Raw genomic sequence first — 60948 nt, 5'->3', positions numbered from 1 at the left:
GAAGACATTCGACAGTTTCAACAGAATGCATATGATTTGGATAGATAGAGTTTGAGGTAGAAAGCATAGAGAGGTTAGGGTCCGATCACATTCACTTAGTTCAAAAGATTCAAACGAGAAGACATAGCTATAAGTGAATGCTGTAGAGGACAGAACACTAATATATGTATATATCAGAATAAAACCAAATCAACATTGTGAAGATAATCATGAAGACATGTTGAAATTGAAGACAAACCAAATGCGAAGACATAGCAATTGTAACGCCATGAGCAAAACACTTCAAATAGAAGAATTTGGTGGTGGCGTTACCCACTGATGTCTACTACGCAACCTTCTACTTGTAGACGTTGTTGGGCCTCCAAGTGCAGAGGTTTGTAGGACAGTAGCAAATTTCCCTCAAGTGGGTGACCTAAGGTTTATCAATCCGTGGGAGGCGTAGGTTGAAGATGGTCCCTCTCAAACAACCCTGCAACCAAATAACAAAGAGTCTCTTGTGTCCCCAACACACCCAATACAATGGTAAATTTTATAGGTGCACTAGTTCGGCGAAGAGATGGTGATACAAGTGCAATATGGATGGTAGATATAGGTTTTTGTAATCTGAAAATATAAAAACAGCAAGGTAGCAAGTGATAAAAGTGAGCGCAAACGGTATTGCAATGCTAGGAAACAAGGCCTAGGGTTCATACTTTCACTAGTGCAAGTTCTCTCAACAATAATAACATAATTGGATCATATAACTATCCCTCAACATGCAACAAAGAGTCACTCCAAAGTCACTAATAGCGGAGAACAAACGAAGAGATTATGGTAGGGTACGAAACCACCTCAAAGTTATTCTTTCCAATCAATCCATTGGGCTATTCCTATAAGTGTCACAAACAGCCCTAGAGTTCATACTAGAATAACACCTTAAGACACAAATCAACCAAAACCATAATGTCACCTAGATACTCCAATGTCACCTCAAGTATCCGTGGGTATGATTATACGATATGCATCACACAATCTCAGATTCATCTATTCAACCAACACATAGAACCTCAAAGAGTGCCCCAAAGTTTCTACCGGAGAATCAAGACGAAAACGTGTGCCAACCCCTATGCATAGGTTCATGGGCGGAACCCGCAAGTTGATCACCAAAACATACATCAAGTGAATCACGTGATATCCCATTGTCACCACAGATACGCACGGCAAGACATACATCAAGTGTTCTCAAATCATTAAAGACTCAATCCGATAAGATTACTTCAAAGGGAAAACTCAATCCATTACAAGAGAGTAGAGGGGGAGAAGAAACATAAGATCCAACTATAATAGCAAAGCTCGCGATACATCAAGATCGTGCCAAATCAAGAACACGAGAGAGAGAGAGAGAGAGATCAAACACATAGCTACTGCTACATACCCTCAGCCCCGAGGGTGAACTACTCCCTCCTCATCATGGAGAGCGCCGGGATGATGAAGATGGCCACCGGTGAGGGTTCCCCCCTCCGGCAGGGTGCCGGAACAGGGTCCCGATTGACTTTTGGTGGCTACAGAGGCTTTCGGTGGTGGAACTCCCGATCTATCCTGTTCCCCGAAGGTTTAGGGTATATGGGTATATATAGGCGGAAGAAATACGTCAGGGGAGCCACGAGGGGCCCACGAGGGTGGAGGGCACGCCTAGGGGGGGTGGGCGCGCCCCCCTGCCTTGTGCCTCCCTCGTTGCTTTCCTGACGTGCACTCTAAGTCTCCTGGGTTGCTTTCCTTCCAAAAATAACTTGTCCAGAAGGTTTTATTCCGTTTCGACTCTGTTTGATATTCCTTTTCTTCGAAACACTGAAACAAGGGAAAAAAACAGGAACTGGCACTGGGCTCTGGGTTAATAGGTTAGTCTCAAAAATAATATAAAAGTGCATAGTAAAGCCCATAAAACATCCAAGATGGATAATATAATAGCATGAATACTTCATAAATTATAGATACGTTGGAGACGTATCAGCATCCCCAAGCTTAATTCCTGCTTGTCCTCGAGTAGGTAAATGATAAAAGAAAGAATTTATGAAGTGTGAATGCTAGCAGGTGCATAAGTTTGATCAATGATAATTTCAATCACCTTTTCTAGCATCATTATATGTCATAACAGTAGCTCACATCATAAAGCTTTGCATGATCAACTAACAAACTATTCACATGTTAAAGTATAGATCATAAACTCTCTTGAAAACTAACAAATCATGTTATTAGTCATCAAACAATTAAAATTCATCTTATTTTCAGGAAGAGTCTATGTCAGAGCTTTGATTCAGCAAACTTCACATACTCAACTATCATATAGTCTTCCATGATTGCTACCTCTCAAAGCATATTTTTAGAACAAATAGCATCCATCGAACACAGAGAAAGATAGGGGCTTAATGTTTCGCCTCCCAACTTATTTATCATATAGATAATTGTCAAAAATAATAATTCATGATCAAATATATTTGAATGGTCATATATGCCTAGACCTTTCCATCACATGATGCTTGCCAACTAAAGAGTAGATTGGAATAAGAAGGAATACTGCTGACTCTTGCATAAAAGTAAAAGATAGGCCCTTCGCAGAGGGAAGCAGGGATTTGCAGAGGTGCCAGAGCTCGAAGCAAAAACAAAGATGAAAATAATTTTGAGAGGTATGCTTTCATTGTCAACATAACGACCAAGAGTTCCCAATATCTTCCATACTACATACATTATAGGCGGTTCCCAAACATAAAGGTAAAGATTTTTACTCCCCCTCCACCAACAATCATCAATCCATGGATTGCCCAAAACAACGGGTGCCTCCAACTAACATCAAACCTGGGGGAGTTTTGTTTGCAATTATTTTTTATTTGATTTCGATCTTTTTATCATGGGACTGGGCATCCAAGTTACCAGCCATTTTCTCGTGAATGATGAGCGGAGTCCACTCATCGTGAGAATAACCCACCTAGCATGGAAGATACTGCTAGCCCCTAGTCACTACATGAGCGATCCGGCATACAAAACAGATTATTATTTGAAGGTTTAGAGTTTGGCACATGCAAATTTACTTGGAACGGCAGGTAAATACCGCATATAGGTAGATATGGTGGACACTCATGGAAGAAACTTGGTTCAAGGAATTTGGATGCACAAGCAGTATTCCCGCTTAGTACAGATATTTTGGCTAGCAAAGGATTCTAAATAGCGAGCACCACATGTTAGAGGATCCAAAACAATATAACTTATACAAATATACCCAAGCATAACTCATTATGTTGTCTTCCTTGTCCAACTTCAACTAATTTGCTCAGGTTTGAAAATAATTAATGGGGATCACAATCATAGAAGATGTCCAAGATAGTATATTTATATGTGAAATCTCTCTTCCTTCAATATTCTTTCATGAATTGTTCAAGTGACCAATACAATGTCTGCTAACCTTCAATAAATTTACCACCTCTACTTCTTATATGTAAAGTCATTACTCCCCATGGTATAAGCATATGAAACATATATAATTTCAGATTTATGACATTCAAATCATTCAACCATTTACTCATAGGATATAAGTGAAGCACACGAGTAAATGACAAACTACTCCAAAAAGATATAAGTGAAGATCAATGAGTAGTTAAATAATTATGTAGCTATGTGAAGACTCTTTCTCATTTAAGAATTTCAGATCTTGGTATTTTATTCAAACAGCAAGCAAAACAAAATAATATAAAATGACGCTCCAAGCAAAACACATATCATGTGGTGAATAAAAATATAGCTCCAAGTAAAGTGACCGATGAACAAAGACGAAAGAGGGGATGCCATCCGGGGCATCCCCAAGCTTAGGCTTTTGGTTGTACTTGAATATTACCTTCGGGTGCCTTGGGCATCCCCAAGCTTAGGCTCTTGCCACTCCTTATTCCATAGTCCATCGAATCTTCACCCAAAACTTGAAAACTTCACAACACAAAACTCAACAGAAAACTCGTAAGCTCCGTTAGCGAAAGAAAACAAAACACCACTTCAAGGTACTGTAATGAACTCATTCTTTATTTATATTGGTGTTAAACCTACTGTATTACAACTTCTCTATGGTTTATAAACTATTTTACTAGCCATAGATTCATCAAAATAAGCAAACAACACATAGAAAACAGAATCTGTCAAAAACAGAACAGTCTGTAGTAATCTGTAACTAACGCAAACTTCTGGAACTCAAAAAATTCTAAACTAAATTGGTGGACCTGAGGAATGTTTCTAGTAATCATCTTCAAAAAGAATCAACTAAATAGCACTCTCCAGTAAAAAGTTGAAGCTAATCTCGTGAGCGCTAAGGTTTCTGTTTTTTACAGCATGATCATAAAGACTTCACCCAAGTCTTCCCAAAGGTTCTACTTGGCACAAACACTAATTAAAATACAAAACCACATCTAAAAAGAATCTATATGGATTATTTATTCCTAAACAGAACCAAAAAGCAAGAAACTAAAATAAAATTGGGTTGCCTCCCAACAAGCGCTAACATTTAATGCCCCTAGCTAGGCATGATGATTTCAATGATGCTCACATAAAAGATAAGAATTGAAACATAAAGAGAGCATCATGAAGAATATGACTAGCACATTTAAGTCTAACCCACTTCCTATGCATAGGGATTTTGTGAGCAAACAACTTATGGGAACAATAATCAACTAGCATAGGAAGGCAAAACAAGCATAACTACAAAACTTTAAGCACATAGAGAGGAAACTTGATATTATTGCAATTCCTACAAGCATATGTTCCTCCCTCATAATAATTTTCAGTGGCATCATGAATGAATTCAACAATATAACCAGCTCCTAAAGCATTCTTTTCATGATCCACAAGCATAGAAATTTTACTACTCTCCACATAAGCAAATTTATTCTCATCAATAGTAGTGGGAGCAAACTCAACAAAATAACTATCATGTGATTGAAAATTAAGATCAAGATGAAAAGTTTCATGGTTATCATTATTCTTTAAAGCATACATGTCATCACAATAATCATCATAGATAGGAGGCATGCTTTCATCATAATAAATTTGCACATCAAAACTTGGGGGACTAAGAATATCATATTCATCAAACATAGCATCCCCAAGCTTGTGGCTTTGCATATCATTAGCATCATGGGTATTCAAAGAATTCATACTAACTACATTGCAATCATGCTCATCATACAAAGATTTAGTGCCAAACATTCTAATGCATTCTTCTTCTAGCACTTGAGCACAATTTTCCTTCCCATCATACTCACGAAAGATATTAAAAAGATGAAGCGTATGAGGCAAACTTAATTCCATTTTTTTGTAGTTTTCTTTTATAGACTAAACTAGTAATAAAACAAGAAACAGAAAGATTCGATTGCAAGATCTAAAGATATACCTTCAAGCACTCACCTCCCCGGCAACGGCGCCAGAAAAGAGCTTGATGTCTACTACGCAACCTTCTTCTTGTAGACGTTGTTGGGCCTCCAAGTGCAGAGGTTTGTAGGATAGTAGCAAATTCCCCTCAAGTGGATGACCTAAGGTTTATCAATTCGTGGGAGGCGTAGGTTGAAGATGGTCTCTCTCAAACAACCCTGCAACCAAATAACAAAGAGTCTCTTGTGTCCCCAACACACCCAATACAATGGTAAATTATATAGGTGCACTAGTTTGGCGAAGGATGGTGATACAAGTGCAATATGGATGGTAGATATAGGTTTTTGTAATCTGAAAATATAAAAACAGCAAGGTAGCAAGTGATAAAAGTGAGCGCAAACGGTATTGCAATGCTAGGAAACAAGGCCTAGGGTTCATACTTTCACTAGTGCAAGTTCTCTCAACAATAATAACATAATTGGATCATATAACTATCCCTCCACATGCAACAAAGAGTCACTCCAAAGTCACTAAGAGCGGAGAAAAAGCGATGAGATTATGGTAGGGTACGAAACCACCTCAAAGTTATTCTTTCCAATCAATCCGTTGGGCTATTCCTATAAGTGTCACAAACAGCCCTAGAGTTCGTACTAGAATAACACCTTAAGACACAAATCAACCAAAACCCTAATGTCACCTAGATACTCCAATCTCACCTCAAGTATCCGTGGGTATGATTATACGATATGCATCACACAATCTCAGATTCATCTATTCAACCAACACATAGAACCTCAAAGAGTGCCCCAAAGTTTCTACCGGAGAATCAAGACGAAAACGTGTGCCAACCCCTATCCATAGGCTCATGGGCGGAACCCGCAAGTTGATCACCAAAACATACATCAAGTGAATCACGTGATATCCCATTGTCACCACAGATACGCACGGCAAGACATACATCAAGTGTTCTCAAATCATTAAAGACTCAATCCAATAAGATTACTTCAAAGGAAAAACTCAATCCATTACAAGAGAGTAGAGGGGGAGAAGAAACATAAGATCCAACTATAATAGCAAAGCTCGCGATACATCAAGATCGTGCCAAATCAAGAACACGAGAGAGAGAGAGAGATCAAACACATAGCTACTGGTACATACCCTCAGCCCCGAGGGTGAACTACTCCCTCCTCGTCATGGAGAGCGCCGGGATGATGAAGATGGCCACCGGTGAGGGTTCCCCCCTCCGGCAGGGTGCCGGAACAGGGCCCCGATTGACTTTTGGTGGCTACAGAGGCTTGCGGCGGCGGAACTCCCGATCTATCCTGTTCCCCGAAGGTTTTAGGGTATATGGATATATATAGGCGGAAGAAATACGTCAGGGGAGCCACGAGGGGCCCACGAGGGTGGAGGGCGCGCCCAGGGGGGGTGGGCGCGCCCCCTGCCTCGTGCCTCCCTCGTTGCTTTCCTGACGTGAACTCCAAGTCTCCTGGGTTGCTTTCCTTCCAAAAATAACTTCTCCAGAAGGTTTTATTCCGTTTCGACTCTGTTTGATATTCCTTTTCTTCGAAATAGTGAAAAAAGGGAAAAAAACAGGAACTGGCACTGGGCTTTGGGTTAATAGGTTAGTCCCAAAAATAATATAAAAGTGCATAGTAAAGCCCATAAAACATCCAAGATGGATAATATAATAGCATGAATAGTTCATAAATTATAGATACGTTGGAGACGTATCACCCACCGTATAGGAAGTATTAGACCCAGACACGGCGCACAATTATCGTGGCGCTCCGAAGTCAAATTCCGCGTTAATGTATTCACACTTAGAGTGTAAGTCTTCATTGATTGAAGATATACTTTACTTCGTGTGTTGCACATCTAAGTCATCAACATGCATAAGTGTTAGGATGTGTGCCTGATCACAGGACATTTGAGGATTCCAAGATATTTAGCTCACACCACAACTTGCAAAACCTTTTCTCATCCAAGGGCTTTGTGAAGATATCTGCCAGTTGCTCTTCAGTGTTGACGTGTATGATATCAATATCTTCCTTCATGACATGATCTCTGAGAAAGTGATGACGAATTTCAATGTGCTTTGTCTTCGAGTGTTGAACTGGGTTGTTGGCAATCTTGATGGCGCTTTCGTTGTCGCGGTAGAGTGGTACTTGTTTCAGATGGATGCCATAGTCCTTGAGTGTTTGCTTCATCCATAGAAGCTGAGCGCAGCATGATCCAGCAGCAATGTATTCAGATTCAGCAGTGGAGAGTGATACACGGTTCTGCTTCTTTGAAGACCAACAGACAAGTGATCGTCCCAGAAAGTGACATGTGCCTGATGTAGACTTGCGATCCACCTTGTCACCAGCATAATCAGCATCCGAGAATCCAACTAGATCAAACTCTGGGCCCTTTGGATACCATAATCCTAATGTTGGGGTGTAAGCCAAATATCGAAGAATTCGCTTCACAGCTAAGTGATGCGATTCCTTTGGTGCCGCTTGAAATCGAGCACACATGCAAACACTAAGCATAATATCTGGCCTAGATGCACATAAATAAAGTAAAGAACCAATCATGGAGCGGTATACCTTTTGATCGAACTCTTTACCATTGGCGTCAGGACTCAGATGACTCTTGGTTGGCATTGGCGTCGTGTAACCTTTGCAGTCTTGCATTCCAAACTTCTTTAGGCAATCTTTGAGATATTTATCATGAGTTATGAAGATGCCATTGCTTTGTTGACGGATTTGAAGACCAAGGAAGAACTTCAACTCACCCATCATGGACATCTGATATTGCTCTTGCATCATGTGTCCAAACTCATCACTGTATTTCTGGTTGGTGCAGCCGAAGATAATGTCATCCACATATATTTGGCACACAAACAGTTCACCATCATATGTCTTCGTGAAGAGTGTGGGATCCAGGGAACCAGGTTTCAAGCCTTTGCTCTTCAGGAAGTCTTTGAGTGTATCATACCAAGCGCGAGGGGCTTGTTTGAGGCCATACAGTGCCTTGTTTAGCTTGTACACCATATCAGGATGTTTTGGATCTTCAAAGCCAGGAGGTTGTGCAACATACACTTCTTCTTCAATCTTGCCATTGAGAAATGCACTCTTCACATCCATTTGATACAGCAGGATGTTGTGATGGTTTGCATAGGCTAGCAATATGCGAATAGCTTCAAGCCTAGCCACAGGAGCAAATGTTTCATCGAAGTCAATCCCTTCAACTTGAGTGTATCCTTGAGCAATGAGACGAGCCTTGTTTCTGACAACTTGACCATGCTCATCTTGCTTGTTGAGATATATCCATTTTGTGCCTATTATGTTGTGCTTGCGGGGGTCAGGACGCTTGACAAGTTCCCAGACATTGTTCAGCTTGAACTATTGAAGCTCTTCTTGCATAGCTTGAATCCATTCAGGTTCCATGAAGGCTTCAGCAACTTTCTTGGGTTCAGATATTGAGACAAATGCAAAGTGCCCACAGAAATTTGCTAGCTGTGTTGCTCTTGAACGAGTGAGTGGACCAGGCGCATTAATGTTGTCAATTATCTTCTCAATCTGTACGTCATTTGCAACACGAGGATGAACCGACGAAGATTTTGCTCTTGCTGATCATTGTCGTTGTTAGGAGGATTGTCTTCGGGCTGAGCATTGTCTTCTGGTTGATTAGGTGCAGAAATGATAAGTTCCTCTTCAGGCTGTGCTTCAGACGGTATGATTTCTCCAGTTCCCATTAGCTTGATGGATTCACTGGGTGGAACTTCATCTAGCACATTTGGCAGGTGCTCTCTTTGCGAGCCGTTAGTCTCATCGAACCGCACATCCATAGTTTCAACCACTTTATAGTGAAAGAGGTTGAAGACTCTGTAGGAGTGCGAATCCTTTCCATAACCAAGCATAAAACCTTCATGTGCTTTCGGTGCAAATTTTGAAGTGTGATGTGGATCCTTAATCCAGCACCTAGCAACAAATACTCTGAAGTAACTGGCATTTGGCTTCTTACCAGTGAGGAGTTCATAGGATGTTTTCTTCAGAAGCTTGTGAAGATAAACACGGTTGATGACATGACATGCAGTATCAATAGCTTCAGGCCAGAACTTTCTTGGAGCCTTGTATTCATCAAGCATTGTCTGTGCCTTCTCAATGAGCATTCTGTTCTTGCGCTCCACGATGCCATTCTGCTGAGGTGTGTACGGAGCAGAGAACTCATGAGTGATGCCTAATGTATCCAAGTAAAGGTCAAGGCCGGTGTTCTTGAACTTAGTGTCATTGTCACTCCTGATATGCTTGATCTTGACGCCATAGTTGTTCATGGCACGGTTGGCGAAGCGTCTGAAGACGTCCTGCACTTCAGTCTTGTAGAGAATTATGTGCACCCACGTGTATCTTGAATAGTCATCAACAATGACGAAGCCATAGAGACAAGCAGTAGTAGTGAGAGTAGAGTAGTGGGTAGGGCCAAATAAGTCCATGTGTAGCAGCTCGAAGGGTTGAGATGTCGTCATGATTGTCTTCGAGGGATGCTTGGCCCTAGTCATCTTTCCAGCTTCGCAGGCACCGCACAAGTGATCCTTCTTGAACTTGACGCCCTCAATGCCTATGACATGCTTCTTCTTTGCGAGAGTGTGTAAGTTCCTCATGCCAGCATGCCCTAGCCTCCGATGCCAGAGCCAGCACTCTGAAGCTTTTGCTAGAAGACATACGGCAAGCTGTGGTCCTGCTGAGAAATCTACCATGTACAGATCATCTTTCCGGTACCCTTCAAAGACTAGAGACATGTCAGATTCCATTAGTACAAGGCAACGATATTTTCCAAATATCACAATCATGTTCAAGTCACAGAGCATTGAGACAGACATTAAGTTGAAACCAAGGGATTCAACAAGCATCACTTTATCCATGTGCTGATCCTTTGAGATTGCAACTCTACCTAGACCCAATACCTTGCTTTTACCAGTGTTAGCAAATGTGATGTGACTCTTGTCAGATGGACGTAAGGTTGAGTCCATGAGAAGACTTCGATCACCAGTCATATGATTAGTGCATCCGCTGTCCATAATCCATTCTGAAGCATGAGGTGTCATACCCTACAGTACAGTTAGGGGGATAGGCTTCACCAAGAGTATTGTGAAGCATAAACATTTGACGGGCAAGAGGATTATCAAAGCTCAGATCAAGATTAGGACTGATAGGATGATTGGCAAACGATTCAGGAACAAAATACATAGTGAGACCATTTGGGCATTTGATCTTGTGCCCTACAAGATGTTTTAGGTCCCCAGCAATAGCATCAGACGCCTTTGATTTCCGGCTGGACACCTTTCCCTGCAAAAGAAAGTTAATTCTTCTTAACCACCCACATCTTCAGGGGTGGCTTAGAAGCAATGAGTCTAAGTGCAGCATCTGAGAACTTCGGCTTTGGAGCCCTAGCAAATAGCCTTGCAGGAGATGAATGATACTCATATGAATAAGCAGAAAAGTTCTTAGTTTTATGAACATAGCGGTTTGAAGAAACACGCTCATATTCATAAGTCTGAGTATGATTTCCCTGCAAAACATTGGCTTTAGGGTGACTCATGTGAGTCCTCTGTCTATATGAAGCCTTTGGACCATATGAAGCCTTTGGTCTGGGTTTTGTCTTCTTTCCAGGCGGTGTCATGATGACATTCACAGGAAGATTCTCAAGACAATTTTTGGGAACCCAGATCTTCTTCATGGGTGGCCCATTCCTGCAGTTACTACCAATATATCTGGCAAACATTTCACCATTCTGATTCTTAAAACAGTTTATAGTTTGCATCAAAGGATTCATCAATGATAATAGGGTTACCACAAGTGAAGCCAGATAAGGTGGATGGATCCACTGAAGGTTCCTTTGCAGCAACCCATGTGGTTTTGGGGCACTGCTCAGGCTTCCAGTAGGAGCCATCAACATTCATTTTCCTCTCGAACCCAACACCCTCTTTCCTAGGGTTTCGATTCAGAATCTGCTTTTTGAGGACATCGCATAGTGTCTGATGCCCTTTGAGACTTTTGTACATCCCTGTTTTGAGCAATGTCTTCAACCTAGCATTTTCATCAGCAATAGTAGTGGTATCCTCAGCAGAGGGGTTAGTTACCACATCAGCAGTTGAAGATATTGCAACAGTAGCAGCAGTAGAACATTCAGCAACAGAAGTAGCGTTATCACGCTCAAGGCATTTTAGACATGGTGGTTCAAATCCTTCCTGAGTGGAACTGATCTGTTGAGCGCGAAGTGACTCATTCTCTTTTTGAAGATCTTCATGAGCCGCTCTCAATTTCTCAAGCTCTTGCTTCCTTTGAAGATAATCATAGGAGAGATTTTCATGAGTGGTTGAGAGTGTTTCATGACGACTTTCAAGTTCCCGGTACTTAACATGAAGATTTTTTATGTCTTCAATTAAGGACTGAGAACGGGTCATTTCAGCGTCCAACAGGTCATCGCTTTTGTCTAACAGTTTTTGAGTATGTTCCATAGCTTTCTGTTGTTCAGTTGCAATTTTAGCAAGTGTTCTGTAGCTGGGTTTGGATTCACAATCAGAGTCATCTTCACTTGATGTTTGGAAGTAAGCATCGTGTGATTTTACCTTGGCACCATGTGCCATGAAGCAGTAGGTGGGAGCAGAGTCGTCCTTGTCATTAGCTTCAGCGCTGTTGACGGGGCCATTGTCTTCAGTGTTGAAGATGGACTTGGCAACGTAGGCTGTAGCTAGAGCCAGACTTGCAACGCCAGGGTCGGACTCCTCCTCAGACTGCACCTCCGCCTCCTCAGAAGCAGACTCCTCCTCTGAATCCATCTCCTTGCCAACAAAAGCACGAGCCTTGCCAGATGAGCTCTTCTTATGAGATGAAGACTTGGATGAGGACTTGGAAGAAGACTTTGAGGATTTCTTCTTCTTCTTGTCATCAGAATCATATTCCTTGCTCTTCTTCTTCTTGTTGTTCTCATTGTCCCACTGTGGACACTCAGAGATGTAGTGTCCAGGTTTCTTGCACTTGTGACATGTTCTCTTCTTGTAGTCATGAGTGGAAGCTTCATCATTTCTTGAGCTGGATCGTGAAGACTTTCTGAAGCCCTTCTTAGTGAACTTCTGGAACTTCTTCACAAGCATAGCAAGTTCCTTTCCAATGTCTTCAGGATCATCAGAACTGCAGTCAGATTCTTCTTCAGATGAGGAAACAGCTTTTGCCTTCAAAGCACGAGTTCGGCCGTAGTTGGGACCATAGATATCTCTTTTCTCAGATAGCTGGAACTCATGTGTGTTGAGCCTCTCAAGTATATCAGACGGGTCGAGTGTCTTGAAGTCAGGGCGTTCTTGTATCATCAGGGCAAGGGTGTCGAATGAGCTGTCAAGTGATCTCAGTAGTGTCTTGACGATTTCATGCTTGGTGATCTCAGTGGCGCCGAGAGCACGAAGCTCATTTGTGATGTCAGTGAGGTGATCAAACGTGAGCTGGACATTCTCATTATCGTTTCTCTTGAAGCGGTTGAAGAGGTTGCGAAGAACACTGATCCTTTGATCTCTCTGGGTTGAGACGCCTTCGTTGACCTTGGAGGGCAAGTCCCAGACTAGCTTTGACGTTTCCAAAGCACTCACATGGCCATACTGTCCTTGGTCAGATGACCACAGATGATGTTCTTGGCAGTAGAATCCAGTTGAATGAACTTCTTGACATCAGCAGGGGTGACACCTTCACCAGTCTTGGGAACGCCATTCTTGACGACATACCAGAGGTCGACATCAATGGCTTCAAGATGCATGCGCATCTTATTCTTCCAGTAGGGATATTCAGCTCCATCCAAGACGGGGCAAGCAGCGGAGACTTTGATTATCCCTGGAGTCGACATAGCTAAAACTCCAGGTGGTTAAACCGAATCACACAGAACAAGGGAGTACCTTGCTCTGATACCAATTGAAAGTGCTAGTTATCGACTAGAGGGGGGTGAATAGGCGATTTTTATGAACGTCTTCAAAACATGAGAGTTAAGACAAACAATAGAAATGAACCTATTGATATGCAGCGGAAGGTAGACTACACTGAGCAAGCCATAGTCAAGTATGCAATGAAGTGAAAGCACGAAGACTAATAGCAGCTAGGTAGTAAAGATCAGGATGGAAGATAGTATGAAGCCAAACAATGATAGTAGTCACACAGTGAAGTCAAACAGGTAGTGTAAGCAGGCAATGACTTCACGAAGACAAACTGTAAGTAAAGAGAGGGAGAGGATAGAACCAGTCACTTGTTCAGGACACAGGATTTGTTGGACCAGTTCTAGTTGATGTGACAACTGTACGTCTGGTTAGGGAGGCTGAGATTCAACTCAGAAGACCACGTCTTCACCTTATTCCCCTTGAGCTAAGGACACCCAGTCCTCGCCCAATCACTCTGGTAAGTCTTCAAGGTACACTTCCAAACCTTCACAGACTTCGTTCACCGGCGATCCACAATGACTCTTGGATGCTCAGAACGCGACGCCTAACCGGCTGGAGGATTCACAGTCCTCAAGTGTAACAAGTCTTCAGGTCACGCGGACAGAAAGACTTCAGTGATGCCTAACACTCTTTGGCTCTGGGTCTTTGGGCTTTGTCCTCGCAAGGATTTCTCTCTCTCAAAAGCTTCGGAGGTGGGTTGCTCTCAAACGACAAAAGCCGTGCACTAACTCTGAGCAGCCACCAATTTATGGTGTAGGGGTGGGCTATTTATAGCCACTAGGCAACCCGACCTGATTTGCCCGAAATGACCCTGGGTCACTAAGGAACTGACACGTATTCCAATGGTCAGATTTCAAACACACGCGTCAGCTTGACTTGGGCTACAAGTAAAGCTGACTCATCCAGCTCTGGATAAGATTTTCTCTCATTGTCTTCGCTCGAAGACATAGGATTTGGTTGAGCATCACTTCAGTCACTCTGACTTTGTTCACTGGGACCCCACTTAACAGTACGGTGGTTCCTACGACTCAACAAAGAAGAAAAGGAAACAATGAAACAACTAAGTCTCCGCGCTCCATAGTCTTCACGCAATGCCTTCTCTTGTCATGGTCTTCAATGTGAATATCTTCACATACCACCATTGTCTTCATACATTTTTAGGGGTCATCTCCGGTAGGTAAACCGAATCAATGAGGGACTACTACCTGTGTTATCCTGCAATTCTCACAAACACATTAGTTCCTCAACCAGGTTTGTCGTCAATACTCCAAAACCAACTAGGGGTGGCACTAGATGCACTTACAGTTGCACTATCATTATTAACGTTGCATCTTTTGGCTTTAATATTATGAATGTGTGTGTCACTATGATCGAGATCCAACAAACTATTTTCATTGGGTGTATGACCATCAAAGGTTTTATTCATGTAAATAGAACAACAATTATTCTCTGACTTTAATGAATAACCATATTGCAATAAACATGATCAAATCACATTCATGCTCAATGTAAACACCAAATAACACTTATTTAGCTTCAACACTAATCTCGAAAGTATAGGGAGTGTGCGATGATGATCACATCAATCTTGGAACCACTTCCAACATACATCGTCACTTCACCCTTAACTAGTCTCTGTTTATTTTGCAACTCCCGTTTCGAGTTACTACTCTTAGGACCTGAACCAGTATCAAATGCCGAGGGGTTGCTATAAACACTAGTAAAGTACACATCAATAACATGTATATCAAATATACTTTGTTCACTTTGCCATCCTTCTTATCCCCTAAATACTTGGGGCAGTTCCGCTTCCAGTGACCAGTCCCTTTGCAGTAAAAGCACTTAGTCTCAGGCTTAGGTCCAGACTTGGGCTTCTTCACTTGAGCAGCAACTTGCTTGCTATTCTTCTTGAAGTTCCTCTTCTTCCCTTTGCCCTTTTCTTGAAACTAGTGGTCTTGTCAACCATCAACACTTGATGCTTTTCTTGATGTCTACCTTCGTCGATTTCAGCATCACGAAGAGCTTGGGAACCATTTCTGTTATCCCTTGCATATTAGAGTTCATCACGAAGTTCTAGTAACTTGGTGATAGTGACTAGAGAATTATGTCAATCACTATCTTATCTGGAAGATTAACTCCCACTTGATTCAAGCGATTGAAGTACTCAGACATTCTGAACACATGCTTACTAGTTGAGCTATTCTCCTCCATCTTGTAGGCAAAGTACTTGTTAGAGGTCTCATACCTCTCGACATGGGCATGAGTCTGAAATATTAACTTCAACTCTTGGAACATCTCATATGCTCCATGACGTTCAAAACGTCTTTGAAATCCCGGTTCTAAGCCGTAAAGCATGGTGCACTTAACTATCAAGTAGTCATCATACCGAGCTTTGTCAAACGTTCATAATGTCTGCATCTGCTCCTGCAATAGGTCTGTTACCTAGCGGTGCATCAAGGACATAATTCTTCTGTGCAGCAATGAGGATAATCCTCAGATCATGAACCAAGTCTGCATCATTGCTACTATCATCTTTCAACTTATTTTTCTCTAGGAACATTTCAAAAATAAAACAGGGGAGCTAAACGCGAGCTATTGATCTACAACATAGTTATGCTAATACTACCAGGACTAAGTTCATGATAAATTAAAGTTCAATTAATCATATTACTTAAGAACGCCCACTTAGATAGACATCCCTCTAATCATCTAAGTGATCACGTGATCCATATCAACTAAACCATGTTCGATCATCGCGTGAGATGGAGTAGTTTTCAATGGTGAACATCACTATGTTGATCATATCTACTATATGATTCACGCTCGACCTTTCGGTCTAAGTGTTCCGAGGCCATATCTGCATATGCTAGGCTCGTCAAGTTTAACCTAAGTATTCCGCGTGTGCAAAACTGTCTTGCACCCGTTGTATTTGAACGTAGAGCTTATCACACCCGATCATCACGTGGTGTCTCAGCACGAAGAACTTTCGCAACGGTGCATACTCAGGGAGAACACTTATACCTTGAAATTTAGTGAGAGATCATCTTATAATGCTACCGCCGATCTAAGCAAAATAAGATGCATAAAAGATAAACATCACATGCAATCAATATAAGTGATATGATATGGCCATCATCATCTTGTGCTTGTGATCTCCATCTCCGAAGCACCATTATGATCACCATCGTCACCGGCGCGACACCTTGATCTCCATCGTAGCATCATTGTTGTCTCGCCAACTATTGCTTCTACGACTATCGCTACCGCTTAGTGATAAAGTAAAGCAATTACAGGGCGATTGCATTGCATACAATAAAGCGACAACCATATGGCTCCTGCTAGTTGCCGATAACTCAGTTACAAAACATGATCATCTCATACAATAAAATATAGCATCATGTCTTGACCATATCACATCACAACATGCCCTGCAAAAACAAGTTAGACGTCCTCTACTTTGTTGTTGCAAGTTTTACGTGGCTGCTACGGGCTGAGAAAGAACCGTTCTTACCTACTCATCAAAACCACAACGATAGTTCGTCAAGTTAGTGCTGTTTTAACCTTCACAAGGACCGGGCGTAGCCATACTCGGTTTAACTAAAGTTGGAGAAACTGACACCCGCTAGTCACCTATGTGCAAAGCACGGCGGTAAAACCAGTCTCGTGTAAGCGTACGCGTAATGTCGGTCCGGGCCGCTTCATCCAACAATACCGCCGAACCAAAGTATGACATGCTGGTAAGCAGTATGACTTGTATCGCCCACAACTCACTTGTGTTCTACTCGTGCATATAACATCTACGCATAAAACCTGGCTCGGATGCCACTGTTGGGGAACGTAGTAATTTCAAAAAAATTCCTACGCACACATAGGATCATGGTGATGCATAGCAACGAGAGGGGAGAGTATGTCCATGTACCCTCGTAGACCGAAAGCAGAAGCGTTAGCACAACGCGGTTGATGTAGTCGTACGTCTTCACGATCCGACTGATCCAAGTACCGAACGCACGGCACCTCTGAGTTCAGCACATGTTCAACTCGATGACATACCGCAAACTCCGATCCAGCAGAGCTTCACGGAAGAGTTCTGTCAGCACGACGACGTGATGATGGTGATGATGTTGCTACCGACGCAGCGCTTCGCCTAAGCACCGCTACGATATGATCGAGGTGGACTATGGTGGAGGGTGGCACCACACACGGCTGGGAGAGATCAACTGATCAACTTGTGTGTCTAGAGGTGCCCCCCTACCCCCGTATATAAAGGAGCAAGGGGGAGGCCGGCCGGCCCTTGGGGCGCGCCAAGGAGGGGGAGTCCTCCTCCTAGTAGGAGTAGGACTCCCCTTTCCTAGTCCAACTAGGAAGAGGGAAGGGGGAAGGAAATAGAGGGAGAGGGAGAGGGAAAGAGGGTCCGCGCCCCCTTCCCCTAGTCCAATTCGGACTCCTCACGGGAGGGGGCGCGCCACCTCTTGGGCTGCTGCCCTCTCTCTCCCCTCAGGCCCACTAAGGCCCAATACTTCCCCGGGGGGTTCCGGTAACCCCTCCGGCACTCCGGTTTTCTTCGAAATCACCCGGAACACTTCCGGTGTCTGAATATAGTCGTCCAATATATCGATCTTTATGTCTCGACCATTTCGAGACTCCTCGTCATGTCCGTGATCATATCCGGGACTCCGAACTACCTTCAGTACATCAAAACACAAAAACTCATAATACCGATCGTCACCGAACTTTAAGCGTGCGGACCCTACGGGTTCGAGAACTATGTAGACATGACTGAGACACGTCTCCGGTCAATAACCAATAGCGGAACCTGGATGTTCATATTGGCTCCCACATATTCTACGAAGATCCTTATCGGTCAAACCGCATAAAAACATACGTTGTTCCCTTTGTCATCGGTATGTTACTTGCCCGAGATTCGATCGTCGGTATCTCAATACCTAGTTCAATCTCGTTACCGGCAAGTCTCTTTACTCGTTCCGTAATACATCATCCCGCAACTAGCTCATTAGTTCAATGCTTGCAAGGCTTATAGTGATGTGTATTACCGAGTGGGCCCAGAGATACCTCTTCGACAATCGGAGTGACAAATCCTAATCTCGATCTATGCCAACCCAACAAACATCATCGGAGACACCTGTAGAGCACCTTTATAATCACCCAGTTACGTTGTGACATTTGGTAGCACACAAAGTGTTCCTCTGGTATTCGGGAGTTGCATAATCTCATAGTCATAGGAACATGTATAAGTCATGAAGAAATCAATAGCAACATACTAAACGATCAAGTGCTAAGCTAACAGAATGGGTCAAGTCAATCACATCATTATCTAATGATGTGATCCCGTTAATCAAATGACAACTCATGTCTATGGCTAGGAAACTTAACCATCTTTGATTCAACGAGCTAGTCAAGTAGAGGCATACTAGTGACACTCTGTTTGTCTATGTATTCACACATGTATCAAGTTTCCGGTTAATACAATTCTAGCATGAATAATAAACATTTATCATGAAATAAGGAAATAAATAATAACTTTATTATTTCCTCTAGGGCATATTTCCTTCAGTAGGTAGATGGCTTCTTCTCTCTCTTTGATCTTCAATACAATGTTCTGCTCGATGTTCTTGGAGACCTATCCGATGTATTATTCTTTTGCGGTGTGTTTGTCGAGATCTGATGAATTGTGGATTTATGATCAGATAATCTATGAATATTATTTGAGTCTTTTCCGAATTCTTATATGCATGATTTGATATCTTTGTATTTCTCTTTGAATTATTGGTTTAGTTTGGCTAACTAGATTGGTTCTTCTTGCAATGGGGGAGGTGCTTAGTTTTGGGTTTAATCTTGCGGTGTCCTCACCCAGTGACAAAGTAGGGGTAGCGAGGCACGTATTGTATTGTTGCCATCAAGGGTAAAAATATGGGGTTTCCATCATATTGCTTGAGTTTATCCCTCTACATCATGTCATCTTACTTAAGGCGTTACTCCGTTCTTATGAACTTAATACTCTAGATGCATGCTGGATAGCGGTCGATGTGTGGAGTAATAGTAGTAGATGCAGGCAGGAGTCAGTCTACTTGACATAGACGTGATGCCTATATTCATAATCATTGCCTTGGATATCGTTATAACTTTGCGCTTTTCTATCAATTGCTCGACAGTAATTTGTTCACCCACCGTATGTTTTCTGTCAAGAGAGAAGCCTCTAGTGAAACCTATGGCCCCGGGGTCTATTTTCCATCATATATTTTCAGATCTATAAAACCAAAAACCAAAACACCTTGCTTCAATTTATTTACTTTTATTTTGTTTTACGTTTTAGTAATCTTTTATATCTATCTCTATCAGATCTCATCCTTGCAAGTGACCGTGAAGGGATTGACAACCCCTTTATCGCGTTGGGTGCAAGTGTTTGATTGTTTGTGCAGGTGCATAGATTGGAGACTTGCGTGTACCTCCTACTAGATTGATACCTTGGTTCTCAAACTGAGGAAAATACTTATCTCTACTTTTCTGCATCACCCTTTCCTCTTCAAGGGAAAAACCAACGCAAGCTCGGGAAGTAGTGAATGGTGATGTCAGTTCCACGGTTCTTTGCACTAGCAGCATGATTTATTTTCCCGTGGTGCTATAGTTGCTTGTCCTTTCTCAACATTAGCACCTATTGACTACATTTGAGGGGGAGGACATTGAAACTGCACTGGATGTGCGCTGGATCTCTAAAACTAAGGTAGATCAGCAACTCTCCGCAACTACTGCTTTCTCATGCAATTTTCATACCAGTAAATAGAGATTCTACCAATAGGTATTTGTGCACTCACTTCATGCTTGATTATATTTTTTAGACCTTCAATGAAACAACTCATATGAATGACTTATAAATAGGAACGACCCCTCTTGACCAGCTCCACACAGTCCTCAAAATGATCAATATACCAAGCTCATTTTTTGTAGGATTTATGTGGACTCATGCACATCAATTCAGTGAACCTGTTAGAAAACATATATAAAAAAACTGCTACCAACTTATGCTTGCCAAGGAATGCCAAGTTTTTTAAACCAGGTAGAGGCTCTTCCAGTGAAGTGTCCAATAGCTAATTTCATCCACTAGTTGATGGGAGTGCCAAACATGTCAAAGAAATTTTCACAATTGATTTACCAACTCACAAGTTCATCACCTAGAAGATATGGATTTCCAACCGAGAACCTTTCAAAACAGCCTCTGCATAAATTAAGAAGTGCCTCTGCTTCCACCACTAATTGATTGTCGGTGTTGTACGAAGTGTGAACACCTATGTGTGCTTGCTAATGAACAAGAGGCTGCAGTGGAGGTGTTTGATAGTATCAGCATGTGATGGGGCTGTAACGTAATGTAATGGGGAGTGGAGGGTAATACTTGTAGGAATGCCGGCCATAGCATCCCAGATCAAAGAAATGTTGTATAAAGTGAGCTTGGGGTGGTGGAGGTGTAGTGTGAGGTGCATAAGGCTAGCCCTAACATTGGTATATTGTTAAATCTTACATGAGGAGGGAAAAACTCTGGGTTGGGTGGGTTAGGGTGCAATGTTACGAGTTACCATGCAAGCTAGTACTGTCATTGTAAATTGCAACATGGGAATTAGAAGTTATGGTCATAGGCACAATAACTCAAGGTGCAATAACCGAAGGAACATCAAAGACATAGTGCATAGTTTGTGGTTTTATATCGACTGTTGCTAGTGTGGATGAAAATCTCGGCAGCTCGGTGGTGGAAGGGTACTGCTCCGGGTTGCACAAAATCGAGTTACAGTCAGAAGAAAGATCTTGCTTCGCCAGGAGTTGCACCATCATATGTTCTAAATTATTCAGCGAAGTCTACAGCTTGTCCACCACGACTGGTAGGGGAAGCAACGGTCCCATAAGCTCGTGCGGTCCTTCAATCTCAGTGCTAGCATCAAAATTGTTGTTCTCCTCTGCCACCATTTTGCCTAGTCTTCACCATATGTTCGATCATGTAAATTGAACAGGAACATGAACAACTCAATGGAATACCAGGTAATTAACCTCTCACCTAAAATCCTGAGCCTTTAGCCAGCACCCAAGGATTTGTTCGACATTCTCAGGGATTTTACACTGAAACACAAACTTGGGCTACCCAACAAACCGATGCGCAACCGGTGAACACAATTGAATAGAGTGGTTGGGGATTTTACACTGGGAATCTAGAGACGGCCACCAACCTTTGCCACAATCGATTTGAACACCCTTCGCTGCTAATGACCCGTGGTTGATCATAGGGAAGTCATGTAGCCACCGCAAATCGCGTGGTGGTGGGTGGGGTGGGGTGAGGTGGGGGGTGGGGGGGTTTACGAGAGATCTGAACCTTCCGACCTCGCCGATTCGACCTCACCGTCAAGGATCGAACCGATGTTCTTGATGCCTAGTCAAGATCTGATCGAGAGTGTCGCTTTGGGGGAAACGGAGGAGGATCAGGGATGGTTTGAAGTCAGATTTGTTGTTTGCGGACGGAGCAGGTAAAGAGCAGGACGCCGCTACAAGTAACAGTAGAGATGCGATTAAGTAAACATAACACTTGGAGGATGGCTTCTTGGAGCCAAGACTCATAAGCTGATATGCACCCCGCATGAACAACAAATTCAAAACCAAACAAAGAAAACTGATTTTTCTTTTTTGGGTACCAAAGATGATTGAGTGTGCTAGAAGCCCGCAAGTTTTTGTGGTGAAGTGACATTTGAGGAGCTCCAGACAAAAGATAATCAAGTATGCAAGGAGCATGCAAAATTTCATGAACAAATGACATTTGAAGAGTTTGTGAAAGAAAATTCAGCTATGAAGAGACTTCTAAAAAAAGACATTTTGGAGACTTTTTTTGTCTACATCTTACCACGAAAGTTTGCATGCTCGGAAAAAACAGATTTATTTGATTTTAATTTTTTTTTTAAAGCTTGTTACTGTTCACGAGGTAGTAGATCATCCCGGGCTCATCTTGTCATATTCAGAACTTTGAAGTAGCGTGCTGCTTTGAGCACGATCCACTATTGCCAGGTTGATTCTCAACCGTTGGATGGGAGCTGTCTAGACCGTCGGATAACTGAACTGGTTCCAGTGTTCGTTCAGAAATCAGAAGAGGAGATTCAGCTCCTGACATCTGACAATTCGCCGCCCTCTGCATCTGCTACGCCGCGGGGTTGTCTGCTGCCAGATTCGCCGCCGGAACGCCCACCCCGCCAATGCCGGTCACCTCGTTGGCCTCCGGCCCTTCCTCGTCGATTCTTCATGCCAGAAGGTGCCCGACCACGCGCGGACGGCGGCTACGTTATCGGAGCGACCTCCCGGGCGGCACAGCGTGGATGTAGATGGTTTCTTCCCCAACTCCGGCCGGTGACCACGGCATTTCCATCTTCTCATCCGGTAGGCTGCCGCCGACAGGTCGTACGCGAATGACCCCCTGTCCCTCCGCCTGCAGCAGTATTGACCTGCTGGTCCTCACCGCCCCAACCCTGCCCAGGTCTGAGTTCCGAGTGGCGCCGCATTATTTTCTGTGTTGGTAATAGTTAGGTTAAATTAGCATCGTCATTTAGTTCTTTGTACAATTGGCACTATCGATGTGGTGGATCGTATTTCTTGTAGCAGGTTTAGTGGTCGTATTTTGTTTATTTTAATAGCAATCCTTTTAATTCTCAGATCCATGTCGTTTATGCACTGCCACATTGGTTCATCTTTATTTTCTAGATTATCCTGAGGTTTATGTAAGATCAGCATTTCTAACTTTCTAAGCACTTTTTATCAGTATAATATTGCAGCATTTATGTTTGCTAATTCTATCCTTGTTCATTGCAGCATTACTATTCCATTAAGCTCACACCTGGTGTCTCCACCATCTTATAATTGCAGGTGTGTTCACCTCATCTGGTATAACATTAGCATCCCAGTTAGAGTTAGTTGACCATGCACTTTTCGGTTCTATTTGCTGATGCAACATACTGTCAGTTTTCTAATCAAGGTACCTATCATTTCCTACATTGCAGATGTATAATCTTTTTCCTTTGTGGAGATTGCTGATATTAAGTTTGTCACTCCGCAAAACATTTCTGATCCTAATAAATAATCAGATTATTGTGTTCATAGTTTTGCTTCTCTTAACTAGGATCTGGATGTGGTGCAGGCCAAACACTGCCCGGAAGAGGACGTCAGGGTTGTTATTGACTGGGAGGAGCAGGATGCGGCAGGAGAGGCAGTAAGCACCTCGACGATCGCAGCTGTGACCCAGCTTATTTGATTATCCTTCGTATGTCGCCTAGGTTGATTTGTGGGAATTGACATGCATTGTTCCATTTTACTGATTCATTTGATAAATATATGCAACCATTTGAGTAACCTATTGTTTGTTTTGGTACTACCAGATACTGATTTCCTATTTAATGGGGAATTGCCTATCTATGATCCATGCTAGAATAATTGTTTTCTACTAATGATTGAAATTCGACTGTATGATTTATTCAGGGTCTGAATTTATTTAGATTTGCGAACCCCATACTGCTTTTCGAACAAGGTGTTGATGTCTTCACAAAACTGCTCAGAAAAAAATCAACTATGTGTTCTCTATTAGTGCTTTTGTTGCGGTACAGATCTTTTATGTCTTTGGTTTGCTCCCTCGAATTGTTGAAAAGATGGCGAACCTATTTGTTCCTTCGGATGATACATAAGAACTGATAATGCTAAGTTGTAGCCTTGCAAGATGCATTTTGATGTTCATATGTGGTGCCTGTTTGATGAGAAAAAAATATACAGCAATACATGTGGTGTCTGTTGCTTGTTATAGTTTGGCAAAGAGGGTTTAGGAAGGGGAAATAGCTGCCTGTTATGGCATGGCTTTCATAGTTGGTTATCTGTTGGAAAAGGTTAAACCTGTTTGTTCCTTGCCAGTCTTGAAGATCTTTCGTTGCTTGTGGTCCTTTTCCATAGTTATTTGTCAGATAATATTACAATCTGTTCGTTTTACATGCGTCGATTGATCGTTTAAGGTGGTAATAATAATAAAAAAATGGCATGAAAGGCAAGGATGCAACACAAATGGAAAATTTGATGTCAAACTCGGAAATACATTGTAAGAATTTGCTTTAAGAAATGGTGTGAAAAAAACTGAATATATTCTGCTATTTGTAAATATGTAGGAGAATGATATATACATTTATAGAGTATATGATTCACTAAAGTTAGCAGCGAAATACATAATACATGTTAGTGTGGAAAACAGAAAGGGAAATTAAACTACCTCTACTTGTCCTGCTATTTGCTTTTGTGAATTATGGGTCAAGAATAAAATATATTCATTCATACATTATGTATGTTAAGAAACAAAACTATAAAGCGAGTCACACAATAGTTGCAATATAATCTCAAAGAGTCTTCTTTTCTCCTACATTCTCTAAAGCATTTCATCTTGCTGACACAGGCACCGGGGACAGCGGGGATGAAGCGTCACAAATGTCATCTCTGCTAGTTGTCTCAGAACTGGCTTCTGTGTCCATTGCACTTTCCAAGATCTTCACGACCTGTGACATGGCTGGTCGCTTGGTGCACTCACGCTGCAAGCACCAGACTGCAAGCTTGATTACTTCTATAATCACTGCACGATGTAACTGAACGTCTTCATTCTGATTCTCCACTATATCCAGGACTTGCCCAATCTTGATTTTCTCTTGCAGTAGGTTAATCAGATTGGTGCTCCCTTCAGGCTTAGTATCATCCAGTATTTTCCTCCGGCTCACGATTTCCAGCACAACAACACCAAAGCTGTAGATATCGGCCTTTTCAGTAATTGTTGATGTCAACCACTCTGGTGCTAAGTAGCCCCTTGTTCCTCTAACTTTGGTCATGACTTGGCTTTGATCCCTATCAATGAGCTTTGCTAAACCAAAATCAGATATCTTTGCATTAAACTTGTCATCAAGGAGGATATTTCCAGGCTTGATATCAAGGTGAACAATCTTCTGTCGGCATTCTTCATGAAGATAGGCTAAGCCCTTGGCAACGTCAAGGATAATCCTGTATCGAGATGTCCAACTGAGTGAATCACTTTGATTTTTTCTGAAGATCCATTTATCCAGAGAACCATTGCTCATGTGCTCATAAACGAGGAGCCTATGCAATTTGTCAGAGCAGTAACCTATCAATCTAACAAGATTTATATGATGAATGCTGCCAATTGTCATGACTTCGGCCATGAATTCTTCCTTCCCATGTCCAATGTCCTGCAAGCATTTAACGGCAATTTTGACACTTCCAAGCTTTCCTTCATATACTGGACCAAATCCTCCTTGCCCAAGCTTTTTGCTGAAGTTATTTGTTGCTTCTTTCAGCTGTTTGTAGGAGAACCGTGTTGGCATCCCAGGAATCCCTTTAAATGGATCGTCCTCTTGCATCCTCTTTGCCATTGCTCTTTTGATGAAGAGAAGGAGCACACAGATGAGCACTACTAGAACAGGAACACCAACATGGTAAGCAGTTGCATTCAAACCTTTACTCGACGGTGGTGGAGGTAACATCTGCACTTTGATGTATGCAGATAAATTATATCCAATGGTTCCTGGTTCATAATGCATAAGTGAAAAAATCTTTGGCATCAGATAACAAGAACCATAGGAGTCATTTTGTTGTCGGAAGAAGACAGCTTTGCATGAACAGGCCTTCAAGCATGCGCTCATGCAGCTCTCTTCATCAGTAGTCCAATCATGTGCAAAATTGAAATATGTGACATCTGGGAGAGGCAAAAGCCGTTGATGCTGGATCAAGTCACAAGACAGTGGAGTTGCTGGGAAACAGCCCAGATTAGGTTGTCGGTTATCCAGCTGACGGAAAAGTATGTCTCCAGAATTTCCAGTTGGGCAACTACATTGTCCCTCTGAACAAATCCCATACTCTCCACACACTGTTGGATATGCACATTCCTCTGGATCCACATTCAGAACATCAGCCAAATACTTCCATGAGAGACCGTTCCAGCCATAAAGCCGCAGGTGCCCGTCTTCCTCGAGACTCATGAGCTGTGCTGAAGATGGCCATGGCAGTGATATATTGAATAACTTGATGCGTGTGCTGCTTAAGCTGGCAAATGCTGAGAGGCTGCCTCGTAACAAGGAAATGTAGGCAGTGCCATTCTTTGCTTCATCAGAGGAAATGTTCATCTTTGATTGAACAACTGCATCGGTGACATTAAATCTTTTCTGATAGTAAGACTGCGGAGTATCTGCATCGACGAAAGCATAGAGGCCATGGTCAAGCACGGTGAGGTAGAACTGACCTTGAGTCAAGTTTGAGGAAGCTGAAGTAAGCCTCTTCCCTTGCCTCAGCGACTGCCCAATAAGGAGCGTGTCGGTAGGGTGCTCGAATGACTCCCACACCGTCTTCCCCATCACATCGAAGAGGATCAGATTCCCAGTATCAGCAAGATTCACGCCGACGATGGGGCCACGCAATGTGTTTGTGGACCAGACCAGCGAGCCATCAAAGTCTCGGAGTATGAGATTGCCGTCCTTGGTGAGCTGGACGGACGCATTCTCCTTCACCGGATGGTGCCTGTTGGCCGCCCACACGACCCTCAGTGTGGCCGTGGTGTTGGCTGGGGCGCTGGTGCTGGAACCGCCAATGGACACGGAGAAGACCGCGAAGAGGAAAGCGCGGTCGCAGGGAGCAGCGCAGATGAAGCCGCAGGCGAAGGACGGGGCATACCCGGCGGGGTTTTGCCTGACGAGGATGGCCCTGATCGTCGAGCCGTCGGCGTATGTGGCATTGTAGGGGATGGTGGCGTTGTTGTTGGTCCAGTGGGAAGGAACGTTGGAGATGGGGCTCGGATAATCGACGGACCAAGCTTGGGAGGAGGGGGGGATGGATAGCGCGAAGAGGAGGAACAGCAGCATGGTTTCGCACCAAGACATGGCTGCTGGATTGTGAGTTCTTGGATGGAAGATTGTGTGATCTTTGGGTCTGAGCAATGGAAGATTGTGGAGGTAACCTGAGGGAGAGGGACAAGGAGTTTAGAGATTGTTTGAGGGATACGTTGCACAATGATAGCGCCCGCGTACCGGGTTATAGAATTGGACAGTTGATGTTTTTCCTGAGGGCTGGACGTTAGTCATGTAAAGCACTAGCTTTGAGATAACTTGAAGAAACAAGGGTCATGCAGAGCACTCATGGAGGGTCAACGTAGTACTTGCTCGCCGACAGACACGGCGAGTGGGTCGCACGCACGTATCATACCAGCAGTGTCATCATTGGTATACTTCTATTCAAGTACTCCACGGTCCACCCACACGCCCCAAATATGCGTCAGTATCACCTGCGCGCCTGAAAGTGAAAGTTCTAGTGGTAACGCTACGTACCGGCACATCTTTCGTCGTCGGTCTCCGCGTCAAGATTGGTGCCGTGGTTTGCTGCATAAAGGCTGCGAAACGTTTGTTGGGACGGTTTTGGTTTTAGTTTAGAGGTAATATCATCACGAGTCATAAAACTTGCTCTGAATGTTCAGTTTGATATTAAAACTTTAAAAATACGAATTTATGGTCACTCAACTTGCGTTCTCATGCAAATACGGTCACAAAGTGCGTATGCAGGCGTATCCGCCGCTTGCGTGGCGCGCCACGCGTGCATGGCCCCACTGTCAGACTGTGGGTTGTGGAGGCGCTAGGTGTGACGACATTTTTGCAGAAAAGATTCAAAAATAATCGTGATGTCAGGTATCGGACCAGCAACATGTTCAAACTTGTCACGCGAGCTAACCACGCACACAAGCATTCCTTTCCAGTCTAATAATGAAATGAATACTGTATTATATTGGTCAACCCAACAAATAATATATTTTTGGCGGGACAACCATAAAATTACTCGAATTCAAAAAAAAACTGATTTATCTGAAAGAATTTTTGAGGGTGAGCCAAAAAAAACATTTTAAAATTCTTAATTGTTCATGTGTCTAAGGAGGAACACATAATTTTATATGTTGGCAACAACGACTACTTGTATCCAACATTATTTTCTCGATGCCTATTTTTTTCTCAGGGCGCGTTAGAAAAATCGGCTTCTAGGTAATCTCAGAAACTTCGTATTTTTTTCGCCCGAATTTATTCAAACAAATTCAAATTCAATTTTTTTGGCATTACAATATATAAAACTGAACCTAGAAAACAACAAGCCTATGCACGATTTCAATGGTTAGTATTGCACATCTGCTAGGTGACCCCAACTTGTGAGTTTGAGTAAATATCAGCTAAAATTACAAAAACTTATTGATGGAGACCATTGGAATCGATCACGTGACCATGGAGCTATGCAGTGCATTGTATGATTATGTGCATACAAAATTTTATTTGATACAGTTCTGGGTGTTTAAATTCATAAATACATTTGAAATTTTGGCACGAGGTTTAGTGACCACGGGGATTTCTCAGACCAGAATGAAAAATCCTGCTAATATCTTTGACTTTTTTTAATTCGAATTTCATTTAAAACTTTGAGATTTTCGGAGAACCGGCATTTTCGGTCGCACCAAAAAAACATAATCGAGAAAAAACTGCTTTCATTATAAATTATTGTTTGCCTCTGTTTTAACTTGAGAATCTGCTTAGTGTGTTGGTTGGCAGAAGGCATGCTCGTACATGAGCTAGTGAGTTCGTGCCCCGAAAGCTGTTTTTTTTAATTGACAACGTGAGTGTATATGTAAAAAAGAACATGCACACGTAGCACTCTGTTGTGCCGGTCACTAACAGTGGCCATAGCAACGTTGGCATGCCATGTAAGCGCAACATATGTCTAGATACAGACGAAGTGACCGTATTTGCATGCAGGGACAAGTTGAATGACCATAATTCTGTATTTTAAAGTTTTAGCACTAAATTGAATATCAAGCGCAAGTTCTATGACTTTCGGAGATAATTAGCTCTTTAGTTTAACATCATTCACCTGTGTAGCCGAAGGATTAGTTTTTTTTAGGGTACACCGTAGGATTAGTTTATTTTCAATGGTTTAGTGGCTAGGTTGTTGATCGCTCACAATATATAAACAGGTGCTACTTTTCGGGTCGGCCCATTAGAGCCTATGAGTGGTAGCAGCGAACAATTTGAAAAATCATTTCTCACTGGTTTTTATGTTTTTTCTCTGTTTTATATATTTTTTTATTTTTTATGTATTTTTTATTTAAAATTTTGAATATCTTTATGCGGTATTTATTTATTTTTCGTTTCCTTTTTGTTCCATTATTTTTTATTTACTTTTTTGTTACCATTTTCATATGAGTTACATTTGTGCCCTTAATTGGAACTCACTACTCAAATTTGCCCCTAATTTCAAAGTGTGCTCAAATTTGCCCCTCTTCCGTTAGGTGCGGTTATAGAAATGCCCTTCCTTACATTTTCCATCTGGTCAAAGGTCTTCTATACGCCTTTGACCAGATGGAAAATGTACGAAAGGGCATTTCTATAACCGCACTTAACGGAAGAGGGGCAAATTTGAGCACACTTCGGAATTAGGGGTAAATGTGAGTTGGTGGTTCGAGTTAGGGGCTGAAATGTAAATGACCCTTTTCATATTTACTTTTACCTTTTTGTGATTATTTTTATGTGTTATTTTTTTATAATTATTTACTAAACTAACTTGAAAACATGACATTGAGACCCGTCTTTTATGTGTTATCATTTTTTTGTTAAAACATCTTTTTCGAATGATTCAAATGGGTTGTAACTGTGCCGGGGTTCCAACTGCAAGTTTTCAAGTCAGGGAGCAACTGCAAGTCTTCAAATAGGATTGTAAGTGTAAGTTTTTAACTTGGGTTGTAACTGCAAGATTTCAAAGTGGGGTTAGAACTGCAAGATTCTAAGTGGGGTTGCAACTGCAAGCTTTTTAAGTGCGATTGCAACTGCAAGTCTTCAAATAGGGTAATAACTGTAAGTTTTCAAGTTGGGTCCAACTGTGAGATTTCAAAGTGGGGTCGCAACTGAATCAGGTCGCAACTACAAGTTTCAAACTACGGTTGCAACTACAAGGTTTCAAGTGGGGACGCAACTGCAAGTTTTTAAGTGGAGTCGCAACTGCATATTTTTCAAATGGGGTCGCAACTCTATGTATCAAGTTGGGCCGTAATTTTTTTATTTTTCTCTAAATATTGTTACTACTTTGTTTCTACAAAAAAGCAAATTAATATAAATAGGGTGCAATACTTCTATCAGACATGATAGTTCGTAGTCAAAGTAGCTAAAGGTAACCAGCCATTTACTCGCAAAAGGGGTAACCAGCCATTCAACAAGGTTGTGGAATGCGACACGCTGCAACAACACCAGATAAAGAATATTGGGCTAGGTAGTGCGAGGTACAAAACAACAACAGGAAAAATTGACATGTCAACCCAACATACAAATAGGCTAACTACAAAATACAATGACATCATATGAATGAGACCAAATTAAATCTTAGCCAGCTGAGTTCTAGGCCCTCCCTTGTTGGAAATATGCATGCAATACACATTGACATGCACAATTTTTTGTCAAATGATTGTCAGGGAAGAAAAAGAGAGTGCAAAGACGAGCGGTGGGGTGCATGCACACAAAGACTCTACAAACAGAAGAGTTATGTTTTATTTTGTTGTGCAATTTTAAAATTCCTCATAACTTTTGAACCACATTCCCATTTTTAATTATGTTTTTACATATTTGAATTTAGATCGACAAGATCTTTAAGCAAGACCAATCTTTGATATGACTAGTTTGAATTTCCAATCATATTTCAGTTTCACTCTATTCAAAACAAAGATTTCAACCATTCCAAAGAACTGGTTTCACTCGTTTCAATAAACCGGTTTCACTCATTCCAACATACTGGTTTCACTCATTTCAAAGAATTGGTTTTGGTCATTTCAGAAAAATGATTACAATCATTTCAATCAATAGCCAGGTTTCAATTGATTCAAACGCTGATTTCACTTATTTCAAAAACTAATTGATTCAATTTTTTGATATTGATGTTTGTGAAATATAATAGATTTCACTTATTTCAAAACACCATCCAAAAGATCCATTTAGTTTTTCAAATGACCCATTTCAGTTTTTCAAGACACCACTTTTTGAGAAAATGTACAAAACACTTTTTTGAAATTAACAAAAAGAAGTTCTTGTAAACCTAATGTGTGAAACTGATTGTTTCACATTTTGTGACACTGGCCTAGTGGTGGAAACGGGCTCATGGCTTCCCACCCACCCAGGTTCAAAGTATGTTACTTGCAATTTGGATTTGTTGCACACCAATTATACTGTAGGGGCCTCCCTTACAGTCTTTCTGTCAAAAAAATAGTCTTCAAAATGCAGGGTCTCAATTCTGGTCCCTCGGGTGACGAAGCCTTAGCATCTGTGAGTATGTGTTTCTGAGGTTTGTAAGCCTGAGCAGTGGCTTCGGCTCACATCATAGAAGTGTCGACCGGTTGATTGGGTGGAAAAGTTGTCGGCTCACTTGGGGCGCAACATCGGCATTGATGGGTACGGGGCCTGATTATGTCCGTTTTTGGAAGTTTTTCTAATTAAATGATCAATTCTCTCCTATATACAAAAGGCAGATCTTTGTCAGTTGCTTGAAAAAACACATACAACTCATCAATTTAACTATGAGCGGGAAATGGGAGATGCCTCCGAACGATGTTGTTGCTGGCCGGATAGGTCGATAGTTGAGTCCCACCCTTGCGTCGCACCTAGTTGATGGCTGCTTGCAAAGAGTATGTCTTCCTTGGCAAACACTATTTGGCGCCTTCAGCGCCGGTTAAAGCGTTTTAGCCATTCAGTGCACACCTCACGTCCGAGCTGGGTTATCCCATTTACTTTTTTTACTTTCCAACTAAGCTTCCAAAAAGTTGCGGGTGACCGATTCGAACTCGAGACCTCTCAATCCAAAGAGAATGCAACAATGACTAGGACATATGCATGCTTGTGCTTACTAACTCCTTTTTCTTTCATTTTATTCGTTCTTCAGTTCTTGTGAATCGAGTGGTCTCACTTCTTTTTTTTCCTCGTTCCGTTTACTTTTTTTTCTTTTTCTATTTCTATTTTCTGAAATGCGCGAAGTTTTTTCAAATTTGTGATTCTTTCTTCAAAATTTATTAAAAAAAATCAAAATCAATGAATTTTTCAAATTCATGAACTATTTCTTTGAAGTCATGATTTTTCCCAAAATCCATGATTTTCTCAAATTTGTGAAATTTTGTCAAATTGATAAACTTTTTTCAAAGTTTGTGAACTTTTTTCGAATTTGATGAACTTTTTTTCAAAACCGATGATCTTATTTCAAATTTGATGAACTTATTTCAAAATCGATGAACCTTAGCAAATTTCGAACTTATTTTTTCAGGTTCATGCACTTTTTTTAAGTTTGTGACCTTTTTTCGAATTCTTTGAACATTTTTGAATTGAAGAATTTTTTTGATTTTTCCTTGGATTTTTTTTAAATCGTATTCTATTCAAAACTCAATGGTTGACCAATGAACTGGTCCACTGTCGACCGGTCAACCATTGACTGATAAACCAAATAGGCCCTAGCAAGGGACTGCATCGTGAGTGGTTAATGGGCCACGCCAATGGGCACCATAAGTCCTACCCGGCGTATAAGGCGCCGACTACGACCTCCCATCTTCCTCCACGAGAGCTATGTTACCCACATCAATTCCTACTAGGAATCTCCTAAGGGCAGGCGACCATTAAGCCAGCCCAACACTATAGTGATCTCGAGTTTCTTTTCCTTCTTGTTTTTCCTGGTTTTTCCACTATTTGTACTACGGATTTCCTCGTTTCTTTTGGTTCTTTGGTTTTCTTTTTTCCCCTTTTTTTCTTTCTTCCATTTCATCTTTTTTTTCAACACAAGTCTACATTTTTCATAAGGGTTGTACATTTTCCATAGATAACAGACACATTTTTGTTGTACTCATTTAACATTTATCACATATTTTTGGAGTATATGATTAACATCGGATGCAAAATATAAAAATATGATTAACATTTTTGCAAAATATATTTTTCCTTGTCTACTTTTTTTCACACAAACATTGTATATATTTTGTATAGATCTAAATATATTTTATATATGTTTAACATTTTTAAATACATAATTTCGTATTACCTCTAAAATTCTTGTTATGAGCATATTCTTTGAATATGTGTTAAAGATTTTTTTTCAAATACATGTTGAATACGATTTTTTAACTATGCAAACATTGTTTACAGTGGATATTTTTTAAAAAATATCACAAACATTTAGTTTGAAGCATATGGTTTTTCTCTCTAAATGTAGTTTACATTTCTGAATGGTACGGAAAAAATTCTTGAAGTACACAATTTTTTTAAATTGCATACCATTTGTTTTTGAAAAATGTCAGTTACAAATTTAGAAACGTGGGAACACTTTTGACATGTTCATTAATTTTTTGAATGGGGCGAACATTGCTTGTACACTGCATTTACATTTTTTTACATTGCATTTACTATTTTTTTTCAAAATAAAAAAGAAAGAACAAATGGATGACATCATCATGACAACTTCATGATGTCAGCATGGGAGGATCATGTCATAACTGAGCCGGCACACTACCAGGTAGCTGCAGGCGACACCAGCATGCGGCTCGCTACGGCGGCACATAGCCGTGTCCGTCTTTCCTTTCTTCACTGTGAGACCGACAAAAGAAGCACCTTTCCGTTATTGCGCTGTAACCCGCTGGAAATTTTTCAGAAGTAGTTCAATATTTATTGAATACATGTTAAACATTTTTCAGATGCACATTGAAATTTTTTTAAATGCATGTTGAACAGTTTTTTAATACATGTTCAAGTTTTATTTAATACATGGTTACAAATTTTTAAACATATATTTAAAAACATCTTAAAATATCATGAACAGATTTGAAATGTGTGCACATTTTCTTAGATATCATGAACACTATTTGAATTGTCCAAATATTTCTAAAAATGACATGAACAAATTTCTAAATTTCATGAACATATTTTTTAAATGCATGAACATTTTTTAAATGTCGTGAACATAGTTTGAATATTCCGAACAATTTGTACAAATTACGCTGTGGCGGCCATCTCAATCAGATGGCACGTTGCACACGGCCCCCTCGTTGCTCTCCTCCGCTCCTCTTTATCCTTATCTTCTCCCGCCCAACACTTCAACCCCCTCCCCCTCCCCCCACCACACACACAAGTGATCCCCTCCCCTCGTTTCTTCCATCTTTATGTAACGCGCGACGGGATGATGTTGTGAGCACAAACAATGCTGCAAGGGCTAACTACCAGTGCTGCAAGTGCGAGGATGCGGTGCTTCGAGCAATGACGGGTGTTGCTTTGAGCCAGCGGAGGGATTGTGTTTTCTGATTATTGTGATTAGTTGGGAAATATAGGATAGACTAGAAATTATTCTAACTTGTCTTGTATTCCAAGTTGATCATGTACTCCTATAGATATGTCCACAAGGCTCAACCAATAAACATCAATTCCACTAATCTCCCTCTCTATTCCTCTTACATGATATCACCCTAACCCGGATCCAAAACCCTAGCCGCCGTTGCCGCTTTCGCACTTCGCCGCCCTCTGGGTGCTTGATCTTCATGATTGCCACCGGGGGTCGCCCCGCCGTACCTAGGGTTCATCCGCCAGTCCAGTTGATCGGTTGCCCTAAAGAGTCTTTTTCCCGATCCTTTGATCCGGATTTTTCTCTCTCGCCGATCGTCTTGATCGGTGTTTCTTTTTCGTTTTCCAATCTAAGATTGGTTTGCATCACCCGCCGCCGTCAGTCAACCCTCATGCACCTCTACCCAGCCTTCGGCATTGACTGCACCGGCCTCTTCGACATGGCGGCCTCGCGCGACACGCGACGGCCTGTGACCGTTGTCTACGCGTCCCTCCGCCCACCGCACTGCGACCGCCGTCGTCATCATGATTGGATCGGTATCCTTCATTAACCTTCATCCTGCTCGGCTGCATCGGGCTGCTGGGCCCTAGAGGCTAGAGCTGCCACACACATGATGCGCCAGCCAGTTGCGTCTGTGCTGCGCCGCTCCGGTCCTCGCTCGGGCGTTGGCCCTTCGCACGTACGTTCGGGTGACGCCTCCATGGCTCGACCCCTTCATCACCGAGCAGCGTTCCCGACCTCGCGAGCGATCAGATTGGTCACCGCCCATCCGCACTCCGCCCCATCTGCATCGCGCGAGCGACCTAGCCAGTCGTTGGCGCGCGCCTCCGCCGGTTCCTGAAGATCCTCCCTGTGTCACCCTTTCGGGCCGCAGCGCCGCGGCACGCGGTCCACGCCGTCACCGCGAGGCCTTCCCCATTGTTGCATCAACCGGCGCGCTACCACCGCGTGCGGTCCATGACGCTGCCCCGAGCCTGTACGGTTGCACCGAACCGCGTGTTGCCACTGTGTTGCCCCTTCAAGCCGTAGTGCCATGGCGCGCGGTCCACACCGCCGCCCCGAGGACTTTCGCACCGTCACTCCGACCAGCATGCTACTGCTGCGTCGCCCCTTCGAGTCATAGCGTCGCGGCATGCGGTACACTATGCCGTGTCAACTTCCATGTGGTATGCGCCGCACCGCCTCCCTTGGCGTGGGAATGCTAACGTCCGCATCTGGTCTTCGTCACCTTGTTGGGTTCTTCCTCGCCTACTTCGAGTAAAGCCCCAGATACGTTCATTTTGCATCATGTTTTCCTACCGATATTTATAATGTTTTGGGTCATTATTTCACTCTATGATGCAATCCTAATGCCTTTTCTCTCTTGATTTACAAGATTTACATGGAGAGGGAAACTACCGGCAGCTAGAATGCTGGACGTAAAAAAGCTACAATAGAGAAACCTATTCTACGGAGCTCCAAATGACCTGAAACTTCATGAGGATATTTTATTGAATATATGGAAAATACTGGAACAAATAAATACCAGAGGAGGGCCACTAGTTGCCCACAAGGCATCAGGGCACAACCACCCCTGGGCGTGCCCTGATGCCTTGTGGGGCCCACAACTGGCCTCTGGTGCCCATCTTCTGCTATATGAGGGGTTTTGCCCTAGAATAAAAAAAAATAAGGGGAGTACTTTCGGGACGAAGCGTCGCTGTCTCGAGGTGAAACTTGGGCAGGAGCACTTTTGCCCTCTGGCGGAGCGATTCCGCCAGGGATACTTCCCATCGGGAGGGAGAAATCGAAACCATCAACATCACCAATTATTCTCTCATCATGAGAGGGCTAATCTTCCTCAACATCTTCACCAGCATCATGTTATTTCTGAAGGAAATATGCCCTAGAGGCAATAATAAAGTATTATATATTTCCTTATATCATGATAAATGTTTATTATTCATGCTAGAATTGTATTAACCGGAAACATAATACATGTGTGAATACATAGACAAACAGAGTGTCACTAGTATGCCTCTACTTGACTAGCACGTTAATCAAAGATGGTTATGTTTCCTAGCCATAGACATGAGTTGTCATTTGATTAACGGGATCACCTCATTAGGAGAATGACGTGATTGACTTGACCCATTCCGTTAGCTTAGCACCCGATCGTTTAGTATGTTGCTATTGCTTTCTTCATGACTTATACATGTTCCTATGACTATGAGATTATGCAACTCCCGTTTACCGGAGGAACACTTTGTGTGCTACCAAACGTCACAACGTAAATGGGTGATTATAAAGGTGCTCTACAGGTGTCTCCAAAGGTACTTTTTGGGTTGGCGTATTTCAAGATTAGGATTTGTCACTCCAATTGTCGGAGAGGTATCTCTGGGCCCACTCAGTAATGCACATCACTATAAGCCTTGCAAGCATTGTGATTAATGAGTTAGTTGCGGGATGATGTATTACGGAACGAGTAAAGAGACTTGCCGGTAACGAGATTGAACTAGGTATCGAGATACCGACGATCAAATCTCGGGCAAGTAACATACCGGTGACAAAGGGAACAATGTATGTTGTTATGCGGTCTGACCGATAAAGATCTTCGTAGAATATGTAGGAGCCAATATGGGCATCCAGGTCCCGCTATTGGTTATTGACCGGAGACGTGTCTCGGTCATGTCTACATAGTTCTCGAACCCGTAGGGTCCGCACGCTTAATGTTACGATGACAGTTTTTATATGAGTTTATGTATGTTAATGTACCGAAGGAGTTCGGAGTCCCGGATGAGATCAGGGACATGACGAGGAGTCTCGAAATGGTCGAGACGTAAAGATCGATATATTGGACGACTATATTCGGACTTCGAAAAGGTTCCGAGTGATTCGGGTATTTTTCGGAGTACCGGAGAGTTACGGGAATACGTATTGGGCCTTATTGGGCCATACGGGAAAGAAGGAAAAGGGCCTCAAGGGTGGCCGCACCCCTCCCCTTGGTCTGGTCCGAATTGGACTAGAGAAGGGGGGCGCCTCCTTCCTTCCTTCTCTTTTTCCCTTCCTCTTTTCCTATTCCATATGGGCGGTGGAATCCTACTAGGACTAGGGAGTCCTAGTAGGACTCCACACTTGGTGCGCCCCCTCCTAGGGCCGGCCTCCTCCTCCCTTGCTCCTTTATATACGGGGGCAGGGGGCACCCCATGGACACACTTGATATACGATATTTTAGCCGTGTGCGGTGCCCCCCTCCACCCGATTACACCTCGATAATACTGTCGCGGAGCTTAGGCGAAGCCCTGCGTCGGTGGAACATCATCATCGTCACCACGCCGTTGTGCTGACGAAACTCTCCCTCAACACTCGGCTGGATCGGAGTTCGAGGGACGTCATCGAGCTGAACGTGTGTAGAACTTCGGAGGTGCCGTGCGTTCGGTACTTGATCGGTCGGATCGTGAAGACGTACGACTACATCAACCGCGCTGTGATAACGTTTCCGCTGTCGGTCTACGAGGGTACGTGGACAACACTCTCCCCTCTCGTTGCTATGCATCACCATGATCTTGCGTGTGCGTAGGAATTTTTTTGAAATTACTACGTTCCCCAACAATTTCAACCCTAGTTCATCTCTTGTATTCAATATTTGTATCAAAACATCAGATTGGCACCTATGGGTTGCTAGTAGTGTTGATTACATCTCGTAATTGATGCTAGTTGGTTTATTTGGTGGAAGATTAAATGTTTAGATCCTTAAATTTATTCAATACCCCTCTGATTTTCAACAAGAATATTATTTGTTGGTAGTTACTTTTGTTCTTGATGACATGTGAGAAGTCTTGTTATAATTAATCATGTGAATTTGGTATTCCTTCGATATTTTGATGATATGTATGCTGTTGCTTCCTTTAGTGATGTCATGTGAACGTCGACTACATGACATTTCACCATACTTGGGCCTAAGGAAAGGCATTGTGGAGTAATAAGTATGTAGATGATGGGTTGCTAGAGTGACAGAAGCTTAGACCCTAGTGTATGCGTTATTCCGTAAAGGGCTGATTTGGATCCGTATGTTTCATGCTATGGTTAGAGTTATCTTAATTCTTTTTTCATAGTTGCGGATGCTTGCGAGAAGGGGTAATCATAAGTGCGTTGCTTGTTCAAGTAAGAATAGCATCCAAGCACCGGTCCACCCACAATATCAAATTATCAAAGTAGCGAACGCAAATCAGTTAAACATGATGAAAGTGACTAGACGATAATTTCCATGTGCCCTCAAGAATGCTTTGCTTTATATAAGGGAATGTTCCGGCTTGTCATTTGCTATAAAAATAATTGGGTCACCTTGCTGCACCTTTGTTACTATTGCTACTTGTTACCTGTTACGAATTACCTTCCTACAAAACTATCTTTCACCGCTACTTTCAGTACTTGTAGAGAATACCTTACCGAAAACCGCTTATCATTTCCTTCTGCTCCTCGTCGGGTTCAACATTCTTACTTATCGAAAGGACTACGATTGACCCCCTATACTTGTGGGTCATCAGCTGCCGCCACCATTCTTCTTCCTTTGTATCGCTCGCCTACCCGAGCCGCGCTGCTGCCGCTTGCTCACCCGAGCCGCGCCGCCCCTCGCGCCTCTGCCGCTTGCTCACCCAAGCCGCGCCGCCCCTCCTCCCCTTCGTCTTTGTCCAACAATATCTCATTGCCAACATTGTCGTCATCTTCCCCGACCACTTCGTCTACTCTGATAACCACGTACGATATCGGCCCCACGCCGATTGACGCCGCAACCGTCTCAAATTCTCCTCGGCTAGCCCCCTCGACATGGCGTACAACGCATCCTGGTCCCCTTCTACGCATGCCCGGTGCTGGCAATACCGACACGTGCCTTCGTGCACGGCGTGTCACCGGGCATGGGAAGCCTGGTGTGACGCCTCGTCAACATCGACTCCGTCCGTCTACGCATGTTCGGTGCTGGAAACACTGACGCGTGCCTTAGTCCATGACGTGTCCCTGGGCTTGGCAAACCCGGTGCGACGCCTCATCAACACCCTCTTCTTCCTGGCGCACCACTACCTCGACAGCACTGCGCCCATGACTAACACGACGCCTCCTTGCGCCCGCGGCTCCAGGATGACTAGTTCGACATCGGTCACCCAGAATCGACATCGACCATGGCGTCCCTCACACGGCTACCTCGACCACGACTACGCCACCCTACGCTCTCGGCTACCTCGACATCGGCACAAAGGGCTACTGGCTTTCTTGAGCAACCTCATCGCTTTCCACTCCAGCTATGCTTCCATGATGCATCGACTACGCGGGGTGTGTGGGGGGGGGAGGGGGATGTTCGTCGCTTACCTTCGGATTCTTCTAGTCTCGCCATCTGCGTCACTACAGTTGTGACCCCGGGGGGATGTTGAGTATCGTGATTAGTTTGGAAATATAGGATAGACTAGGAATTATTCCAGCTTGTCATGTACTCCAAGTTGGTCATGTACTCCTATATATATATATTGAAGGAAATATGCCCTAGAAGCAATAATAAAGTTGTTAATTATATTTCCTTATATCATGATAAATGTTTATTATTCATGCCAGAATTGTATTAACCGGAAACTTGATACATGTGTGAATACATAGACAAAACAAAGTGTCCCTAGTATGCCTCTACTTGACTAGGTCGATAATCAAAGATGGTTAAGTTTCCTGACCATAGACATGTGTTGTCATTTGATAAACGGGATCACATCATTAGGAGAACGATGTGATGGACAAGACCCATTCGTTATCTTAGCATAACTAGATCATAAATGCGCGCGTTGCCGCGCCCGTCCATATAAAGGAAAGAACTACATAGATATAGAAAAAATGCATGAAACAATGGAAATATACAAATTGTTTCAACAGTAAATAAAAGACAAAGTGTATGTTTGGGGGTAATATCCATCAAACCAGTAATTCAATAGCATACGATTTTTTTGGTGGGACTAAATGGTTTATTCATATAAAGAATATACACAATTAGACATGGTAAACAAATTAAGAACTATCATTATAGCATTCCCGACTGGACATGGTAGTAAATACTGAGAAAATTATTTGTTGTGATTCATATAATTGGTATCATAACTAATAAATATTAGTAGATTACAGGTAAATTAAGTATATCACCCTACACTCTTTCATCATCTGTGCTAGTTTCACAACATTATATAAAGACCTAATTGCCAATATCTTCAAGCAATCAACTAAAAAGTGATGCCTTGAGTGGCATGGTTCGCCACCCTAGTCGTCCATGATGGAAGCTAGGGAGGTGACAATCAGTTGGGTACCGCTTATCATAGTGAAGCATGTCCAACCTGTATTTTGCGGTTATCTATTTAGTGAAGCATGCACATATAACCTTTTGCATTCATTTAGAAAGAGCAAGATTTATTTGAGTATGCAGCGAACTAAATTAAAGCAAGGAACTTATATGCAACATGCATGTAAATGAAGTACCGACAACTTACTTGCATATGAACACACTGTTAAGAGAATAATTCTCCCGAGTTGTCTCATGTCAGTAGTTCACATCTCATTCAGTAGAACAATTCGCAGCATATCGACTTAATGATACATAAACTGGGGGAATCTATTATCAAAAATATTAGTATATAATTCGTGAGGCCCTGTAACTAATATCTATGTGGCCTTGAATCAAGCACTACAAAAACAAGTTGAGAATAAAGTAGAGAAATCATAGTTAGCCAAAAGTGATCCCTCTAAACTTTATTAAGTGAAATAGTTGATAAATAAATTATAAAGAAACTGAATCAATATACTGAAAGAAAGTAGTCAATACATATGAAACACTATCTAAAGAGTGGAAGGTATATATTGAGATATGCAAAATAATTATTAGCTTGTTAGATTTTGGTATAAAACAAGAACTTATGGTGAACCTTCACATCTAGTAATATCTTATTTATCTGTTCAACATGGTCAGGGTTGTCGATACAGCTGAGGCAATAGTCACTGCCTTTTGAATGACCTGCATAGGTAATTTCATTGTAAAGATAAAAGCATATAATCATTCACACAAGCCACATGCATGCAAGAATTGTTTACATATGTCAATATGTGTATATATGATGTAACGATAGTAAACACAGATGCACTGAGCAACAAGCCTACCATAGCAATGACCTATAGAATGGCCTTCTTTACCGACACGGTCAGAGGGTGATCCGCCTCTTCATGGTTCGTCTTCTTGAAGTTACAGGGCCTGTGCTTCCTACCAAATCCCAGGAACGACTCGATGTCCGCATACAGTCCACGCTTCACACCCACACAAAATAGTTCGTGCCAAAACCTAGGTGTCCTGCAGGATGCTTACCTTGTGGAAGGAGATGCAACACTCATGCTTGTGGTTTGCAATTGATGAGATACAGGATGTGCATCATGTGGAGGTGCTAGCGGAGGAGATCCATGTTCACGGACAGCGACGAACTTCTGGTTGTCTCGAGGGCGGGGATGACGATGGCTCGCGAAGTCAGGAGCAATCCACGACGGTTGGGAGATGCAGCGAGACGAAGGATCTGATTCCATCAACAGAGGGAGATGCCACTTGCCGGAAGAGGCGGCGGAGACTCATATCTAGGGTTCATGTAGCGTAGAAGAGGCCACGACAGACACCCCTGCGGCGAGCACGACACAAGAAGGATGGATGGGGGCAAAGGGACGACACGGAATGGCGACGCTCGAAAGGGGTTTTGAAGCAGGTCGCGGCTAGGGCACGGGAGAGGAAGAGGAGGCATCAGGGCGAGTGGAACCGAGGCGGCGCCGGCGTCGTCGATGCCGACGGGAAAGGGAGATCGTAATGTTGTTGGGCCAGTTTCGCATACACAGGCCGCAACGTGAAGGCCCGATCAACGAGAGAACACCGAGATCGGCCTGCGGAGCAACAGCCCTTTCAAGTCGGCCTACCCGGTTCGTGCAGAGTCGAGACGACCAGGAGATCTCAGCCGCCTGTGAGCACGATCGGACGGATGACAACGTAAAAACGCTGAGAGGTGGCATAGCTAGCCCCATTTTACTGTTTCTCAATGATCGTTAAGTTTTATTGCTATTGCTTTCTTCATGACATACATATTCCTTTGACTATGAGATTATGCAACTCCCGAATACCAGAGGAACAACTTGTGTGCTATCAAACGTCACAACGTAACTGGGTGATTATAAAGATGCTCTACAGGTGTCTCCGAAGGTGTTTGTTGGGTTGGCATAGATCGAGATTAGGATTTGTCACTCCGAGTATTGGAGAGGTATCTCTAGGCCCTCTCGGTAATGCACATCACACTAAGCCTTGCAAGCAATGTGACTAATGAGTTAGTTGCGGGATGATGCATTATGGAACGAGTAAAGAGACTTGCCGGTGACGAGATTGAACTAGGTATGAGGATACCAACGATCGAATCTCGGGCAAGTAACATACCGATGACAAAGGGAATGACATATGTTGTCATTGTGGTTTGACCGATAAAGATCTTCGTAGAATATGTAGGAACCAATATGAGCATCCAGGTTCCGCTGTTGGTTATTGATCGGAGATGTGTCTCGGTCATGTCTACATAGTTCTCGAACCCGTAGGGTCCACACGCTTAACGTTCGATGATGATTTGTATTATGAGTTATGTGTTTTTGGTGACCGAAGATTGTTCGGAGTCCCGGATGAGATCACGGACATGACAAGGAGTCTCGAAATGGTCGAGAGGTAAAGATTGATATATTGGACGATGGTATTCAGACACCGGAATGGTTTCGGAGTGGTTCGGATATTTTTCGGAGTACCGAGGGGTTACCGGAACCCCCCGAGGAAGTAATGGGCCTACATGGGCCATAGGGGAGAGAGAGGGGAGCCTGCAAGGGGTGGCGCGTGCACCCCATGGGCTGTCCGAATTGGACAAGGGGAAGGGGGCGCGACCCCCCCTTTCCTTCTCCCTCTCCCTCTCCTTCCCTTTCCCCCCTCCGAAAGAAAGGAAGGGGGCCGACTAGGACTAGGAGCTGTCCTAGTCGGTACCCCCCCATGGCGCGCCCCTAGGCCGGTGGCCTCCTCCCCTACTCCTTTATATACGGGGGCAGGGGGGCACCCCATAGCACATCAATTGTTCTCTTAGCCATGTGCGGTGCCCCCTCCATAGTTTACTCCTCCGGTCATAGCGTCGTAGTGCTTAGGCGAAGCCCTGCGCGGATCATATCATCGTCACCGTCACCACGCCGCGTGCTGACGAAACTCTCCCTCGACACTATGCTGGATCAAGAGTTTGAGGGACGTCATCGAGCTGAACATATGCTGAACTCGGAGATGCCGTACGTTCGGTACTTGATCGGTTGGATCGCGAAGACGTTCGACTACATCAACCGCGTTAAACTAACGCTTCCGCTTTCGGTCTACGAGGCTACGTGGACACACTCTCCCCCTCTCGTTGCTATGCATCTCCTAGATAGATCTTGCGTGAGCGTAGGAATTTTTTTGAAATTGCATGCCACGTTCCCCAACATATATATAACATCAATTTTGCCAATCTCCCTCTCTGTTCCTCTTTTACAATGTTGATGCTAAGGCCATGACGGTGAGGTGTTGCAAGCGTGACGAGGCGTTGTTGTGAGTGCGGGCTGCGAGGTGATAAATGGCGCCGCTACAAGCCGATGGGGTGGAGCTGAGCCAGAACGAGGGTGATAGTACGAGGGCGGGGCGAGGTGAGGAGGAATTTTTTGGTTCGCAGGAGACCAAAAGCTGTGAGTCAGGGGGCAGTCAAGCGGCACGATCCAACGGTGCTGCGGGGCTGATTCGGACGAAGCGTGGGGCGACCAATTTTCCTTTTTATGTGGCATGTTTGTCTGTTAAAAAAATTGGTCAGTGGAAATCACCCATTTAATTACGAGTGTGTATAGAATTAACGTAACTTTGTTTTGTACTGTCAGGATTGAAGATGAGTAAATTGAAAGTTTTTCAAAAAAAAACCAATTAGCCACAAACATTGGATAATTAGCATATACCGCTACTTTGGAAAGATATACCGACGAACCAAATACGAGCTAATTTTTTTTAATAATATTTTTTTTATTAATTTGCACAAATATTACGCCCAAAAAATGATTTTCAAAAATAATACACCGTCGGCCCACAGCAGGCCGCCTGGGGTCCTATCCGCTTGCTGCTGGCCGATTGGCCTATCGGCCACCAGGTAAAGTCCAGTCGGCCAACTGGGGGCTGACAAGGTCCAGTCGGCCTGCTGTGGGCCGACAGGAACTAATTGGCCTGCTGTGGGCCGACTGGTGCATGCACACCATATTACAGATTTTTTTGCCCCGTACGATATTACAGATTTTTTATTTCAAAACTATGACGTATTTTCGCGCAACCCTTTCCCCTCAATATTTTCCCGCCAACTCTTTCCCGCCACCCGTTTCTCATCCACCGTTTCCCGCCGTATGTTCCCTCCAACTCTTTCCCGCCACCCGTTTCCTGCCATATGTTCCCGCCACCCGTTTCCCGCCATATGTTCCCGCCAACTCTTTCCCGCCATACTGCAGTCGTTCTTTCCCGCCATTTTCTTTTCTCTACCTATAAAACCCCCTTCAGACGGAGGTGGATAAGCATTCCAGTGTAGTGTAGTTGAGATGTCGCATTATCCTTTCGATCGTAGTTTTCACCCTGGGATGAGCAGGACTCTTCTGATGCTAGCTACCGATTTCAGGATGGGCAATAGGATAGTTCCATGGGACGAACTCACCGGTAGTGACACCATAATGAATGAGTTGGCTCACGAATTACGTCGGTCTGGGTGGCCTGAAAGGACCTATGAGGAGGTACGTAAAGAACTTCTTAAGTTGCATGAAAGGTGGAAGAAGGTAGTGGTGCCGAAGAGTGAAACTTTCAGAAGGATTGCAGCAAATAATCCATGTTTATGGACTGAGGAGAGCGAGGACGAAGATGATATCTTCATGCCGCCGCTTCCGGGTTCTGCATCGTCGAAGGGCAAGGTTTCTGCATCGTCGAAGGGCAAGGTTTCTACATCGTCGAAGGGCACGACTTCTTCATCGTCGAAGGGCAAGAGTTCTTCACCGTTGAAGGGCAAGAGTTCTGCATCGATCGAGAATGATGATGATGACTTCATGTAGTTTTTATGCTGTATGTTGCAAGTTCAGTCGTACGTACCGTTTAATTTAGATGTAGTTCTATCTAGTTGTTTGTAATATCTTGTTGTATGAGCATTATGTTCTATCTAAATATGATCTTGTAGTTCAGATAACAGAGTACTAAAATAGAGTAGGCATATGTCTCATACATAAGTACATAGTCATTTGTCTCATACATAGAATAGACGTAATTCTCACACAGAAATAGATGGTAATGTCTGTACGGATAGATAGAAGCGTCAGTGACGACGTCTGGCCTGGCAGGGAGGCGGATCTGGAAGCGGCGACCATCCCCACCTGTCGGGTGGCCTATTGACGAGGAGGAATCTCAGACTCTTCCTGGTCATGCTGTGTATCCTGTGTGGGGCCTGGTGGAGGAGTCGAAAACATGTTCATCCACTGGGTGTGCTGCGACATTTGAGCCTATATGTTCTCCTCGGGATGTTGATCACTCCCCCACGTATCATGTGATGCCGACATAGATGCCTGATATCCGTATGCTCCTGCGCGATGGAACGTTTCATCATGAAGAATGAGGTCGCGTCAATTAATATTGAAAACAATAAATATGAAGACACATACCTGCTGGATGTGACGACTACTCTGGCTCAAACACGAAGCCGGACGAGGGACCGTGCTGCTGTGGCTGTGGAGAAAACACGAAGCTCGATGAGGGACCGTGCTGCTGTGGCTGTGGAGAAAGCACGAAGCTCGACGTGGGACCATAGTGCTGTGGTTGCTGCCACGTTGAACTGCCAGGTTGGTCAGGACGGGGTGGCCTGGTTGTCGGCTGAACTGCCAGGTTTTAATCGACCTCCCGAGCCTTCTCCTAGTACCAGGTGGGTCAAAGCCTGGCAGGTCACATAGCCCAACAGGCTCCTCCTCCACGGCCGCTGTTCCTGTTGCCAACTGTGCAGCTACTGCTTCAACATGTGCCCTCACCGCTGCATCTCTTGCAGCTTTCCTGTCCCTCACGTGTCTCTGCGTGCACACATTAAGTCTGTCGCGTATCAAATTGTACTTCCATAACTGGTTCTGCTTGCAGAGTTTTTTGAACAGATTCATCAGGTTCTTATTTCTAAACTGCGAGAAGAAATTAGCCCCCAGATGGCGCATGCACCAACGGCTCTGCAAGTCCTGCCATGGAACTTGTTCCTCAGGGCTGGGTTTGTCAGTGTCCTTATCGCACTGAGTATACCTGCATGCCTGTCATGAAGGATGCACACATTAGGCTTCTCCTTCACAACTGATATTTTCAACTTCCTGAAGAACCATGTCCAACTTTCAATGTTTTCACTCTCCACAAAAGCAAATGCCAGTGGGACGACTTGATTTTGGCCGTCTTGACCTATGGCTGTCAGGATCTGACCCTTGTACTTGCCTGTGAGAAAAGTACCGTCAACACATATCACCGGTCGGCAATGCTTGAAAGCTTCGATGCATACATCGAAAGAGAAGAAGAGACGATGCAACACCCTCACAGTTGGGAACTCTGGCATGAACATGTCTTGGATATCGATATAGGTGCCTGGATTCCGCTGCTGCAGGGTGTGGAGGAGATGGACAACAGAGTCATATGCATCAAAATAAGAACCAAATCTCCTCTCAAGCGCCGCATGCTTAGCCCTCCAAGCCTTGCCATAAGAAATTCTATACTTGAACCTGGCGAAGACTTTTGTCTGGACTGCCTTCACTTCCATAGCTTTGCCCTGCACTATCTCATCATAAAACAACCGAGCAATAAGCGTGGATGAAAGGTTGGCATGATCTTGAGGGATGTAGAGAATAAGACAAGTGTGATTAACTAAGTCACTTATCACCCAACTTGTGCCATACTTAGGGAGAAAGCCGTGCACCCTGGCGGGACAATTTGCGTTCTTGCATACCATTGTCAGGAATTTCTGACTGGACACCTGAGCTGTGAAAACCCTTTGCGTGGACATTGCCCAATTAATTATTGCATCCTTCAGGGCTTGCTTGTTCGGATACATAGCACCCGTCGCAATATTGTTCTGGTGATATTGCCAGGCTGAATCATGTCCATCATTCACGGTCATTGCAAATGAGAAGTCATGATTCCACGATGCAGGATTCGGGACCTCCTCTGCATTTTCTTCTTCATCTGACTGGTCAGAATCATCGGCATGACCCCTTTCAACATCGGTGTCTTCTTCTTCCATCTGGTCCTGCATGTGCCCATCTACCTCGTCAGCGTCCACCTCGCCATTGTAATCACCATCGGCATTTCCTCCTTGTACCTGACTACTCTGCCCTGATTCATAACCATAAGCATTTCCTCCTTCTACCTGACTGCTCTGTCCTTGTTCGTAACCATCATCTCCAGCATTTGACATGGATAACTGCCTCCCTACACTGCTATGACCAGGATCGTAGCCACCCTCGCCTTCATGTGCAGTGACCTCCTTCACGATGGGAAGCACTAAAGCAACAGGATTGCATCCCCTTCGTTCACAACCTTGTAACCACCGCACCCAATCGGAGTCTCACTCTATCGGCCTCAAATAAAAGTAAATTGTTGTACTTGACCGTGTCCATAATGCATGAACACCGACGGTGTGTGTTTCAGTATCAAGACCTTAACTTGCCGCAATCCATTCTTTCAACTGACTGACAGACCATGTTTGAGGTGCGCTCAATGGCACCTCTATGTGAGTAAATTCACTCAGATCTGCTCCCATCTCGGTTGTTTGGACAGTACCAGGACCATAGTAAAATCTGAACTTCACTACATCAGACATCTCGGCTCACCTATTTTTTTTTCAACAAGGAAATACAATTCACTAAAAAATATTAGACATGTCTATATATATATATTACAGAATATTAACGGAGCAACTAATACAATTCACACACCTACAAGTATATTACAAATATTTGCCGGAGCAACTACAAATATTTACATATTTTAATATTTGACTACCTATGTTACGATTTTACCGGAGCTACTTCAAATACTGACACTCCTAAATACTTCACATCCACATATAGTACGGAATATTACCGGAGCAACTACACATTTTTACACAAATAATTAGTTGACATCTAAATATATTTACGTATACTACCGGGGCAAATAACAATAATCGCACACCTAATTTATTTCACATCCAAACATATTAACAAATACTACTGGAGCACCTACGAAAAATAAAATGTTTGCTAAAATATACCCTTGAAGCATGGGTGCGAACGAAGAATGACGAACGGCGGCCACCAAACTGCCGGTGCTCCGCCTCCAACGAAGAACGACGAACAACGAGCTTCACCTCCACCACCTCCACCACACTGCCCCAACTTCACCACCACCACCTTCACCTCCACGAGCTACCAAAATGCTCACCACGACCACCACGAGCTACCCCATCAGTAGATCGAGGACTCTTTTGGCTGCCCTAACTAAGTTGAATCCATTCACGGTGTCAAATCCGCAAAAAACTGGCTCATTTAGGTGTAGAAATTAAAGGCATTTTCGTGTACAGAAGGGAGAAGGAAAGAACAGAGGAAGAATAGATATGCAGGCAGTGGGATAGCGAATAGATATGCTCGAGCCGCAGGGAGCCGGGCGTGCTGCAGGTGGGGCCGCACCCTGTCGGCCCGCAGCTGGCCGATCGGCCCGCAGTAGGCTGACAGGGGCTCACCCCGTGACCGCCGCGCCGACAGCTCCCTCTCCCCACCCCGCGACGTGGCCTGCCCAATGCGCGTGCGACAAGTGGCAGGCGGGCCAGCTGTCGGCCTGCTACTGTCCGAGTACGCCCAGTCGGCCTGCTGTGGGCTGACTAGGCCCAATCTTTCACTAGCCCCAATGGATACGCACATTCGATAGAATCATAGTTTCCCCTACTTTCAATTGCTAATCGACGATGAAGCTCTTTCCCCTTTCTTCGACCTCCTTCCTGATATCCCTTAACTAATACTTGACCACCTCCTCTCATTGAGCACTGTCTTCAGCAAAAGCAGGTTTCTAGTTTGCTTTGTTTGCGGACAAGAAGGGTGTATTATTTGTGCAAATTATTTTTTCAGCGTAATATTTGTGCAAATTAATAAAAAAAATGTATTATTTAAAAAAAATTAGCCAAATACCACATGCATGTCGTGTACCGTGTGAACGCAACATGGTATGAGCTTTGTTCCCCTGGATCCGTATCACGAGATACTGTATAGTGCGAGATAAATACTTCATGGACGCATGCGTATGTCGTGTATCATGTGAACATGACATAATATGATTATGATTTCCATAAGGTCTCTCAACGGAATCTTAGCATCTGTACTGATCGTAAGGTAAGGGAATCTTAGCATCTCTGCTGATCTTAAGGCAAGGGAATTTTGTATAAGAGCATCTGCACCCGGACGCCTTAAATCGGTGTGAAACGCTTGGGCGGGCAGACCGGTTAAAGAAAACCTGACCGGTCTCAAATGTCTGAGCTGTCCGGCGTCCCTCATATTCAGCCAAAATGTAGGACAAATATGGGGCTGCTCGGGCGCGTCCGTCATGTCAGCCCGGCCACTACTGACCCCACTCCGTCCCCACAAAAAACCCCAATCTGCAACCCTAACTCACTTCACTCTTCTCTCTCGCTCCATCGCTTCTTCTTCTCTTTTCGATTTGGATCGGATCCAATGACTCCGATGATGACGTCTAGCTCCGGCGGCTGCTCCGACTCCGACCTCGACATTGATGAGGAGCTGGCCCTCCGCATTGCGCTGGAGCGACCGAAGGTCGACACAGGGGGGCAGCTCCGAATCTGCCCCGTCGCCGCTCATGCGCCGACGCAAAGCGGATGCTGGAGCTGGCTCCTCCCCCCCCCCGTCCCCTTCCACTGCCGGTCCGGATGCGCATGCCGGAATCGGAGACGCCGCCTACCGTGAGAGGCAGCAGGCAAGGGAGAGGTATGCGACAAAGCAATCCGTGCGCCGCCGCCCGCCGCGAGAGGCAGCAGGCAAGGGAGAGGGACGCGACAGAGCAATCCGTGCGCCGCCGCCGCGGGTTGCCGGCAGAGCCCAACGAGGACGAACGGCTCCTCGTTTGGATCTACCGCCAGTCGCTAACAACGGTGGAGACGGACGCTCGCCGGCTACGGAGGAAGAACGCGAAGGCGCTCTAGCTTGCCATTGAGCAGTCGGAGCATGAGGCAACAGAGGCAGCGGCAGAGGGGACTCGGGTGGCGAAGCTGAAGCGCCAGCAGGACAAGGCCGTCTGGCGGAAGAAGGGTCTCATTGTCATCTCCGACTCCTCGTCCGACGACGGCGACGACCACGGCTCCTTCGAAGACGACGACCAAGATCCACCACCCGCTGCGGACGCCTACAACTGCGCCGGTGATCGAAAGGGCAAAGGGCCGACGAGGAAGTGATGATCCCACTCCTCCTCCGTTTATTATCGTTCTTTAGTTTTTTAAGTTTAGAATTTGTCCGTGGATGAACTGTGGTGATCTTTTGAATAATGTAAAGTGGATTTATGTGCATTTTGTTATCCGTTTGATTTTGATTTCGTTGTTTGTTGTTTGATCACGTAGAGTATTTCATCATGTTGCATGTATAGTATGAATATAGCATGCCGGATATGAGGTATGCTAATGTGCGCGAGAGAATTCGAGAACTAACCGGTCACTATTCGCGGACGTGCTGACTTATAGGGTGCCGGATTTGATAACCGCGGCCGTAGATCCTCTAAGCGCACTTGTCTGTGCATCATCACCGTACGCCCGGGGCCTGACGGCCCTGGCTTTTTCCGCAGTTTCTTACCTGCGCTAGATAGTTAGCCAACTTTGCCATTTGGACAGTACATATATGGACGGCAGATATGAATATGATCCGATAGATGCATGCTTTAGTTTACACAATGGTCACGCCTACACTCGCCACCACGTAGCATCACCTACGTACGGCCGGCAATAGTTGGTCAGTGCAAGCGAGACTGCTGCATGCATTCATGCTATTGGCCACTGATGAGAGTGCCCACTGGTCTCAAGAAGAGTAGTTTAGCTTGATCACTTTGCGCCAGTTCCGACCAACCGGCCTGGTGAGGGTTAGATTAAAGAAGTGTGTGGGTGTTGAGCTAGCAAACCCCCCCTTTCCATGCCGATGTCCCGCTGAACCTAACACTTGCGTGTCATGTACTAATTGTAGATATATTAGTTGTGCTGTGTTGGTTACTTACTTGTACTAGTATATACCCTTCTGTTGCAACCAGAGAGATTATCTCACGAACTATTAGAAGTTAGATTAGAACAACTCACTCCTTAAGTAGCTAGCCAGATGAGTAGCTAGTGCATATGTGCACGGTTTGCTTCTAGTTAACTTCATCTCTTGGCTGGGAGCTTTTATTCTCTTCCTTTTGACCATGTACGCAGCATCGATCGTTCTTGGCTTCAATCTGTTCATGTCTGCTTCATTAGTAGGTAAGAGAATAGCTCGACCGGAGCCTCGTGTGTCTAGCCATGCATGCATAGTTTGGTCGGGTGTCTAGCCATGCATGCATACGTATGCATGGATCGGTTCTGACAAAAAAAAATAATCGAACGGCCGGCCCCAAGGTAGAGAGAGGTTCCTACCCGAATTATATTGAATAGAGCCATTCGTATGCGCCAGTTTTACTGATATTATATTACTATATGACCATTAATCAACAGTTCTAACTAATGAAACTGAACTGATGCTTCGACTTTGGAGTAACTGCGTATGTGTGATGCATATGGAGTAGCATGTTGAGTTTCGGATCTGATTTTCTTGTTAAAAAATGTATGTTCCACTTTTTATCCTTAGTTTGTGACCTTGTGACACTTTTTACGGCATTCAAAAGATTTAGAATATTTTACCTCGGCGGTGACATTGTGACATACGCACCCAATTTTATTTTATTTTGAAATTGACATGGCAGGCAAACTTGTGAGGATGACATGGTAACTAACAACTTGGGGGTGGGGGGGGGGGGGTGATTAGTTAGCCAGGTTACGTAGGGTTAAGTAGATTGCCCGTAGATGCAGGATTATTGTTCCATAAATTTGAAAGTTAAACAAGTTTTTTCCTCTTCAGTGGCGACATTGCAGAATATATACACCCAAATTTTTCCAAATATACAACTGGGCCAACTAGTGAGGATGATGACATGGTAGCTAACAACTCACATACGTATTCATTGATGATGACAAACCTATGATATCATGTCAACTTCCCCAAACTCTGCCAAATATACTGTATGAAATTGTGTGAGATTATGATGGGTTTGTCACCATCAGTGAATACATATCTGATGAGTTGTTAGCTACCATATCATGTCAAGTTCCCCCAAACCTGCGTGGGGTGTTGAGTTGTCTACACAATCAGCTGACAGTCACCCTGACACGTGGGTCTACCTTGTGAGTTTAAAAAAAGTAGGGGTAAAAGTGATCATAGTATCACAACCAGGGAGTAAGGCGACCATTTTCTTAGTGGGGATGGAGTAGCCAGTTGACATATTAATATTAGTCAGTTGGCACAAGGTCAAAAAGCAGGAGGTAAAAGGGAATGTAGAAACACAGATATGGTTTAATAGTATGGCAAGTCTCGTTTAACAGCAAAGCCAATCATTAACTGCATGCAATGCATGTTTTGTCTTCAAAATGAGGACTGAGAACCTACGGGGAGAAGCTATAAATTGGAGCGTTACAGTAGCTACTACCTAGCTAAGCTGCTTTAAGGTTGGACTGGAAGGTGTTGGGGAGGAAAACGTGGAAAAGTATCTTTTTCGTTTTATTTTTGCAGGAATACATGAGCAAGTTTAATCGCATGATCCACTACTCCATATTTGTTTACCGTAGCTACCATTGATGGGGCTACTATGACACATGTCACTGGTAATATACCCAAATACTAGTGACAGAGGAGTCTCTTATCAATGGCAGGCTTGACTTTGCTCCCGCCATTGGTACTTGGCTGTTGGAACATTTGGATTCGAAGGAATCGCAAAGTTTTTAGAAGAGAAGCTCATTGCTTAAACACTTGGAAAATACTTGCTTAGCCAAGAGCTTGCTCTCTTGGAACACAGAATCAAGCAGAAGCATTTAAGTGCCCTCAAAGAATGGATTGATTCCAACCTCTAAGGTCAGAGACAAATCTTAATCAGTTTGATGTTGCCTAGCTAGAGCCAGCATTGGATAGTCTTTTCTTTATTTTCCCATTTTATGTTTCTCTTTGTTGTAAATACTACTGTTTATATCAATGGAAATTACCGTAGGACTACGGTTTGCGGCTACACAAAAAGGAAATTGATACTTTGCCACTTACCAGTAATGAAATTCGAAGTCACCGAGAAAACACCCAAAATAATGAATGTGAAGTTGTGAACACATTTGCTGTGAGATCAAAGCCAGTAATGGACTCATCTGTTGTTTATACGACGGAGCTCATAGAGGCAGTGGTGTCAGCTGACACCAGTCCTTTTTATAATTTCTTAACGAATTCTATACTGATCACTGCTTAATGGCACCATTACGACATACTAGTTGACATCGTAGGATTTTTTTCTAGCTTGGTGCTATACGTATCTACTCGCTCCGTTCGTAATTACTTGTCGCAGAAATGGATGTATCTAGACGTATTTTAATTTTAGATACATCTAGTTTCAAGACAAGTAATTCCGAACGGGGGGAGTATTATCTATGCATGTAAGCGGTGAAGACGCGAGCGTTAGGCAACCAGCATTTAGCAAAAGTCTGACGTATTATCGTGACACTTCCTCAGCCATGCCTCTCGCGTATTATCTATTGATTAAGTTCATTTGACTCTGTATGTAGTATATATGTGTACTCTACCGGGGGGGTTGGTGGGGGCAGGAATCGCTCTAATTATTGTCGGCGTTGCTAATAGTCTGATAGTTCAATCCAATCTGCTCTGATCATAGCAGTTAATGTTGTCACACTGTAGAAACTTAGAATATCAGTCCAGTTTCTTAAATTGCCTGGTTTCTCGTTATAAAAAAACAGTAACTGCTATGTATGTTGGGATGTCCCTCTTACCTCATAAGAGGCCACATAAATATTTGATTTGAGCCATCCATTCATCAGGAGTATATTTGACTACACACAATATTTTAGTAATAATAACAACTTGTCAAAAAGAAATGCTTTAAATGATTTTCAACTCTTTTCAATATACAAAATATTCACATTTGGCTCTTGTATATCATACATATTGCTGTTTGAGCAGGTGCCCAGGAAGGTTTTTTACCCAACATGGGTGGCAGCATAATCTCCGGATCGGTCCACTGCCTATTGCGAGTTTGACATAGGCATAGTGTTGGAGTTGGTTGTATGCATCTTAGCTATGCAGAGGCCGTGTGTTGCTCATTTGTTGTATCTGCTTGATGCTACATATTGTGTTAATAAAAGTGCCCTTTATCAAGAAAAAAAACCATATGTATATGTATGTTGCCCTAAAGAAAGTATACCCATTACAAATGGTACCATTACAATTCATCTAAATTGCAAATGTAATAATTATTGATACGCTTCACATCTGCATGACTGTATGAGTGATGTACACGTTCCATGGTATGAACATGTATTTTTTGTGGAGTTGTACTGAATGTTCTCAGTGTGACAACATTATAAACTTTCTGCTTTGTTAAAGAAATTGTCTAGCTACGCCCCAAAAAATGACTAGCTCTCAACTGACAAAATAAAAACTTGGATACTTTACCAATTATACTAATGTATTGATTTTGTAAAAAACCACATTTTCGATTGGAACGGTTTGACTTTACCTAAACATTAAAGTCTACTTTGGTTTACTGGATTTTTTGTAGGAATTTCAGAACAAATTAGCTACGTTTGTGTTTTTTCCTTCTATGCTTGAGGCTTAGAAGGAAATGAATAAATCATAAAAATTGCTTCCATTGTACAACGCCAATGAAACCTTCACAACTTTAATAAAAATTAGCTACGTTTGCTTAGGACTGACTTAGAAAATTCTGGTAAATACATCATACTGAGTTTTCGATCTGATTTTCTTGAAAATGTACATTGCCCCTTGCTCGTGGCCTCATGAGTCATGCCCGTTTTTATTAAATAAAAACTTCAAAATTTTCCCTTTTAGCTGTAAATTGTGACATATTTTTTTTTTAGAAAAGGAGGATGACCCCCGGCCTCTGCATCTAGACGATGCATACGGCCATTTTATTAATTATTGACACAAGACCATACAGAGTCATACAACAATAAGCCTAAAGCCACCAAACTAAGCAACATATGTCGCTATCCCTATCCAGTTGATGTAGGGGCGCTGAAAGTCTTGGCCTAATACCAAACAGACCTCGCAGCCAAACCTAACATCTAAGACTCGAGGTCCCAACCAGGACGCCTGCCGGGTATGGGCACCCATCAGTCTGGTGTGCTTCTCAACCAGGACGCCTGCCGGGTATGAGGTCGCCGCAGCCACCTGCCACCAATCCATCTTCAGAGTTGTACTGCTGCATCAACCTTGCCCGGTCTAACTGCCGCCGACGCCACCACGACGCCAGGCAGCGTCACCCTCCTGCGCGAGTCCTTCTCCGCTCATCAGGCGCCGAGTCTCCACTGCGCCACGCCGCCGAGATCCGTCGTCATCAATGAAGCAGAGGAAACACCGCTCCTCCTCTTGTCCCCTCCAACCAGCACTTGCTCCAAAACGATGCCCCCATGAGGGAGAACGATACCGAAGGCACCGTCATCGTCCGATCCGGTATACTCAGATCTAGGGTTTCCGCCGGAACTTCCCGATCAGGTTGATGTGACCTGCAACGACGATGCCTCCAGAAGGGAACGACGTCTGAGACGCCGCCATCGTCCGCCAAGACCGCAGTTAGGCGCGATTTTCACCGGAAGCCACGTCTTCCCGACCTCGTGGCTGGCTGGAACCGAGCGGAACCTCGCCACGAAGACGTATGTCGCCGTCGGTACTCCGGCGGAGATCCGGCATCTCCTCACCGGTCCCTCCACGCACCGCCGGTCGGCGGAAGGCCTCCCCGTGAATTGTGACATATTTCAGTCAGTTTTTGTAAACTGACAAGTTGGGCCAGCTTTTCGAGATGACACGACAGTTGCCCGAGGGGACAGCTCATGCATGCATTCATTGAGGACGATGCGTGTATCAAATCATGTCAACTTCCCTGAAATTAACCAAACTCCAGCAAATTCAATGAAATATCGTCAAATTATGCCGAGCAGGTGTGTGCGGCGCTGAATTGTCTACCCAACCAGCTGTCACATCACCCTGACGCGTGCATCTACCTTGTGAGTTTGAGAGAGAAAAATAGAGGTAAAAGTGGTCAATGCCTTAGGGAGTAAAATGTGACAAGATTTTAAAAATCAAATGAAGCTGTTACAAGGTCAGAAAGTAGGAGGTAAAAGGGGGATATCCAAAAAGACATGGTGTATGGCAAGAATTAGTTAGCTTTAATTTGACTAAACCCTCGTCAAGCAACAAAGTCAAATCAGCGCTTAACTGCATGTCAACATGTTTTGTCTTGACATTGAGGACTGAGAAAGGTAATTAAGTTAGGGAGTAGTTAAGTTGCTTTAATTAAGGTTGAACTGGAAGGTGTTGGGAAGGAACATGTGTGCTACACTACACATACATGATGTCTAATCCCATAGTCCTACGTATAATATACATGTGTACTGCAATACTTAGACTGCGAGCTAGATCAAAGTTTATAATGGCCGCGCTGTTGTTTATACTGTGATGAGTATTATCTATTTACATGTAACCAGTGAGGAGATGGGAAAAAACAAAGAACTTCCGACCCAACCCAAAATTAACGGAAGAGCGATTCGCCCTCCTCCTCCTCCTCGACGGGATCAGCAATGGCGCCAGCCTTCCCTGTCCCCTATCACCTGCATCTCCCCTGATGAAGTAGAGTCGTTGGCTACGATGGTGCTGGCACAAGCATTGGCTACAACGTAGAGCAGGGGTTCCCAGGCACCCTCGTAGTGCTCATCTACAAGATCGACTCGGTGACTATTCGTACATCGTCACCATGAACCTCCACGGTCGATAACCCTACGCCCGTGAACCTCCACCGTCCCGGGGATGTGGTGGATGCTGCAGGTCGGTTCACGCCGGTGTGTTTTGGCAGCGGCCAGATCTAGGTCACGACATGGTCGGTCTCCCAATGACGATAATGATGCTCTAAGATGGGAATACGCCCCACGTCCATTTACTAGTTTCGGGAGAGGCTACAGTTCAGTCGACTGAATTTTTCAGTTAGGGTCAGTCGATTCATGGGCCGTTGGATTAAAATCGTGTGGCAGCTATATCTTTTTCTTCCTCATTTCCCTGACCGCCAAACGTGCCGCCGGCCACCGCCACCTGCGGCCGGTGGCGCTCTCGCGACCGCCTCGCCGCCCTCCCCAGAACCGCCCCCCATCGCCGGTCTAGCCGCCGCCCCGGCCATCCCTCTAGCCCCGCCCGTGACTGGATTTTTCTCCGGCGAATCCCCACACCACCGCCCCGCCACCGCGCCCCACCACCGCCCCCACCCTAAATCCTAAGATAGACACTGGGGTAGCCTCTCCGACGAGCCCCCCTCCCCGCTGCGGCTGGTTCTTCCTCCCCTCCGGCGAGCCCCCCCCCCCCACCCCACCCCACCCCACCCCACCCATCCCTCCTCCGAAAATCGACTGACCCAAAGTTACATCAGTCGACTGAAGTGTAGCTAAATCGACTAGTTTCACGGCAATGAGTAGTTGCCTGTGTTTTCTACTCCACTTGTTGATGATTTTAACGTGTTGTCTTGCATCAACTTCAGTAGAGAACATGGTGTGACTAAAACAAAGCATGAGTCGACATGTATCCGTACTGTATCGTGAGAAAAACTCCCACTAGATAAGGGTCAACTTTGCTAATCGTATTAGTATATATTTCTCGTTAGAACACGAGCCGATTTTTCTCAAAATGGCTGATTTCTCGTTGAACACGGCTCGGTTTTCTTAAACTGAACATTAGGTCTGACATGTGTGTCATGCAGGGAGCTGCAATAATGGAGCGTCTCTTTAATTGGCACTTCATAATTCTTTATGCACCTTAGCCTCCTATAAATAACCGCTTGCCGGTTCACCCATCGATCACACACACTCGCTCAAACGAAGCACACAGCTCCCTCTTCGGCAGCTCACACAATTAACCACACACGCTCGCGCACCATGGTCCACTACGATGGGAGTGAGGCCACCGCCAAATGCCACGGCGGCGACGAGGTGGCCGTGACGTTGACGTTCACGTCCACCGTGGTGCCGGCGCTGCCGCTGCAGGAGCACCGCCTGCCGCTCTCCAACCTCGACCTCATCCTACCCCCCATCGACGTCAGCGTCTTCTTCTGCTACGCCGCCGGCGACGACTACGCGGCAGCTGGTACAGGTAGCCTCCCCGCGTCGACCCTGAAGGCGGCGCTGGCCAAGGTGCTGGTGGCGTACTACCCGCTCGCCGGCGAGGTCGTGGCCAACGCCGCGGGGGAGCCGGAGCTGCTGTGCAGCGGCCGCGGCGTGGACTTCGCGGAGGCGGCCGCGGACGGCGTCGAGCTGCGGGAGCTGCGGCTCGGCCTGCCGGACGAGAGCGTCGAGAGGCTGGTGCCCAAGAAGAAGTCCGGGGTCATGAGCGTGCAGGTTCGATCGGATCATTGCCATACGTACATGCTTCATGCATCGTGTTTGTTTGCTGGTGTACGTACGTCTAGCTAGCGTTCGTACATACGGGCGCCGTCATCACCTCGCCACGTGGAGCTGTTACCGAGAGTACCTAGTGTTCAATTAAATCCATGTGCTGGTCAACTGCTTCCATCCTGTCGACCTGACCACCTCCAACTGCATCTTGTGTTACCTAAACCCGCATGACAGCGATTATCCATGTACGTCATGGTTAGATCCGAACGTACACTGACATGAACATATACACACTTAAACAAAATGTACAGCTCAATTAGGTACCTATATTTCACTTTTAACACTATATAAATATGTTCGTATATATTAGCACACAAAAGTCAGAATTTTTTGACTGGGGTACTAATAGTTACAGATAGTTCAAAGATAGACAAAGGTAGTACAATAGTAAATGAATTTTTTTTACAATCATAAGTATGGACCTCAGTGAAGTAAAATCATTCTAAGCAGGAGTAGTACTGGTATGTTGTAAAGTTCACAACAAGTCAACAAGGCACTACTCATGCATGCAGGTGACCAAGTTTAAGTGCGGCGGCGCCGTCGTGGGGTGCACCTTCGACCACCGCGTCTGCGACGCCTACTCCTTCAACATGTTCCTCGTCGCGTGGGCCGCCGCGGCCCGGGGCACCTCCATCCCGCTGCCCCCGTCCTTCAACCGTTCATTCCTCGCGCCGAGCAGCCCGCCTCCGTCGTGCACCGCGGGCACCCTCGCCGACCGCCTCTTCGTCCCCGTCAGCCTCGTGCCACCGCCACCAGCCACAGCGGCACCACCCACAGCTTTCAACCGCATCTACCACGTGGCCGCGGCCGACGTCGCCGCGCTGCAGGCCTCGGCGGGGCCAGGGCGCACCAAACTCGAGGCGTTCACGGCCCACCTGTGGCAGCTCTACTCCAGGGCAGCGACGCCGCGGCAGGACTCGTGCTGCATGGGCGTCGTCGTCGACGGGCGCGGCCGCTTGCGCCCCGACGGCGCCATGAGGCCCTACTTTGGCAACGTGCTGACCATCCCCTACGGCGCGTTCGGCGCCGCCGACCTGCGCGACATGGCGCTCGCGGACGTCGCGGACGACGTGCACCGATGGGTGGCGGAGGCGGCGACGGGCGAGCATTTCCAGGGGCTGGTCGACTGGGTGGAGGCGCAGCGACCCGAGCCCACGGTGGCGAGGGCTTACATAGGCGGCGGCGACGACGACGGCAGCGAGGGGGAGACGGCCTCGTGCGTGGTGTCGTCGGGGCTGAGGCTCCCGTTCGGCGAGGTGGACTTCGGGTGGGGCCGTCCGGCGTTTGCGTCGTACCACT

The 60948-nt window shown here is 44.4% G+C and overlaps 2 protein-coding genes across 2 annotated transcripts in view; one reads left to right on the top strand and one right to left on the bottom strand.

Annotated features, from left to right (window-relative positions):
• Positions 1 to 24620: 24620 nt before the first annotated feature.
• LOC123054359 (G-type lectin S-receptor-like serine/threonine-protein kinase SD2-5) lies at positions 24621 to 27812 on the bottom strand. Its single transcript, XM_044478123.1, has one exon. The coding sequence runs from the start codon at positions 27286 to 27288 to the stop codon at positions 24790 to 24792; it is 2499 nt and encodes an 832-aa protein (XP_044334058.1). The 5' UTR covers positions 27289 to 27812; the 3' UTR covers positions 24621 to 24789.
• Positions 27813 to 59080: 31268 nt separating this feature from the next.
• LOC123054356 (coniferyl alcohol acyltransferase) overlaps positions 59081 to 60948 on the top strand; it is a 2292-nt gene continuing 424 nt past the window's right edge. Inside the window, exons 1-2 of the mRNA XM_044478119.1 lie at positions 59081 to 59592; positions 60162 to 60948. The exon at positions 60162 to 60948 is cut by the window's right edge and continues 424 nt beyond it. Coding sequence (XP_044334054.1) covers positions 59134 to 59592; positions 60162 to 60948 — 1246 coding nt within the window. The 5' untranslated portion in view covers positions 59081 to 59133. The remainder of the gene's footprint in view (positions 59593 to 60161) is intronic.

The sequence above is a fragment of the Triticum aestivum genome, chromosome 2D, assembly GCF_018294505.1.
Source record: "Triticum aestivum cultivar Chinese Spring chromosome 2D, IWGSC CS RefSeq v2.1, whole genome shotgun sequence".
Classification (NCBI taxonomy): domain Eukaryota; kingdom Viridiplantae; phylum Streptophyta; class Magnoliopsida; order Poales; family Poaceae; genus Triticum; species Triticum aestivum.
The sequence above is the reverse complement of the archived record's forward strand: the minus strand, read 5'-3'. Positions and strand labels throughout refer to the sequence as shown.

What these genes read in the sequence shown, in the direction of transcription:
- LOC123054359 (XM_044478123.1), bottom strand. Translation starts at nt 27,288, where the DNA reads ATGTCTTGGTGCGAAACCATGCTGCTGTTCCTCCTCTTCGCGCTATCC.